At 43.0% G+C, this 72,089-nt stretch overlaps 2 long non-coding RNA genes and 1 pseudogene across 3 annotated transcripts; 1 reads left to right on the top strand and 2 right to left on the bottom strand.

Annotated features, from left to right (window-relative positions):
- Positions 1 to 29,110: 29,110 nt before the first annotated feature.
- On the bottom strand, positions 29,111 to 44,020 carry LOC112648629 (uncharacterized). Of its 2 annotated transcripts, XR_003129179.3 has the most exons (5): positions 43,708 to 44,020; positions 42,891 to 42,968; positions 40,380 to 40,450; positions 31,692 to 31,779; positions 29,111 to 30,196 (listed from the first exon to the last, which is right to left on the bottom strand). It is a non-coding gene; the product is annotated as an uncharacterized LOC112648629 (long non-coding RNA). The 2 variants fall into 2 exon arrangements; XR_007411703.1 differs by lacking the exon at positions 40,380 to 40,450.
- Positions 44,021 to 44,114: 94 nt separating this feature from the next.
- Positions 44,115 to 53,559, top strand: LOC118355303 (uncharacterized). The gene is made up of 4 exons (XR_004817513.2): positions 44,115 to 44,522; positions 49,471 to 49,513; positions 49,904 to 50,019; positions 52,630 to 53,559. It is a non-coding gene; the product is annotated as an uncharacterized LOC118355303 (long non-coding RNA).
- LOC112648244 (dnaJ homolog subfamily A member 1-like) lies at positions 46,643 to 47,847 on the bottom strand (annotated as a pseudogene).
- Positions 53,560 to 72,089: the final 18,530 nt, after the last annotated feature.

The following is a 72,089-nucleotide window of genomic DNA, read 5'->3' as shown; positions in this document are numbered from 1 at the left end:
ACACCTGCTCAGGAAATATGTTGCTGAAAAACTTGAAGCCTTTCTTCTCTCTGTCATTCTTATCCCAAACCCCTGGGCAACATGGACTCCGGGACATGGCTCTAAAGTTCCCACTTTTTGGCCTGGCACTCACAGCGCAGGGCGAGGTAAGGAGCTGGGTCAGGACCAGAACCCGGCTCTGATTTTTTGTTCCATGTGAGTCTCTTTTCACCATCTGGTCTACCTGCAGCCTTCCTCTGCAGCCCATGGGGACATCTCTTCCTGATGATATCCTATAGCGTGCATTGCCTAGGCCTCTCCTGTGGCTTTTTTCTGAGGGAGGAGGTAATCTTATTTTTTTCAATGGTCATACAGTACAATTGACCTCTTTTTCTTCCAGTGTACAGTTTCAAGTATTTTATTTTTTTATTTTTTATAATAAATGTATTTTTTACTGGTGTTGAATTTACCAACATACAGAATAACCCCCAGTGCCCGTCACCCATTCACCCCCACTCCCCGCCCTCCTCCCCTTCCACCACCCCTAGTTCGTTTCCCAGAGTTAGGAGTCTTTATGTTCTGTCTCCCTTTCTGATATTTCCCACACATTTCTTTTCCCTTCCCTTCTATTCCCTTTCACTATTATCTATATTCCCCAAATGAATGAGAACATATAATGTTTGTCCTTCTCCGATTGACTTACTTCACTCAGCATAATACCCTCCAGTTCCATCCACGTTGAAGCAAATGGTGGGTATTTGTCATTTCTAACGGCTGAGGAATATTCCATTGTATACATAGACCACAGCTTCTTTATCCATTCATCTTTCGATGGACACCGAGGCCCCTTCCACAGTTTGGCTATTGTGGACATTGCTGCTATAAACATCAGGGTACAGGTGTCACGGCGTTTCATTTCATCTGTATCTTTGGGGTAAATCCCCAACAGTGCAATTGCTGGGTCGTAGGGCAGGTCTATTTTTAACTCTTCGAGGAAGCTCCACACAGTTTTCCAGAGTGGCTGCACCAGTTCACATTCCCACCAACAGTGTAAGAGGGTTCCCTTTTCTCCGCATCCTCTCCAACATTTGTGGTTTCCTGCCTTGTTAATTTTCCCCATTCTCACTGGTGTGAGGTGGTATCTCATTGTGGTTTTGATGTGTATTTCCCTGATGGCAAGTGATGTGGAGCATTTTCTCATGTGCATGTTAGCCATGTCTATGTCTTCCTCTGTGAGATTTCTCTTCATGTCTTTTGCCCATTTCATGATTAGATTGTTTGTTTCTTTGGTGTTGAGTTTAATAAGTTCTTTATAGATCTTGGAAACTAGCCCTTTATCTGATACGTCATTTGCAAATACATCACAATACAAGCATCCATTCAAAAACTGGAAAGAACTCAAATACAAAAGCTAACCTTACACATAAAGGAGCTAGAGAAAAAACAGCAAATAGATCCTACAGCCAGCAGAAGAAGAGAGTTAATAAAGATTCGAGCAGAACTCAACGAAATCGAGACCAGAAGAACTGTGGAACAGATCAACAGAACCAGGAGTTGGTTCTTTGAAAGAATTAATAAGATAGATGAACCATTAGCCAGCCTTATTAAAAAGAAGAGAGAGAAGACTCAAATTAATAAAATCATGAATGAGAAAGGAGAGATCACTACCAACACCAAGGAAATACAAACGATTTTAAAAACATATTATGAACAGCTATACGCCAATAAATTAGGGAATCTAGAAGAAATGGATGCATTCCTGGAAAGCCACAAACTACCAAAGCTGAAACAGGAAGAAATAGAAAACCTGAACAGGCCAATAACCAGGGAGGAAATTGAAGCAGTCATCAAAAACCTCCCAAGACACAAAAGTCCAGGGCCAGATGGCTTCCCAGGGGAATTCTATCAAACGTTTAAAGAAGAAACCATACCTATTCTACTAAAGCTGTTTGGAAAGATAGAAAGAGATGGAGTACTTCCAAATTCGTTCTATGAGGCCAGCATCACCTTAATTCCAAAACCAGACAAAGACCCCACCAGAAAGGAGAATTACAGACCAATATCCCTGATGAACATGGATGCAAAAATTCTCAATAAGATACTAGCCAATAGGATCCAACAGTACATTAAGAAAATTATTCACCATGACCAAGTGGGATTTATCCCCGGGACACAAGGCTGGTTCAACACTCGTAAAACAATCAATGCGATTCATCATATCAGCAAGAGAAAAACCAAGAACCATATGATCCTCTCATTAGATGCAGAGAAAGCATTTGACAAAATACAGCATCCATTCCTGATCAAAACTCTCCAGAGTGTAGGGATAGAGGGAACTTTCCTCAACATCTTAAAAGCCATCTACGAAAAGCCCACAGCAAATATCATTCTCAATGGGGAAGCACTGGGAGCCTTTCCCCTAAGATCAGGAACAAGACAGGGATGTCCACTCTCACCACTGCTATTCAACATAGTACTGGAAGTCCTAGCTTCAGCAATCAGACAGTTCCAAGAATTTTAATAGATGTTGAGGTTTGTGTGACTATCACCACACCTAGGATACAAAAGAGTTCTAGTACTCCCCTAAAAAATCCTTTGTTATCCTTTCTTATTGACATAGACACTGTATAAGTACAAGGCATACGACGGGTTGATTTGATATATGTTGCAATGTGATTACTCCCACCAGCACCTCTACCACATTACATAATTAGCACTTCTTTTTTTTTTGTGGTGGGAACATTGAAGGTCTAGTCTCCTAATAGCTTTCAAGGATTATACTGCCGCGCTGTTAACTATAATCACCATGCTGTGTGTTCGATCCCCAGAACCTACTCATCTTCTCCCTGCCAGGTTGCACCCTTTGACCAACATCTCCCCGGTTCCCTTGTCCCCGGCCCCTGGTAACCACTCCTCCACTCCAGTTTCTCTGCATTCATTTCTTTTAGATTCTCAAGTGACGTTGGAGCAAACGGTGCTCTGTATTCTCGGTTAACGTGTCCAGAGCTGATGTTCAGCTGGCATTGTTCCAGCGTGGTCATACAGGTTGTGAATATATCGAAAGGCTTCTGTGGTGCTGTGTCAATAACCGTGACTTTGAATCCCTAAGTAGACTTGCCCCCACTGGCTGTACTGACCCCCCACCCCAGGACCTTCCCAGACCTCCTTGTCACCTTGCTATTAGGCTTTCACCCAGCCCAGTAAGAGGCTTCCAAACCCTACTCCAGTCCTGTGGCTGGTGTTTATTTTTACTGGTCGATGTCCCCGGCATTCGGGTCAATAGACATTTTGAACAACAGTCATGACGTTGTGTGATCATCATGTAAATAGCTGCAGGGCTCACCAGCCTGTGCGGCCAGGGAAATGGGACTAGTATGTACACCCAACTTGGGACTTTCTACCCACAAAGTTACTGGATTTCAGCAATACCTGTTTAGATTTCTCTTGCCCCCCCCCCCTCCCAGAGCACTCTGAGCACAGGAGCCAGTCATCCAGCATACTGCTCATGCCACAGCCTTCACTCACCTCTTAGTCACAGCTCCATGAGCGTGTGCATTGTTACTGGTTCTGGTGCCTTCCTCAGTTTCCACCCTCCTCCCTTCACCCATCAGGGGCAGGGGTGACTGCCTCTGCTGCTGCTGCTGCAGTCAGACACAGCCAGCCACCATCCTGCCATTCTTCCTGGGAGTCTGCCCGAAGCTAATGTGCCCCATTCCCCTGCCACTGACCTTCCTCCTGTGGCTGCAGTGCACTTGTTCCACGTGGGCTGCCAGTGCTTGTCCATGCAGCAGCTCTGCCCACTGCTGCACCCCCTGAGCTGCTCCCTGGCGGTACCCCCTGTTCTAGATCTCCAGTTGTCACCTCTCACTACCTGCGAGGTTTCAGAGGTTAGCCACAGTGGTGTTGCTTGCACCTGTCCATGTTCACATACAAGCTTTTGTTTTCTTGGAATATGCCCGTGCATCCAGGGGGCTGAGTTCTCTTCTCTGGTCCCCTCGCCACGTTGCTAGAACCACCTCGTCATGCCAGACAGATTTTTTTTTCTTCCCTTAGAGTAGATTGCGTTCCAGGAGTGGATCCCATAGTCCTCCCTTGCAGCTTGGCCTTCATCAGCTCCTTCCTCAAACCCATCCCAAAATTTCAGAAAAGTGTCTTTCTCTCTGAAGTCCCAACACTGAGAAGTGAGGGTGTTTTTCTTCTGGAGATGGTCCCCATTCCCACATGAAGCGCCCTGTGGAAATGAACACTGAGGAAGGAAAACATCAGCTCTCATTGTTTAGTTCAGCTCGGATCTCCTCTTGGCTCCCTCAGACCTGTCGCTTTATTGGGGGCAGAGAAGAGGCTCCCCTACCTCCTCATATCATCTAACATAGGACGAGGCGCCTCGTAGGCATTTAATACAACTTCATTGAGTGAATGCATGTGTGGATTCATTTCTCTGATGGGTGTCACCACTGCAGCTTATTACACTAGCGACTTCCTATCCTGGTGTGTGTCGTGTGGCTTCAGAGATCTCCTGAACCCCTTAAAATTATGAGCAAAGATTCTGTATATGTGAGGTTTTTTGAAAGGGAAGCTTATGTATATAGCTTTGTTCCCCCTGAGGATTTTCAGACAAGTCTATGCCTTTCTAGTTTTAAGGTAGATCTTAGGAATTTTCAAGGGGGGCGGGGTTTATTACTCATGAGAATTCATGATTCTTAGTGTCTCAAAGTCTACTGAGTTCTGGAAGTATGTGGGTGCCTAGGTAGGATTATTCTTAGAAGAAAGGACTCAACGCTCTGCGTACTTACGGGTCACATCTGGCACTCTGTCTTGGCCTGGGTGTTACTGATTTAGAATCTTTGTGGCTGCTGTCCCTTGTCAGCCTGGCAGTCCACCAAGTCATGCTCATTTCCTGGTCTGTCTGTGTCCCTGTTATCAGTGTCGCCATGAATTTTTCAAATAGGCTGTCTGTGCTTGCTGTTTAGATCATCTATTTTTGGGAATCCACAGAAGCCTCCCCAAACAACGGCCTGAGTCCTTTCCTCCAGAATTACACACACAGAGGGCACGGAACAACCACAAAAAGAGATAAGTCATGTGTAATGACATCTTGGGTTGAAAATATGTTTGAGATTATCCTGTCGATGCTGTAGAAGCCTAAAAATCAGGATACCCTGAATCCGTGATGCTTTTATTAGACTAGGGTATTGTAGAAGTAAACTATCCAAAGTGGGAATGGAGATGGGGTCTTCAGTTATGAAGCGTTTCATCAAAATGATGTAATTAGAGTGCTTCTCACACGGGAGCTAGCTTCTCCAGCATATGAGGTATCATGACCTGGCATTACTCCAGCCTTTCGAAGCAGCCAGCAACAGTTTACTTTTGCTGGCAACTAAAAACAGTATAAGGACCCCAAGCACTTCAGGTAGCTGAAATAATCACAACTCCCTTCCTGTAATAATACCTCCAAATGGGGCTAGACATTCACAAGACTTTTCGCCATCCTTGTACTCACTGTTTGCAGGAGGGATAGATAGACACAGAAAAAGGGAGAGAGGGAGGTAGGAATTGCAGTCAAAGCTCTCAGCAGAAGGCAGGCCTCAGATGGAGCCTCCCTTCTTTTCTTCCCGGAGGATGCTATCTGGATTATAAATTACCAACCCCAGGGAATCAGCTTGTCCCTTTAAGGCTATTAAAGGGACCAAGATGAGCTGGATTCCCAAATGAGTTTAGAGGATTACTGGACCAGGTGGAAGGTGGCTGCCCAAGGGGGAGGGAGAGAAATTGGCTTCTAGTATATCATTTTGGAGTTGTCCAAAGTTAATCCCCCAGACTGATTTAAGCAGGAGGAATTTGAGATAGTAATGGCCAATTGGTTATTGCTGCTTCCTGATAACAGCTGGCGCTCTCACGACAGACGCTTAACCCAGGTGTGGGGAATGTGAAAGGTGGGAGCCTCAGATGTGGGCAAGATGATAAAGGAGTGAAGTGGGCGGGCCGGGGGTGCGGGGTCGGTGGGTTAGGTTTGGGGAATGCAAGGATCTTCTGCTTCTCTGTGACTGAATTCTGGGAGGAAAGAGCAGGCCTGCTCTTGTTCCTGAGAGGGACTACACAGCTTCAGGGCAGACGCCACTCTTCAAAGGCAGGAGCTAATTTTCTCCCTGGATTAAGGAGAAGATTCATGAGGTCAATGGTGTGGGCCGTGCAGCCCACTCAGAGGCCGTCCTGGAAGCATCCATCAAGCTGGGGACCAGCCGTCCAGTCTTGACCATTGGCAAATATCTATTTTAGGTTGACCCCATCCTCACTTGCTGGAGGCAGGAGATGTTATTTGGTATGTCAGGGAACTTATTAAACTACTAGATGGCAATTTTTCTAAGTTAACTTTTTTTTTTTTTTTCAACTCCTCCTTGGCATGTGAGCTCTGAGAGGATCTTAGTATGGGTTTTCTGACAGGTGGGAGCCCTAACACAGGCCTTTGGCTGGCTGGTTGGGTTAGAGGCTTCACTGGCCCTCACCAGGGACCATCACAGTACCCATCTCACCCCACTGGCCTGGTCCTCTGAGCCCTCCCCACCCATACCAATGCCTCTTCCACACAGCCGTCAGTCTGTGCTTTCTCCAACAGCGCGGTGTGAAAGGCCTTTGCTTAAAAACCACCAGACACTCCATTTCTGTCCTTGCTACCGTCCTCATTCCTTAGCACATCTATTCCCTTTACTTACAATCCAGTTCCAACTTTCTTGTCCAGCCTTGTCTTATGTCACTTCTCCGAGAAGCCACCTGCTTTTCTGTGCCCGTGTGCCTCTCTTCCAAACATTTGTTCAGCTGGTCTAATCAGAATCCCAGCTCCTCTGGCTCTGCTCAGGCACCAGTTCCACTGCTAGCTCATTGGAGAAACCTCCTCTGTAACTCTCCCCAACCCTTCTCCTTGCCCTGCCCCAGTTCAGGCAGATTTCACCCTGTTCTCTGCTGTTCTCCCAAAACCTTTCCAACAGATTTTGCTAGAACACGAATCTGGGCTGTACAGACTACATTGTAATTTTGCATTTACAGATGTGTCTTCTCCACATGTGTCTTCTCCACCACACGGGGGTGTACTGGGTCATCAGGAGGGGGTGTTTTCTAAGACCACTAGCAACCCAGCCTCAGCCACATTATTTTCCCCAGCTTCAACACCTACTGCGCTACTTGGCAGAAAGATACGCAGGAAATATTGGAAGAGAACATGAATGGATGCTTGGGGGAATGTAGCAAGTGGGACGCTCACACAGAGGTTTAGCATTTTTAGACGGAAGGGACCCACCGAAGGTCACACCACCCCACCCCCATCAGTGGCCCTCCCTACCCCTCCCTGGGCAATTTGCACCTAGCCCTTTCTTTTTCTGTTCCATCATGTCTTGTTGCCCTCAGTTGCTTTCATCTGATGTTGACCCCCCATGGCAGGCAGATCAACCCCTAATCTGCCAGCGCCTCAGTTTCCCTGGGATGTTTGAAAGCTCCTGACTGAACCGGAGGAGAGGCAAACTGTCAGTTCTCACTTGTCAGCTCTCTGAGCAGCCCGTCCAACGCTTAATTTGCACCTTGAAATCCCCCGAGGCCATCGGGGCTCTGATTGCTGGTTGAGGCCCCTTCAGTAGTTTCTCTTAGGAGATGAGTAGACAAGAAGGATGGAGGGTGGACCTGCCTCCCAGTTTCCTGCTGCATCTGGTGATGGGGCCTGGGGTGGGGAGACAGGGTCATGGGCCGGGGAAACAGAAAGTGAGCAAAGAACAGAGTAGTGTTAAGTTTCACATCCAATTGGCCTCCTGATGGGGGACATCAAGTGGGGACACATTTGAAAACCAGAGAGGGATCAATGTATACAGCAGTGGCCAAAAGGCAGCAAAACATCCGCACGCGAAGCCTGACTCAGTGATAATGAAGGAGGCCGCTAACGCCAAGCGATCTCCCCCGTCTGCCCGCTTTCTATCGCTTAATCAAAACTGACTCCAACTACTGCAGCTGCAAAAAAAATGTTCCCAACCTTCCATTAATTTCCATACAATAACCCTCTAATGGGGGAGCTGTTCAGGGGAGGAGGACAATCAATCTGGCCTAATGACACACCCGAGACCTGGGGAAAATGCAAACTTGGAGCGATTTCATGGCAGGTGCAACCTTGGAAAGCATTACCATTTTTCTAAGTTAATTTGTTCCCTTGATATGTTTGAAATCCATATTTGTACTTTAAAGGTCTAAAATGCGAGATGATTAAAAAATATAACCGGATTTTTGTAAACCTTTCAGCGGGAGCAGGTGATGTATTAGCCGTCTCCATCCTTCCCCTCCCCTGTGAGCAGGGACCACTTTGCCTTCTTTTATCCTCTGCTGTCATCCTAGACACTGTTGAGTCTGTTTTGTTTACTGTTTTTAGGTTCCCCCCTCTGGCTCTGCTGGCTACAGCCCTATGGTGCCCTGGGCAGAACCAATCCAGATAAGCTGGTTCTCCAGATGGGGTCCCAGGACCCCAAGGAGGAGGAGCCAGGAAAGCCCAGCCCTGGATTGGTTGCCAGGAGGCCGTGATGTCTTCTCCTTGTCTCCAGTTCAGACTCCTTAGCCCGGCTTTTCCTCCCAAGGAGGGTGAAGAAGGGTCCAAGGAAATGGCATCAAAAGTTAGCACTTGACCTCCATTTAGTTTCTGGATTTCTTGATTTCACTGGGTGTCGCCTGGCCTTGAAGCTGGTCAGGCTTGGCAGCACGGAGCTGGCCTCCAGAGGCACACTTGCACCCTTCCTGGCAGGGAACCTGGCAGTTCTCTTTCCTCTTAGAGCTTGTCCTAGGAAATAAAGGACAAGTGCTCTGCTCCACTGAAATGTGCCTCCTCTCTCTCTCTCTCTCTCTCTCTCTCTCCTTTAAATGCCTATTTAGAATCAAATGATAATGTGCAGATTTCTGATCCCTAGACTGTCATCTTGCCAGAAGTAGCTGCAACTGGCTGTGTTTGTGGAACATGAGGTCACTTCTTTCTCTCCCATCGACCTTTGCCTGGGGAACCTCACTCTGAATGAACCCTTTCTAGACCCTCTGGGATTCCTCTTCCTGCTTTTTCAGTCACTTCTCCCAGTCCAAAAGCTCCAGGGGTGTCTCACTGGTGAGGGGGATCAAACAGCCAGAATCTTACAAGTTTATTCAGCCTTTAGAAATAAGGGGACATTTCATGCTTTTTAATGCTAAGATTTATGGATTAATCCAGAAACCCTTTGAGGATTTGGAGATATTGTGCTTGGAGATTTAGCTCCGAGGCTCCTGATGGTGATTAGAGTTCAAAAGTTGCAGGGTGTTTCACCCTGTAGTACCTTGTGCTCTCGGATGAGTTGCCTCTGGAAAGAAGCACAAATCTTTGAGAGCTAGAAGCTGGAGATAGTTTCTTTGGAACATGCCTTAATTAGCTAATTATAATTTCTTGCTCAGAAAGAGAACGTTAACATTTGTCATGTACTTGGAAAATACTGTCTTTACTAACATGCATTAGTGCTATCCCTGCGTCATGAGAATTCTCATGCAGCAACCATGAGAACGTCCCTTGCAAATCCCCAGCTCCAGGGAGTGTGGTTGACCAAGAGTCCCAACTGCTAGACTCTGAGCTCCTTCGCTGCATTCATGCTAAGGCCACATCTCCCACAGGTGGCTCCTAGCTAATGACTGAAGGTGGCAGGGATGCCAGAGCAAGATACTGGACTCTTCTGATTTGGGCTTAGTGACTCTGATGAACCTTCTAGAGACTAGATGATGGTCTAGGACACTTCCTTCTTCTCTGCTTCCTTTGGAAATCTTAGACTTGCTGCAGGATCTGATGGCTCCCTAGTTCCCTTCCTATTTTCTCTAACAAAATTCCTTCCCCTTGTTTAACATCACTTTGGTGTCTCTTCCTCACAGGACCTGGATAAACAGACATAGTCACAGGCACCAGAGAACCATATCTCTTTCACTTGGTTAAAGTTCTATTTGCTCCAAGAGTTCAGGTGATATTATTCATTTTGCATGTAAACGTACAACCTGAAATATGAAACAGGGACCAAAGAATCTGCTGAAGTCCTAGACTTTTCCCTGGATTTCGGAACCTTCTATTTGTGTGCAGAATTCACTTTATTCCGGAAATGTGTTGCCTTTCAACTCCTCCCCATGTGATCTGTGTACGGCACTCTAGGTAACAGGAGTTGACATTTATTGCTAAACTTGCCTCTTGAATCACTCTGAGGGAGACTGTAAATGTCTCAGATGTGATTCCATATAGAGACTTAAAATGGCAATGTTATCTATATGTGCAATTATGATTCTCCTATTCCTTTCAAAAGATTACAGGTGCCGGAAAGAGGTTGCAATCTTCTTCCTTGGTGAGGCGGGGTAAACAGTAAATTCATACAAACACTGTAGGGTCATGAAAACATTATCCTGGTCCAGCATCTGGGACCAACCTTATTTATCAGGAACACTTCCCTAGATCCAGAGTTGAAATAATCTGGATTGATTCCAGGAATTGTGGTAGGTGTTCCATCTGGCATAGTTGGGGATGCACCAGTTTCAATGCTATCTTTTAACCTTTGCAGACCACACATGACCCAATTTTGGTTTGAATCCTACAGGAGAATCCAAGGTACTACTGTTAGCTGCTCTGCATATCTCTTTTGATATTTTACCATTTATTATCATTGCATGAAACAACAGACATGCAGATAGGGCTGTGGTTCCAATCTCTGTGTTTTTCTCTCCTTCCTTTTTCTGGAAAAAAAAATGTCTGATTTCACTGGGATGGGTAGTATTTTATTTTGTAGCAGAAGCCAATATTTGACCAGAATACTCAATCAGAGAAGTTTTATCCATTCATGGCTTCTTCCATTCTTTGGAGCAAAATACCTCTGACATAGTTTACGTCTTTGTAAGATGGAAAAATTTAAAAACAGCTTTCTCTTTGTTTTCTTATTATTAAAGAAGTATTGCATGTCTGATTTCCGGGTTCTAAAATATTAACAGAAAACAACTTTGTGCTCACTCTGAATGAAAGCATTGTGGCTATTGCTCTCTAAAATTATTTATCTAGAGGGCAGGCTTGAGATACCATGCACTCATTTGTCCTTTCTTCCACAAATATTTGTTTAAATTTGATCCAACAAATGTTTATTAAGCACCTGTCGTGTGCTAAGTGCCAGAGATTCTATAATAAACAAAATGAATAAAATTTCTACCCTCATTGAGCTTATTCCTAGTGGGAGACACAGACAATGAAGAAAAAAAATAAGTCTATAATCACGTAAGACCAACAATATTTCTGACGGATTTGCTGTGGGGTATTAGAAAAACGGGAGTCAGGGATGACTGCAGAGAGGGAATTTAGCTTAAGAAATTGGGTAAATTAAAAGAAAAAGAGAGTACTAAAGGAGATGCAAGTCTGGCAACAGGCTGACTGGGAGTTGGATCAAGAATCCTGTTTTGGATACGTGAAGTGGGAGATGCCTATGAGATAGTCTGGTAGAGATTTCATGGAGAGAGTTGGATGGATAAGTCTGGAATTTGGCATCTGGATTGAGACTGATGATATATATTTAGGATGGTACTGAAGGCTTTGGGATTAGATGAGAATCTCAGAAGTGTGTTGATGGAGGCAATAAGCATTCCAAAAACTAATTTTGGGGCTCTCCAACATTAGTAATCAGGCAGGGGAAACAAATTCACCACAAGAGGCATTACCATGTGCCAGGCACTAAGCTAAGTGGTGGAGTTACAAAGAAGAAAAGAGGTTAGCTTTCGGTTCTTTGAAGACAGGAAACGTGTATTATTTTCTTTAGAATTTAGCACAATACTAGCCACACGGGACTTTGCTTTACCAAAAATATAGAGTGGAGGGACCATGCAGAGTTCAATGATGAGCCAAAGATCCTGAATTTAATTCTGTGTATGTGGGATTCTATTTTTTTATATAATAAATTTATTTTTGATTGGTGTTCAATTTACCAACATACAGAATAACACCCAGTGCTCATCCTGTGGGATTCTATTTGAAAAAAAAAAAAAAAGAGAGAGGGAGAGAGAGAGAGAGAGAGAGAGATCATAGTCCAGTGTGTGTGGGGGGGTTGCAAATAGGTGAACAGATAAGGAAACCGTTACAGTGCCACGTGATTGTTTTTCAAAAGGAATTTAGTATATTATGGGAATGTAAGGAGGGCAGAGCTACTTCTGACCAGCGCTGTCACCAGAAAAGGTGATGCTTCAACAAAAGAGAGGGAAATGGATTCTCAGCAGGCAGACAAAGCTGAGGACATTTGTCAAATTATTGAAACCTAACAACTTGGTCATATAGCGTGGTGTCATTGTTTCCTGGGTGGAGTGAAATTCTCCACTACAAACTTCCCTACATTTGCTGACTGTGAGCTCATCCTTGGCTCATTTTCCACTACAGTTACTGTTGTCTCTTTTAAAAATGGATTTTAAACAAACGTTTATTTGGTGCCTATCTTATGCACAAAATCCCTCCCTGTCTTCAAGAGCTTCAAACAATGGGATGAAAAAATAGATGTTACCCATCAACAACAAGCCAAGGCAAAATGAGAACATTCTAAAGAGATAGGAAGACGTGCAACAGTCATGCATAGGCATGAAGAGTGGGTTCTGACCAAGGATAAAGGAAGACTACGGAGCGGAAGCAGCACTGAGCTGGTAAGTGGGGGTTTATGGGATGAGACCGTAGGGTTTATTTTAGACTGAGGAAGCAGCATGAGCAGGAATAAAGGTAATACAATGTTCGGTGTGGGAAGAGCAGTGAGATATGATTGTTGATGTTTGGAGGGATGCTTCAGGGAGATTGGCTCAAATGTTGTTTGCCTTCAAGTCATGGAGGGCTTAGGATACCACACTGGGGTGTTTGGCCTTTAACCTATAGGCAACAGTGATGCTCTTTCAGAAGGAGAGAGAACTTTTGCACAACCCCTCAAATACCAAATCAATAGGAGAAAATCCTGGGTAAGTCTGGGAAATTTTCTTATAAATAAGGAGAAGAGTGAGAGCATTACAACCTCCCTCCACTAGGAAGAGTTTTTATAAATCATAATAATGACTTTTAAAGTTTCATGAACTCTTGTTTTTTGGTCAATTAGTTTGGGGGGTGTTAGGCTGACATGTTGAGTCATGGGATTCCCCATGTGCTCTCAGAGATATTCCTGTATCCGAGATTTACAAGTAAACCCTGAGCCCGGCCACAGGGCTTCTGGTAAATATGGTAGCTAGACAACACATTCATCTCGTCTTTGCTAAAGCCTCCGGAAACAACCACAAGGAGCAAGAGAACAAAGTGATTGAGGGAAGTGACTCTGGGTGGACAGACTTGAAAGTTCTATTTTTATTTACTTACATTTCCCTGGAATCTAGGACACATTAGGCAGGTGATTTTTGAATTAATGAAGAGGTGAAAAAAATAATTAGATAAAGTCATTTGCAACAGCAGGAGCTGATGGAGTGGTATCTGGACGTGGTGGAGAGGAGGTGGCTTCAAGCTAGGAACCTGCGGAAGGGGAAATGCAGATACTGGGAAAGATCCTGCTCTTTCTTGATGTCTTGCTGCCTCTCTAGGGCTGGAGTGTGTAATCCTGTTGCAGTTGTTAATCTTGTCGCAGTTCACCCTTAGCCAATTCAGTACGCTCCTTAGATCCAGAAACAGGCGTGCTATGTCCTGTGTATGTATCTGCTCCGCCCCATGACTGTCACTTGCCGCCCAAGTCAAGAATTCACTGGATCCAGTAAAAGTTTCACATTCGGTCTCAGCCACACAAAAAAGAGAGAAGCAAGTTTTCAGAACTTGGGACCCGTGGGCTTTGCAGACTACAGGACACCACTGTGACCTTGAGCCTCTGTGTCCTTGAAGTGACTGGAATCAGTGTGGCTGGCCACTCAGGGCAACGTTTTTTTTTTTTTTTTTTTTTTTTTCTTCCTCATTATTTCCCTTCCAAATCCGAAAAATATGATTCTTCTTTGAGAGTTAAAATAGTGCAACCCATACACGAGGCTTACGAGTGTCCATCTGTTGAGGCAATGGGAACGATGTTCCGTAAATGGGCAGCTGAGCGACCCAGGGATAAAACTTGGAGGGGGAGGCTTTGGTGGGCTGACCTTGCAAGGCCCAAAGAAGTGAATCGATTCCTTCCTGAAGAGACCCTATAGCACGGTGCTCAGGAGCACAGACTCAGGAATACAGGTGTAAATCAAATCCCTGCCAGCCTCGGGGAGGCTTTGTGTAGCCACTTACCCTCCATGGGAATCCGTTTCTTCATCAGTTAAATGAAGATAATTGATATGTCTCTGGGGTTGTGCACTGATGAATGAGGTGATATCTGTAAAGTGTTTAGCACGGTGCATAGTGCATTTAACAAGCGATCCTGCATGCGGTCGAAAAAAAAAAAAAAAAAAAAAGAGGACACCAAAGGACCGGAATTTGTCATCATTCATCTCACACATCCAGACGACCAAGACGCTGAATGCAAAGGAAATGAGCATTCAGGTCCCTGGAGGGTTGAACTCTTACGGGGCAGGAATGGTTTCTCAGGATTTTCTGTGGCCTCTAGGAGTCATCTTTCAAGACTCCCCGTCCCCCACTTTATATACTTATCAAAATAACACTGTGGTAAATTACTTAGCTTCCAGGTTTGCCGGGGTCTGGAAGAGGAAGCTCTAAATATTGGATTCCGGTATTCTGGTTACCTAGTAAGGGTAATTTTCCTTCTGAATGCATGAATCGTGATTTTGATTTATACATTAGTCTCTTGTGAGTTTAGTTCACATGAGTCACCATCTAATCTCCATCCTGTCTGGAGGTGAACTCCAGGGAGACCCGTGTAATCATAATTTTTTCCTGCAGTGTCTCTGTTTCTTCCCTCTATTTCTGCCCTTTCCGGGGATGATCTATGTCCACATGACATTGTTTTCTCTCTGTGGATTCTCCCACTGTTTATCCTGTCCTATTTTGCGGCAAGTCAGACCCTCTCTGGTATCTGGAGCCCCTGCTTGGTACCATATCCTTTTTTGATGTGGGGGCAGCAGCTGCTTCTATGGCTCGTTTGGCTGTGGGGGATCCATGTTCCAAAGGGACACCTTGAGCCCAAACAGGTCTGATACTTGGTGTGCCCAGAATGCACACATATTTCACTGATGTCTCCATACCTATTGTCTTACTGGGCCGATTCTTCCAAACCTGGTGGTTGTCCTCCTGTCGGAAAGAGGACGCAGCTCCTGCCTCTGGCCCTCTGCGAGCTCTCCCCCTCTCTTAGCCCATTAGAGCTCACAAAATTTCCCCAAATTTCCATTTTACTTTCCTACGTAAACGAATGTGATTCTACCAGAGGGTCGAGATCCACTGCCTAGGAAAGAAGAAATCCCCCAGCTTCCCCGAGATGTCGGCCACTGCCTCCTGTCTCCAGCCAGTTCCTTCTTTCAGACCTTACCAGAATTTGCTGCATATACCAGAATTTCATTTCTCGAATAAATATATCTTTTTCAGGGGAAGTCAGCTTCTTCCATGATCACTTTTCGTATCACATCCGGCCTTCCACTGCCCAGGACCCCAGATGTTTGTTCTCATTATTTTCTGGCCAGGCATGCAGATAGGTTACAATAGTTCGTCCCCTTTTGTTTTTTCTCCACCTGCCTGCTGCTTTTGAGATATTATTTACTCCCAGGAAAATTTACCCATTGAGCTGCACAGTTTGGTGAATTTTTGCAATCACGGATGATTGTGTAAACCATCACCACGATCCAGACAGGGCAGTTTCCCTACCCTACCACGTTTCCTTTTCCTGCTGCTTCTAAAGCTGGCTAACATCCTTGAAAACACCATGTACCTCATACTTAAGATCCTTTACAAGGAAATATGTTAGGGGAACGTTTATTTAAAGGCTTTAAAAAAAATAAAAATAAATAAAGGATTTAAGCTGGTTGACAAGGTCAAAGTTCTGACCTGGGGACACTTCCAGGGCTGAAGTTCCAGTTGGATTTCTGAGCTTCCTCTCCTGGGTAAAGGCCACATTTGCCATCTACCTCTGCTGTCGATGTGGAATATTTTCACAGATGGCCGGTGTCTTGGGCAAAGACTCACCCACTGGCCTCATCCCCTCTCCATTCCTGCCAGCTGCTGTTTTAATGGTTCTGGGTCAGTTTCACATTTGAACCATTAATGTCTGGTCTTTCCCTCACCTATGGACTGAAAGAAGTGTCACCAACCTTAGCAGCTTTGGAAAACTGCTATCCAGAGATGGTATGCTCATTTCAGATCTCCCTAGGGTCTATCATTCCATTCACCATTCCAGCTCTTCTTTCGCCAAGAAAATGGAAGTGTTTGTTTTTTCCATGGTTCTTTCATTTCATACCAATATGATCATGTTTGACCTTAGCAGAGTAATGATGCCTCACCGCATCTCCATTTCCACTCATTTATTTGTTCATTCACTCGTCAATAAGCATCTGGTACGTGGCAATAAGTGGCTTGCATGTGGCAGACATCGGGCAGCATGGCACGTCATAGTGCCATCTAATTGGATCCTTAAAACAACACTGATTTTGCACTTGGGGAAACTGGGTGGCTTGCTTAAGGACACTGATGACCAAGAAATGATAGTGCCATAACTCAACATTGGATTCTCTGTGATTGCCAAGATTATCATCCTTCCCGAGTTGGTTGTGTTGTAAGTGCGATGCCCTGGTGGAGATAATCAGTAGAGATCTGGCTCTCTGAGTCTGAAGTTCAACTGAGATATCTCAGAGACAAAAATAGAGATTTAGGAGTTATTGACATACAGATGATCTTGGAAGCTATACACACAGATAGGATCACCATTAGAGAGGGAGAGATGAGATCAGAAGAGGTGATCTGACTAGAATTATAGCGCAGACAAGGTCTACGCTCCTCTGGACTCCACATGGTTGTAGGATTGCTTGTCTTTGTCAATGGTTTATGCTAGTACAGAAAATCTAATCAGAGCAATAGGTATCCTTCTGTTGATCCAACAGACTTGTAATAGTTCAAGGTTGTGCTTCACTCACTCAAAGGAAGGAGAAGAATGCCCTGTTGGGTGCCCATCTTCTTAGACCCATACCTTACCCACTAAGGGTCTGTTCTATGCACCATTCCTCCCCACATCCTTTTCCATTGCTCAAGGAACCTTTTCCTGACCCGAGGAACTATTCCTCCTCTCCCTGATTGAACCTGGATGAAATTTGAATTTGCCATGGGGTTCAATTATTCTGGGAAACCAAAGTATGGAAAAATCCCAAAGCATAGACATGAATGCATTTTAAAAGTACATATTTTAGATCACAGTTTATTTATAATCAAGCCAGAGACTAGCTTATCTGCTCTTCCTTATGAAGCCCTTCCTCAAACTTTGCTCTTTCTCCCTTAACACTGTTTGCCAAGTCCCACTTCAATTCCATATTTGGAATTTTGGGGATTCTCTCTCCAACGCGTTCCTGTGGGAGCCCTAGATTTATCCTGTGTTGGTTTTGGGTTAATGAGAAACTTCTAGTAGAAGATGATTTTCACTTTTGTCTATGACACTTCAGACTCCCATGGCCCACTAATGAGGCTGTTTATCCCACCCATGTATATTACATGTATCCAGAGATGCCTGGATGTCTTTATTACCCGAAGGAGATAGCCTAGGCCAGGTGGATCCCCAATCCTGGGACCGTGCTATGTGCATAATCAATGTTCCTCCTGCAAGAGAACTCCGTGAAATCGAGAATAGGAAATACGTTTGTGTTTCCTTAGAAAGACTTAAGTTAGATATTTAGAACTTTTGGATCCTGAGGAGGAGCAAAGCCTTCCAGCTCAAGGGACTTGTGGCAGTGCTTGTTGATATTTTTATTTTTTTAAAAAAACAAATCCCTTTCCAAAGATAGTTTAAATGTCATCCTGCCTGGAGGAAAGGCAATGGGGCTAAATGACTTCTCAAGGTCTTTCTTAACCCATGGATTTTTATAACCACTCACCCAGAAAATGTGCTCCTTGTGTTAAAAACCAGCGAGCTGTGCTTTCCCAAGTAAGAACTCGAAGTCACTGTTTCTCTCTAAGTGTGCAGGTTTCGGTGGTATATGAACCCCAGCACCTTCTCTGAGATGCTGGATCTGCGGTCACCAATATGAGCAAAAACGCCCATTTCACTCAGACATCTGAGCGGCTCCCAGGCAACGTGGGGACAGCCAAGAGGTTTGGTGCTACTTCTCCAGCTGGGTGGCTGTGTGCCCTGAGGACCTGGGAGAAACATGTGAGACTGCTCTTTCTGGCACAGGAATGCCCTGGTGGCTTAAGGGCTCTACGTTAGGGGTTGGGAGACTTGAGGCTATGCCTGGCTCAGCCCCTGACTATCTGTGACACAAGTGTCTGCAACCCGGTAGAGGTCATGCTGCAGCGGTTAGGAGGCCAGGCGCTGGAATCCAGCTGGGTCTGCCACTTACCAGCTGAGTGAGCTGGTCCCCACGATCCTTTAAATTTGGTTTGCAGCTTTGCCTGTCATAAAATTTTGGTGGCAATACCCACTTTCTAGAAGCCTGGTGAGGATCAGCGGGCATCATTTATGAATGTGGGGTGGACAACCACTTGGTGCAGTAGTAGGCACTCACCACCTGTTAGATGCTGTCATTAGTTTTGTTTTCTTATTTGTAGAACAAGGAGGCTGGGCAAAAGACAGGAAGTCTTTTTTCACCTAGGACAGTCCGTGAGGCAAATGCTACTTTGTCTACAGGGCCACCTACTTCATTTTCCTCCTCCATCTTCTTGGGGGACGCCAGTGTCCCCCAACCACAAGGTTGGCTGTCACATGGCCTGCTGTGCTGACTTCTCCCTTCCCCATAGCATGGGGCCCCTCTCTTGCCACTCACTCTTCCACATGGAGGTCCATGTGTTTGATGAAGGATCCTGTCAGGTCTACAAGTGTACGTTCTCCTCCTACTCAGCCATTAATCCCGTCAAGTGCTGAGCAATGGCCTTGCCAAGCCTTCCTCTCCTGTGAGCAATCTGCAAGACTGCCTGACATTCATAAGTTCCGGAGCTGTTTTTCCCACTGAAACAAAGTCATCTCCAAACTTTTACATTATAGATCATCCTGGGGCTTTATTTTCACCATCACTGAGCTGGAAAGAGGACTAAGATATCCCATATTTCCCTCCTCCTCAAAATCAAGCATCTCAAATAAAAACCCTTCTGATTCTCATCTTTTCCATTTGCTCTCCTAATGCTCAAATAAAAATGAGACTTTGCCTTTTGATTTTCACTCCTTTGTCAATTTTCCAGTGGCTGCCAACCCAAGACTGCTGGGGACAAGCCTCAGCAAGTCCTCATGGGCGAGAATGTGATGGTGGCAGCTCTGTCACCAAGCAGACAGGCAGCCCCAGTGTTCTCTCGGGACCAGTTTGACTAATACCCCAGGAATAGTTTGACCAAATATCGTTCCCAGTGGTGAAGTCTGCGAGGCGGTGTGGGAGCTAGACTATTCTAAATGGCATGAGGGCCATTGTGTGTGTATATATATATATGGGGTAGACAAGAAGCCAGTTTGAATTTCCAACTCCTCCTGGGCTTTTCTGTGGTTTTAGGATAATTTAACCTTCTGATCACTGGGAGAATGTAATCAGATGTCCTAATCTATGGAAAGATGCTACTAACTGATTGCGTTGACCCTAATAAAGGTATTTGCCATTTCAATGAGGACCACATGAAAAAAGTGTTTAACCTCCAATATGCTTCTCTAAAGATGCAATTTCAGGCAGTCTACTAGCAGATTGAGGGAGATATATTTTCCCTGGACTGTGTCCCTGGTGTTTCTCAAATTTCAAGTCACACATGTGTTTCAACCTGATTTTACAGACATGCACGTGCACATACACACACATACACACACAGATGCACACACACCTGCTCTGGGTGAGGATCTCTCCCCAGCCTGCCTGATACCCCAGTGGCCCAGACCGGCAAGAGCTTGTTTTATTACTACCTGATTATTAAGCTTTGTTCTTCCTTTCCTTTGAATGGTTGGGATATTGGTTTTTAGTCTATGTGGCTCTTCCCTGAAGGAAAGAGAAATTTATTTGGCAGGTGCAGTTCTTTGTTTTAAAATAGAATTGACTGTATCCTTTTGTCTTCTTCCCTGAGAAGCACTTATTTACATGTGTTCTCACTATTTCTTATTTCCACTTTCTTGTCTTTTTCAACATCCCTTCCTCTGTCTTCTCTCTTTTTTGTTCGCACATGTACACATGCAGTCACTTTCTTGGTTAGGTCTCTCTGGTTTTCATAGAAATAATTCCTTTTGCCATGTTCTGTAGCACTGATGCTGAAGTGATGTCAATTGATGAATTCTCTGATGACTGTTGGCCCCTTGGAGGAATTACTGTTCATGGTTAGAGAGGGCGTCTCTGGATCCTAAGATTCTTTCTGTTTCTTTCCCTTAGCTTAGACATCCAAGTTCTTTTGTGCTGGGAAGTTTCAGCTCAGGCTTTATTGACTCCTACCTTGGGATTTACTCTAATGGGGAGTAATGACTTGTATGCTTGAGATAGAAAACTTTGGCTAATTTTATTAAATGAGTTAGCTTGGCAATGCTAAAAGGTAGAAGTAGTCCAGATTTGGGTGGAGGGAGCCAAAGCTAATACAAGAAAATTAATTTAAAACTACCAATAAAAACATTATATGCAGGACCTTAATAGGGTTTCGTGCAAGTGAGGGCACAGAAGTTTAAACTTCACTCACTTCGTGATAAATTTGTTTCTTGTAAAATGGGGTCCTCATTGCCAGACCCTAAAATATTTTGCTCCTCCAAAAATTTTGTTTGCTTTATTATAGTTCTTTGCGATACCCTCAATCATCTACCTGCCACATACCCACTTCACTTAAAGACAAGAGAATCACCGTTTGACTTTTGAGCTTATTGTTCAGGACAACCTGAGTCATACTTGCTCCAGACTCATGATTTTGGCTTCAGCTTCTGGCCTCTCTGGTCTTGTTTATCTCTAGGTCCTATCACTTTCAACTCTTCCTTTCTCTAGATTTGGTTAAATTGTCCTATATTTCTGACTTCTGTAGAAATTTCCCACTATACTCTCAGCCCCAAGAATTCAAATCTCACTCAAATTCCATCCCCTGAAGGTCGTATCTAGATAGGCTAGATCTGTTGATCTGGGTAGAAGTGGGGGAGAGGTTTCAGACAGTTATAGAACTTTAATTACATCCATAATGAGTTCAGGCCTGTCTCTTGACTTGGCTCCATTGGTCAGCTTCTTCCACCATAATAAAGAAAAAAACCCCATCTTTTTCCCTTTAGCAAATACTGCCGTCTTATATTGTGCAAGGGCTAAATATCTCCTGTTGAATCATGCAATATGAAAAGTATGTCCAGGGATCTCTGGGAGCACAGGTTAGGGGAACTGAACCCATCGTAAGGATTCTGGAAGACTTTGTGAGGTGGTCACAGAAGACTGTGAATGCCAAGTCAACCAGCTTGAACTTTATCTTTAGGAAAATGGAATCCACTGACCAGGGTGGTGGCCTCACAAGCTTTTCCTTTCATAAATATCCTGCTAGCAGCTCATGGAATATAGGTTTGAGGATGTCATACTAAAGGCAGGAGAAGTAGTTGATCAACCACTGAAGTCCAAGTGAGAGACTAAAACACAGTTGATGGGAAGCAAAAAGAAGCATAGGAGTTAAGAGGTATGGATTTGATAGTTAGGAAATCAAATAAGTAGAACTGATTAATTCAGAGCCTGAATTCTAAGTCACAGCCACTGGCAGGCCTACATGAAGGCCACATCTTTCCTGCCAACCTTGCTCTACTTCATCCCTTTTCCAGCTAGGACTGAAAGAAGATGGCAGAGGAATGGCATGTTTCCTTTTTGTAAGATGAACTGTGTTTATTTGATAAATTTTGTTATCAAATAAGGCCAGCGGCAGGTCTGAGGTGAGTGAAGGAAACTCTGCTCCAGGGGACCCCAAATTCTAATCAGCTGGAGACCTGCTTTAGCTGCCATGGCTGGGTGGGCTCCTCAACCATCTTCCCTGCCCAGCTCTTCTGTCTGGGTTTGCTTTCCCTCTCAGGCTGCTGATTTAAGAGAGCAGCCTTGCCTTTCACTAATGTTTACGACGGGTGAGACATGGGCTCTTGGGACTGAGAAGCACTGTAATTCACAGAGCTCGCGGCTCCCACTGGGTGAAGCTCAGATATATAAAGGCTGGCCGGGACACCAAGGCCTCCTGGATTCTAATCAGACAGGCCTGATTCCTCTCCTTCCAGTGGCTTTTATGACCCATCCTTGCCTGAGATGACAAAGTTCCTCATTGTCCACCAAAAGGTAAAAATCCGTAAGAGGCAATTCAATTTCACAGGTCATAAAGTTATATGTCCACTTCTCACACTTCTTCTTCTTGTTTATTATGGCAGAAAACTTCTGAGTTCACCATCTATATTTTGTCAGTGGATAGAAATTGTTTTATCCTACATGTTTCTCCTGCCTCCTGCCACCCTCTCTCCTCACCCTGGCCTTGCTTGTATCTCATTCTATTCCTTACCTAAGAGATCCCTTAAATCAAGGCTTGCCACTTGCTGGCAGATAAAAGCAATCTGCCTGTTGCTGAGACTGGGGATGCATTTCCTCTGGGTGATGGGATTTGTGGTGGAGTGAGGGGCAGAGAAGGTAAGCAAAAAGAGGGGCAGATGCTTCCTTCTCTGAGCTGCACCTAGGGTGACTGTATAGTTTTTCTTTTCCCCTGGGTCCCCACTGTTTTACATACACAGATATTGTGTTTTCATCCTGAATGCAGTAAAAATCTAGTTCCACATGTTTATTGATCCTTATTTCTTTTTTAAACTTTATTTATTTATTTATTTATTTATTTATTTATTTATTTATTGGCTGTGCAAGTGAGGGGAGGGGCAAAGGAAGAAGGAGAGAGAATTCCAAGCAGACTCAGTGCTGAGCATACAGCTCAACAGGGACTCGATCCTACGACCTGAGATCATGACGTGAGCTGAAACTAAGAGTCAGATGCTTAACTGACTGAGCCACCCAGGCACCCCTGTTCACCTATTCTATACAACTGGTAACAAGGCATGTTTCATGGTATCAGTCTTGCATACAGCCCCTTGAGGGAGGAGCTTTATGTCTCATGTAGCTTCTTGCCCCCGTGGCCATGGCTGACTAAACCAAGAATAAACCCTGGGCCAGAAGCTGGCCAGTCAGCTCATTACCTGGCTGAGGATGTAAGACCTGAGCTAATCAGATTATCCCTTTTGAGAATTGAGGTGTTTTTTCCCCCCATAGTTTTATTATAAAAAGTTTCAAACAGATGAATCACTAAATTCTACACCTGGCATTACTAATACACTATATGTTAACTAACTTGAATTTAAATTTTTAAAAAACTAAATAAATAAATAATTTAAACATTTAGAAACATTGAAAGAATTGTACATTAATTACCTATAAACCCACTACTAGAGTCTATAATTGGCATTTCACCTTGTCTTCTCATGTAGCTATCCATCTAGCCATTCTTCTCGTGATCCATGAGTACCTAACAGTTTTTTATGCATGTCAAAGTAACTTGCAGAGATCACTACACAATGAAACATGGTACAGAGGCTGCTGTGAGTTGGTAGAGAGTATCGGAGCCACAAGGTCATGTAGAATGTAGAACTGGGGGCTGGAGGTGACAGGGTTTCAGTCATGAACAACTGATAAGTGGTGGATCCAGTTTGCAGAGAGAAAGAAATGGAGCAGTCATGTAGAGAAAAACAGAGGCTTGTAACCATATTGGGGCACAGAGATGCAGAGAAAAATTGCTTCAGTTCAGAAACTTCTCCAGGGTCCAGGTTATAATTCCTATGGGGACGAGCTGTATTTATTTTTTAATTTTTGGTTCCTTAGATACAGTAAGACTTCAGGGTCCTTTATAGAATCTCTTTTTAAGCTTTATTTATTTATTATTTAGAGAGAGAGTGAGGAGGGGCAGGGGTAGGGAGAGAGAGAATTGTAAGGCTGAATCCATACCCAGCGCCAACATGGGGCTCCATCTCATAACCCTGAGATCAGGACCTGAGCCAAGACCAAGAGTCAGATGCTTAACTAACTGAGCCACCCCCAGGCACCCTTATGAAATCTCTTTTTACTTCGGCTACCTTCTGGCAACCTACAGACTCCCATTTTGAACACCTTTTTTATTTCAACATAGTAATAGTAACGAGACTCCTATCATGGTCCAATGAGTGTTAGGCACTCTGAAGACATGGTTCCCTCTTCTTGAAAGGCCCTGGCTCCAGGATTCCATGACAATCAGCACCTGCTCTTCCTTTAGTGGCCCATTTCCATAAAGCCTTCCCTCACTGGCCAAGCCAGAAGGAATCAGTCTCTCGTTCGTGCTCCTTGAAATCCTTATAAATGCTTACACCACACTGATCTCAACATTGTGCCATCGTTAACATTTTATTTGTCTGAGTCCTCTGTAGATTATGAGTCACAATGTGATGTAGTCATTTTCATATCACCATGTGCTAACAATATTTAGCACACAGTAGACCTGAGATAAACGTAGCAAGGTTGGTGTGTATTTTCTTCCATTGGTATGACTAGAAAGCCTTCTGGACCTTTTACCGCTTGAGGGTTGCAGCAACCATGGAAGTGTACTGCTCAGATCTCTTGATCTTCTTAAAAGAGAAGCTTAAAAGGAGCTTTTAAGCTTAAAGAGAAGCTTAAAAGGAGCACGGTGAGCCAACAGTCTCCAGCTGCAGTGTTTTGGGCTCTATCATGATGTATGAGCTGAAGACATGCATTCTTCTAGCAGCTCCTGGCAATGATTGAGAACTGGGGTATGTATATGAATGGAAGTAATGGGATCCACACATTTATGACCAACAGGGGGCTGGCCAGTACTTTCTCAGGACTGCTCTGCAGTCTGAGCCTCTTCCTACCCAATCCCCTTTCCTTCCTTTTCTTCTATCAGAGTTGGTAGACTTGCATCATGGCCTGAAGACCACTGTGTTTATTTCTGTTCCCTCCCTTATCTTTCACAAGTATTATCTTCCAATAAGTCTCTTGCATTTATGTCTTGGTGTCTGCTCCTTTGAGCATCCAAACTGACAGAGTTATTACTGGAAGTGGTAAAAAAAAAAAAAAAAGTTAGGTGGTAGGAGGGGCTTTGGGACCTGGATCCCTGATCACCATCTGACTGTCCAAAAGGATCTCAGCTAGAGTGGTATGTGGTTCACAGACAATTCTTGCAACAAATTGACAGCCCAGTTGGTAAAATTTCACTAGTTGTGAAAAATGTTTTCATTTTTGAAACATGGTTTTGGAAAATGCCCCACCAAAAGGAATGCCTTTCCTGGTGTGATGATTCAAGTACTGGAAAGGTATAGGGTAACAATGCACACAGGACAATGGAATTGGCTGGTTATTACTACATTGCTGTGACCTCCTACAGAGGGATAATGAGAAACTGAGGGTAGTTAACAAATAGCAAAAACATTAGTGTGTTAGCCAGAGAGCCTTTTGGTAGCTTAAAAAGCTCATTATCTCCTGTGGCGGATAATTAGATGAGGAGGTAATGCAGGTTCTGGTAGTTATATTCCCAGAGCTTCAAATACTGAATTCTCAGCCAAAGTTCAGGTCTAATATAGTTATAGGGACATCTAGGTGAATATCATGGGGATTATGACTCTGTAGGCTTCCCTGAACCCTCAGAGCATGAAGCAGTTCACTACTCCTCCTATTAAGAGATTGCATCTCTCCTGTCGAGAAAGACACTGCAGACACCTTGCCACTGCAAGGCAACAGGTGGCTCCATCAGGAGCCGTGCTTCCTTTCCCAGTTGCCAGACCAATTACCAGGGTTAAATTCTATCATAACTGACATGGGGATGGGGGGTGCTGAGCCTGATAAGGAAGGAGAAGGCTTATATCCCACAGGAGATGCAAGACTTAGCCAGTGTTTCCTGCCAGAGGCCATAGAGATGGATATGGAAAATGTTCAGAGGCTGGAACATAAAACAGACTAAGAAGCATTCCCTGACTTGGGGTTACTCTCTTAGGATATAGTTTTACATCCTGGAAAAGATTTTAGGGTTTGGGACAAACTCACGGCTAGAGTGAATCTTGGAAGCCCAAAGTTAAATGACATTTTGTCCACACCGAGCAGGACAAAAATGCCTGAGTTGCTGTAAGAGATAGTGTAGGAATGATTTAGGAGGGTTAGAATGGATGCATTATCAGAGGCCAGAACACTCACTGGAAGATTTTGCTCCATGGCAGAGCCAAGAGGTCAGACACTCTATTCATGAAGGCTATCAAAACTGTGCTAAAGACGGGGGCACAGCATCACCAACAAGTTCAGTGGTGGCTTTGCTCTGCAGGTCAGGGCTGACAATAGACGGGGCTGTCTTGGAATTTGGCTTATTAATGCAATAGAAGTGATGGGGTCCCAAAGCAATAGAAACCAGGTAGCAGTTCTTAATCTTCAGAAGCTGGTAAGATTAGGGAGCAGCCAAGGGGGGTTGACCTACAGGGAATTAAAGAGATATTTATTTCTTCCCAGAATCTTTGTTATGATGAGAAAAATCTTTGATTTTATTTTTCAGCCCTGCGAGTTATGGAATTTTTTGACTTTCTATATTTCTCTTAATTCTGTTTATACCCAAGACAATTCTTACCCGAATTCATACCTCTCTTGTAGTATCTTATTAAGTGCTGTCAGCAGAAGCCAGCTCATATTTCCCCATTTTGCCTCAAAATCATTCAGCTTGATCAGCTCATCAGGTACATTTTTTTTTGTCTTCCAGTTGATCACATGAGACAGTTTTACCACACATTTCACCACCTTAAAGCACAGCCACCTCTTCAGCTTTATTTAATAGTTTCCTTGAGCCAGATCCATGTAGTTTAGGTTTTTGCTAGCATAAGCACTTATTTCTAGGTCCAAATATCTGTACCAGTCAGATCTTGTGTAATAAACCATCCCCAAATTCAGTGGCATATAATAATAACCATTCATTATTTTGCTCACAAATCTACAGGTTAGCCCCTGGCTGCTCTGCTTCAGATTGTGTACCTGCAGAATGGTTGTGATGGCTTTGCTTCAAACTGCAGGCCTGTGGGTCAGCCTCTGCTCCATGTGAGTCTTTTATTTTGGAACCAGTGGGTTACCCAAGACATGTTCTTCCTATGGCAATGGTAAAAGCCCAAGTGATCAAGTCCTACTGCAGACGCAGCTTAAATATGAATCAAGAATAATTAGAAAGCTAAATGCTCTATAAAACTTAAAAATATTGAAACCAACTTCCTGTAAAAATGACATCTTCCCATAAAAATATCACCCAGAAGTTTTTTTCTCTTTTCCTTTATGTCAATCATAAGATTCAAAGAACTATTTCTGTATTTATACCTGAACTCTAGTAGAATATAGTAAAAAGAGAACACACTAACTCATTCGTGAGGTTAGCAAAATTTGATACCAGTAACTAAACAGCAGTAGAAGAAATTATTATTCTAGGTCACTATCTCTTATGAATATAGATGCAAAATTCTCAAACAAAATATTTGCTAATATTTTAATATTCACTTCTGCTGCATGAAAAAAGATAATGTGCAGTGACCAGTTTGGATCAAATTCTACAATGTGAGTGTAGTTTAACACGAGACTAGCAATTACTAAAATTCAGTGGATTAATGAATTAAAGGAAAAAGTAAAAAAAAATATGTTTCATATAGATGCAGAAAAAATGTTTTCTAGAATTTTGTACATACCCGTTATTTAAAAAAAATACTCTCAGAAAACTAGCAAAAGAAGGAAATGTCTTTAATAGTTAAATATAATCCACAAGAAGCCTAAAGCAACCATGTTAGTTTAGTGGTGAAATGTTGAATTCATTCTTAATAAAATAGACAAAACAAGGGTGTTTATTTTCACCACTTTTATATAGCACTGCACTGAAAGTCCTAGCAGAACATAAAGGAAAGAAAACATAATAATAGGTAGAAGAATTAGAAAGTAAGAAACAAAAGTGTGATTTTTAAACAATTATGTTTTTGTATATGTAGAAAACCAATGATTTAATTTACTAGAATAATGAAAAGAGTTGAGCAAGGGTGTTAGATATAAAATCAATATATGAAAGTTAACTGTATTCCTGTACTCAGCAATACACATTTAGAAAATGTAATTTTAAAAGGAATCATGTGTTCTGGCTTCTAGTAACAATAAAGTAACTTAGCTGAATTAATCTTTCCTCAGATAACAATTAGAAAATATGGAAAAAAATGCTTTTAGAATTGTCCGAGTTTTTGGAGAAATAGGAGAGTTACCAAAAGCAGAAAGAAACTAGCAGGAAGTCAACTCTTGAAAGATGAATTGTGAGTTAGATATTTTAATTTGTGATGCTCCCCAATGCAGCAAAACTCACTGGGCAGAGAACCACAGCCTTATTGGCTTAATGTGTTAAAAAACAGAATTTGGGACAATTAACAAACAATAAAAATAAGTAACTAGAACATTAGGTGGGAAATCCTAGATGGTAAGGATCCCCAGAGAAGTGAACTCCCAAATCTGTGTATATAATCCACCAAAATCCTTGGATGACTATTTGCCTTCATTTCACAGGGGAGATTCCAAAAGGAGGTGTGATAAAAACATACAACAAAGAAAAACAGTGGAAACTGACACAATTGAGAAGAAATTTAAACTTCTATCCATAACAGGAGAGACAAAATTTGGAGTTTGAATGCAGCCAAATTAAAAAAAAAAAAAATCACTCCTGGGACACCTGGCTGGCTCAGTGGTTGAGTGTCTGCCTTTGGCTCAGGTCATGATCCTGGGGTCCTGGGATCAAGTCCCACATTGGGCTCCCATTAGCGTTCTTACAGGGAGCCTGCTTCTCCCTCTGCCTGTGTCTCTGCCTCTCTCTGTGTCTCTCATGAATAAATAAATAAAATCTTAAAAAAAAAACACTCTTCAGAGTACAGTAACAGAATGTAGATCCCTAAACAATTTTCATAATGTCCAGTATCAATCAATTATCAATAGACAAGTGAAAGTAACAGAAAAATCTGGCCCATACATGAGAATAAAAGAAGTCAATAGACTCCAAATTCCAGATGATGCAGAAGTCACAATGAGGAGATAGGGACTTTCAAGCAGCTGTTGTGAATATGTCCAAGAATTTAAAGAAAGATATATTCATAATGAACAGATGGGAAGTATAATCAGAGAACTAAAACTTATAAAAGAGAACATGGAGATTCTAGAGCTAAAAAGTATCTTTACCGGAATGAAAAATTTGTTCAGTGAGTTTGAGAGCCCATCAGAAATGGTGAAAGAATCAGTTAAGGTAGAGCTAGAACAGTAGAGGGAGAAGGTGGGGGATGAACAAAAATGAGTGGAGGGGAGCAGGAGGCACAGGAGTCCAGGTAGGGACTGAAGAAGTCACCGAGATGAAAGATATAGCAGAAAATTTCAATGGTACTGTGATAGCTTGAATGGTGACAGATGACAGCTATACTTAGAGTGAGCAGAATATAACATACAGAGTTTTCAAATCACTATGTTGTATACCTGAAACTAATGTAACATTGTGTGTCTGTTATACTTTGATTAAAGAAAAACTAAAACAATAGAAATTACACAACCTGAGAATTAAAGAGAAAAATATTCAATAAAAAGAAACGAAGCTTTACAGATCTGTGTGGCAATATTAAAAAATGAAATGTATGTGTAATTGGGTACCCAGAAGAAGAGGTAGAGAATATGACAGAAAAAAGGTATTTGAGGGACGCCTGTGTGGCTCAGTGGTTGAGCATCTGCCTTCAGTCAAGGGTGTGAACCCTGGGTCCAGGGATCGAGTCCCACATCAGGCTCCCTGTGGGAAACCTGCTTCTCCCTCTGCCTGTGTCTCTACCTCTCTCCATGTCTCTCATGAATAAATAAATAAAATCTTTTTAAAAAAAAGAATGAAGGTATTTGAAGACATATTGGGTTAAAACTATCAAGACAGAACAGAAAATTCAAAAATATTAGGCACCTGGATGGCTCAGTTGGTTAAGTGTCCTGACTCTTGATTTCGGCTCAGGTCATGATCTCAGGGTTGTGAAATCAGCCCCATGTCAGCAGTGGATGTGGAGTCTGCTTAAGATTCTCTCTCTCTCCCTCTCCCCCTACTCCTGCTTTCTCTCTTTCTCTAAAAAGAAAAAAACAAAACAAAAACAAAAAATATACCCACAATTACAGAGTAAATTGATTTTTGACAAAGACACCAAAGCAATTCAATGGGAAAAGAAAAGTTTTTTCAGCAACTGTGCTAAGACACCTGAATATCTATGTGGGGAAAAAATGAACCTCAAACCCTTACCAGAGAAAACAATTCACTTATAGATCCAAAATTAAAAGCTAAAACTATAAAGCTTTCCAAAAAAAAGTAGAAAGATCTCTTTACAACCTAGGGTTAAAAGTTTTTCTTAAGTAGTGAAATAGCAATTATAAAAGAAAGTAACAGATAAATCAGATCTCAAAATTTAAAATATCTAATCATGAAAATAAACTGTTATGTAAATAAATGATGAAGCATAGACTGGGAAAATATATTACACATAGACACACCATCCAGTGAAACTAGATTAAGAAGTTTTATCTTTCAAAAGACAGCATAAAGAAAGTTTAAAAGACAAGGTATGAATTTGGTAAGGATATTTCTAACACATGTAAGTACCAAAATATCAGTATCTAGAATCTACAAGGAACATCTCAAGAATAACACAACATCCATAAAAAAATGAATAAATTATAAGACGACAAAGATTAAGAATCCAATAGAAAAATGGGCAATCACTTCCCAGAAGCACTCAATTAAAAAAAAATCAACCTCTTTAGTAGGAACATACTCACTGAAACCTGAAACGATGAAATATTTCACATTTTATAGATTGACAAAGAATTTAAAAGTCCAACCAAATCAACTTTGACAAGAAAGTGGATCAATTAGAACTCTTATACACAGCATGAAAAAAAAATGAATATTGGCACTAGTATTTTGAAGAAATAGTGTTATCTTGTGTACTTGAAAACACACATGATTTTTAACTTAGCATCTCTCTTCCCTGCTGTATACCTAGGAAAAACTCTGGCACATACCATCAGGAGACAAGTACAAGAACGTTCATTCTAGTAGTCTTTGTAATGGCAAAGTATTAAAAGCAGTTCAAATATTTATCAGCCACAGAATGGATATATTGTAGACCAGATGGAATACTATACACCAGTGAAAACAAACGAACTAGGGCAAGATACAGCAACAGAAGCAAAACTCAGGAAAATGAAACTGAACAACAAAAAAAGCAAGGTCCAGAAATGTACAATGGGATTCTATTAAAAAAGGTCAAAAAACATGCAAAACTAAAGGATATATTAGAAAAGTAACTTAAAAATATTAAAAAGTAAAAGCAAGAGACTAATAAACAGAAGATACAGGGCAGTGATCTCTAAGAGAATAGGGGAATGGACAAGGTTGGTAATGGGTGCAAAGGTGGCTTCATGAGTAATGGAAATGTTCTATCTCTTAAACTGGCATGTGAGTAAGTGGATGTATTCACATATGCTAAGAATATTTATGTTTATATTCATGCTCATTCAATAGTAAATATAAATATAAATAGTAAACAAAAAACACATATACATACCTCTCTCTTGGTAATGTTTATTGACTTTATGGCATTCACCACGATCACAGTTCTGGAACTGGAGACTCTGGGGTATGAATTCCAGCTCCTGAAACAATTTAATGGGGCTTTGTATGTTATATCGTTTTCCTGTCTCTCAGCCCTATTTACTTTTTCACTTCACAACCTCCCCTCTCCCCTAATAGCACAAAACCAAACCCTATCACAAAGTACTTAGGCATTATCAAAAGAAATGTTAAGAAAACTTAAAAGTGAACTTATTATCCTTCTCTTGGAAGGTTTTGAGATATGTTTGTTTTCAAGGCTCTCACTAGTGGTTGGGCTGTCCCTTGATATAACTGGCCAGAACTCACACTGGAGTTGAGGCTTTGACTTCTTAGCCTAGAGATAGAACCATTGCAACCATACAAATCTCTTTTAATGTACAGCCCTAATTGATAAGGTCTATACAATGGAACGGTGATAAATAAAATAGTTGTATTATTATGAATATTCTAAGGTCAAAGGAAATGCTGGTATCACTAAATATCCATATTTTTTTATTATTTTTTATTATTTTTAAAAATATCCATATTTCATAGGTAAAGAAATGTAGGGTGTTAGAAGAACAGAAAGATATTGTCCTGGATTATAAATGGGAGCAGAATGTAGGTCAAGCTATGCTGACAGCAGGTAGGCCCCTTAAATAGGATTAATATAGGTCATCCAGATTTATGTCTCCCTAATTATTTTTTCTCTTTTGCTCCTCTCTCTGTCTCCTTCCTTCCTTCTTCCTTCCTTCTTTCCTTCTGCGTCTACCTCCCTCTCTCTCCTCTGTCTTCAGAACAAACAGAACAAGGGCAAGATGTACCACTGCTTGGGCACTAGGTGCTATAGTGCTACAGAGAGTGGTAAAAGCAATCAGCAGTGGTGCCAAAGGAGTGCTGGAAAGTGACAAGAAACCATTACCAAAAGTGAGAAAGAGGATCATTCGATCTCTAGTGTTTTTGTTTTTGCTTTTGTCTTCTGTATCTAGAAACATGACCTTCACACTGAAAGAAATAGAACAAACACAACCCAGGAAGAATTAAATCCCAAGAGAGGTATGGAGCCTACCAGAGAACCTTGACACCTTGAAAGAGTCAAAGTCCCCAGGTTCAATACACCACTGGAGTTCTGATAGAACTGGTGTTGGTCCTTACCAAGCTGTTGTTCTGCATCTGGGACCAAAAATATCAGCTGCCCACGCTGGAGAAGTAGGAGCTCTGCTATAGAAGCTCAAGATTAGGTGTTATTAGTTGACTGCATGCTGAGTGTGCATCTAGCATAACAAGAGATACCAAAGGGACTAATGTAGTCTTAGGCTGAGCTGATAGGAACGTGATGCCCAGACAAAGAGGGTTTAATCTCCCTCTGTTTATTGCTGACATTTCGAGAGAAACATTGACACGCTCAGTATGCTCAATCAGAGGAGGTTAAGTAAATTGCTGGGAGGACTGGAGACCACAGCACAAGAGGACTAGGTACTGGGTGTGTTTATGATCATGAAAAAACACAAGCCTTAGATCTGAGGAAGGAGTCCAATAGCTGTCCTCCAATATTTCAAGGATTGTAAAGTACAGAAATGATGAGACATTTTGCATAAGCTTCAAAGCATAGAACCAAGACCAGTGTTTGGAAGTTATGGGGAAGGAAATTCTACTCTGTAAGAGAAATTCTAACAATCTCTTAAATTTATGTGATCTTGTACAATCCACGTATATTCTCCTGTGCATCATCTCACATTAGGAAGAACTCCTGAACAATCGGTGATTGAATCAACGGCCAGGCAGGTTTAAGCAGGCTAATGAATCACATTAGACTGGATGGACGAAAAGATCGTTTCTAACTCAGACTGTGAATCAACCGAGAGCTACTTCCAAGCCAGCTTCTAAAATGAGAAGAAACAGGGAACAAAAGCAATAGGACCTGTAGCAATTCATCCTTGTCTGTCTCAACTCACACTTTTCAAAATAGAAAAAAGTGAAAAGATCTATGTCTGTGTTCACCATAAGGTGAAATAGGTTGATTAGGCAATGTTTTCCCCCATGTTTTAGGGTATTTTGGAGGATGTTGACCGCATCTTTTCTGGTGCTTTCTGCGTTGGTAGGAAGATGGACCATGGCACCCTTGAGTTCCCTTCTAACACCAAGATTCTCTGAAAGCTACATTTCACATGTGGCTCTGTTACTTCCTAAAATGGCTTCAACGAAGTCATTTTTACTCTCTGGGTCTCAATTGTCATTCTCATTAAATGAGATATTGTGATTTTTTTTTTTTTAAGGGAACTCACATTCTACGATTATAAGATTTTGTGAAGGAATTGGGAGAGCTTAATTTTTCCACATTCTATCAAAAAATAATTGATCTCTGGGGCACCTGGGTGGTTCAGTGGTTGAGTGTCCGCCTTTGGCTCAGGTTGTGATCCCAGAGTCCTGGGATTGAATCCCACATCGGGTTCCCCTCAGGGAGCCTACTTCTCCCTCTGCCTGTGTCTCTGCCTCTCTCTCTCTCTCTCTGTGTCTCTTACGAATGAATAAATAAAATCTTTTTTAAAGAAATTGATCTCTAAGTTCTGGTCCTGGTAAGATCAAGGTAGTTTCTGAACTTTTCCAAAACTCTTCCTGAAAATTAGGATAGTGTGAGGAAATACATAGGAGTTATATATTTAAAAATACTAAGTGATAAGAAACCCCCTAAACTTTAGAGTAGGTGGGATCCAAACTGCATACAGCAATGGCACCTAAGGACGACTGGGAGGGGGCAGGAATACCTGACTATTCAGAAGGTGGGAGGGGAACGAGATGAGGAAAGGTAAGAGTGGCTCCAGGGAAATCTCATGTGTCCGCTATAGGCTATGGAAGCCCAAGTCACCTATGAATATTCACCCTCAAGAAGAGAAGGCCTTTACCTGGAGTCAAACTCTGAAGAGGCCTGAGAATAACTGTGAGCTGGAAGTTTTAATATGCTATGAATTGCAGATGAAAGCAAACACCTCCATGTTGCATTGCCAAGGGACCCAGCCATGCTGGAGTAAAGCAAACTCTTGATGAACTCCAAAGTGTCCAGCCAATATCCTTTTCCAGAAGTATAACATCTCACTCTGTGGGGGAAACTGCTAGAAGTAGGTGAATTGAGCAGGGCAGTAACACTGGACAGGTGAGAGGAGGGGATGGTGGCTCCAAAGGAATCAGATCACGGAAAGTAACAGAAAGACAAAAGCATTCAACTAAGAGTGAGAGAGAGAGAGAGCATGAACAGGGGGAGCAGCAGAGGGAGAGGGAGAAGCAGACCCCGCTGAGCAGGGAGCCCAATATGGTGCTCGATTCCAGGACCTTGGGATCATGGCCTGAGCTGAAGGCAGATGCTTAACAACTGAGCAACCCCGGCATCCTGGTTTTACTCATATCTTAAAAGAAAAAAACATTATTCTGATCTTAGCAAAGCAAAATCCATGCTGCCCTACAAAGCATACAAGAAAAATAAGTGAATCAGAAAGTTAAGAATCAAACTATAAAGATACACCCGTTGATTGGAAGTAAAAAGAAAGCTGATGACATGATCTTAACATCAGAAATATAGATTTCATGCCAACAAACATTGTAAAATATGAAAGCCATTTTATGAATTTAAGGAGTACAATTCATAGTAAAGATACAATAATTACTAATATCTATGCAGGAAGTAAAATTGCAACATTGATAAATCAAAACTACAGGAGATAAAAGAAGGAATGGACAGACAGTAATAACTTAAAATTATTATCACATCTCCTTCAAGCCAAGGGGATTAAAAATTATTAAGAATATACAAGACCTAAAAAAATTAATAAGGTAGTTCATATAGCAGTATATTTAACTGTAAACCAATAATAAATAAAAAAGAATACATTGTCTTTTCAAGTGCATTTGGGTCATTTACAAGCACTGAGCATGTATTAAAACAGAAAAACTTCAGTTAATTTTAGAAAATAAAAATCACAAACCAGACTTTTTGACCAAAGCATGTAATTAAACCAGAAATAATTTAAAAATTCTCAAAGTTCTCTATTAAAGACTCTTGGGTGAAAGGGAAAACACAAAACGAAATTGTAGAATTTCTAAAAGTAATAATGAAGATATATATTTGGAAAACTCAAGAGAACCAATGAAAAACCCTATTATAACCAATAATAGACTTCAGGAAAAGAGCAGGATATAAAATCAACTGATGGAACTCAACAATCATGTCATAAACAAACAGTAACTGTTTTATTAAACTAGAAGTTTAATAAAAGAGATATCCATTTATAGCAACAACGAAAAAGAAAAAAATACCGAGGCATCAACTTACTAAAATGTGCAAAACTACTTTTTAGAAATCTTTTATGCATATCTGAAAGGTACAAAAGTGATATAAATAAGTGGAAAGCTATTCCATCAAAAATGATAAGAAAAAAGGATGATAGATATAGCAAGTACGGTAAAACCTTAATGATTGTTGCATACGAGTGACGACTATGTCAAGATTGATTTTACTATCCTCTCTACTATTTTGTACATTTGAGAATTTATAATAAGGTAGCTTAAAATAGTTAATCCTGGTGTTAAAAAAAGAAAATTATTTAGGTTCTAGCTCCATGCTATCAAAGCACACCTAGATTAATTATATGAGTTAATTAAATTGATTTGATTAATTTTTTACAGTCAGACTTAGTTAAGCTCAACTGCTTTAGAATCCCTTCTTAATATAAAGTTAATTGTACAGCCATGTATTGGATACTTTAAAGTGGTAGCTATTTCTCTCTACTCTCTTCCAATTTTGGCCAAATGAGGAATCCCATTTCTTCCTGCCTCAACTTCCTAAAACTATATAAGGTGAGTGGAGAGGCAGAAAGAGAACTTCCCAGACCCACAGAACTGCTGGCAGGTGGCCCCCAAGTTCTCAGACTGGGAGGGATCTTCCAGAACATCCTACTGTAGGTTCTACACGGGGTCATGTGAAATCCAGATTAATGTCCAGGCTTTTGCCTATTCTCCTCTGAAGTGTTACCTTTGGAAAGGTAAACCTGCTCAAATAATCCTAAAAAAAAAAAGAAAAAATAAATAAAAAGAAAAAAAAGTCTTGACTACTACATCCCATGCTTATCCCGACTGAATAATTTTACTTTTCCTTGGAGCTAATGTGTGTTATTCCTGAAATAATAGGCATTAATGCTATTAAAATGACCTTCAACAAACCAAATCAACCCAAAGCAACAGAAAGTAAGACAAGAGCTAACTTCTTAGAACTGGACGAAGCTTGGTCTCCTCACCCTTGCCCGGTATGTCTCTAATATGTCCTTTTTATTGATATTGTCTATCATATATCACAGCACTACTAAGGCCCATAATCCAGACAAACCAAGAAAAAAAGAAAATTATAAAATGTAAAATTTGTTTAATGTTGTTTAGTTTCCAGAATGTTTTTAATATACTTCTTTTTTTAACCCTAACAAAAGCCTTAAGAGCTGGGCATTATTTACTTTCATTTTATTTATTTTTTAATGGATAAAGCCATGCTGGAGGACCTTGAGCTTTGCCCAACATCAAAAGCTAACATGTGATAAAGCCAGAATTTTTATTTTGCATTCTGTGCTCATCCTACAGTAATATATTACCACTAAACTAGGTACTCATTAATCCCTGAGAACATTCTGAATTGAACCGCCCGATTTTGCTACCAGACTTCCTTCTTCTACTTTTTTTTTTTTTTAGATTTTTAAAAAATGATATATTTATTTGAGAAAGAGAGAGACAGGGAGAGAGAAAGAAAGAGAGAGAATGAATGAGTGGTGGGAAGCAGCAGAGAAAAGGGAGAAGCAGACTGTTTTGCTGAGCATGGAGCCTGGCATGAGGATTAATCCCAGGCCTCCAGAGATCATGACCTGAACCTAAGGCAGACGCTATCCGACTGAGCCCCCAGGCACCCCACTACCGACTCCCTTCTTATGAGACTCCATTTTCTTCTTCATCCAGGGCTCTCAAAATTCCATTTTCTTCTTTCTTCCTTCCTCTTTCTTGCTTGAATCCTTGAAGCTTGATTCCTTGAAGCTTATGTGCTCTCTTTCCTTTGAACCAGCAGAGGGCATTCTGTGTCTTTCGGGTCACTTGACATAGTCTATCTGTTGTGTCATTCTCGGCACTCTTGCCTTACAGGCAGAGCCTACATCTCTGTCTTATTCATCTTTTTGTCCCTTCCATGTTGCAAGTACATTGGCATATAGAAGGTGTTATACTTAGCAAATGTTTGGGAAACTACATGAGAATTTGGTTTAAGGTAATTGGAAGACCCGCCTTCCTTCCAAAAGCATTCTTTGTGATAAAACTCATATGGTAAGGAGAAAGCATTTTCGTAATAAGTAGACAGATTCATGTGAAGTATAAAAATAAAATAATACTGCCGATAGTTATAATCAGTGATATAATAATAATGGTAATCTTATAAGCTTGAATTATAAGGTTCCTTCCTTTCAGATTATAATAATTCATATCAGCCTCATGCATTTTCTCAATATGCCTGCGAGCCAAGGAAAGGGTTGAATGGTATAGATTAGAAATTTAAGAATGGGAGCCTGGGACTCCTGCTTGTGTTGGCGGGCCAGCTCCTCCACTTACTTATTTTGTTTTATTTTTTATAAAGATTTTATTTATTTATTCATGAGAGACACATACAGAGAGAGAGAGACAGAGGCAGAGACACAGGCAGAGGGAGAAGCAGGCTCCATGCAGGGAGCCTGATGTGGGACTCAATCCAGGTCTCCAGGATCACGCCCTGGGCCGAAGGCGGTGCTAAACCGCTGAGTCACCCATGCTGCCCTCCTCCACTTATTTGAACAAGTTATTTAACTTTCTGAGATCTCAGGCACCACTCCACCCTTTACAAAACTGGGATAATAAAATGACAAAATTTGCAAGTTCATTGTGAAGAATAAATGAGATTAAATAGGCAAAATTCTTGGCACAGCTTCTGGTGCATAGTAAGTGCTTATTAAATGGTATCAATAATTATTGTTATGAGTGAAGAGCATGTGATCTAAGGCCCATGATGATTAAGTGGCTTGCTCAAGATGGTATAATGAAATCTAACTGGGACTCAGGTTTTGCTCATAGTCTCCCACTGTGGCTTGTTCCTCTCCCACTTCCCTGCTCACTATCCACCTTAGCCCTGGATAACAAAGAATTTGTTTGGCCTTTGTCCCCACGTCCTGGGAGGTAGGCTCTAAACCTTGGAGCTTCCCAAGTAAGAGGAGTGTCTATGCTATTCAAGGTGGGACCTGATCGGTTTTGTTTACGAGGTAGTTTACGTGAAGAAGAAGATCCAGGATGGTGGCTGGCCATGCCAGAAAGACCAATCACTGATGTGAGAGGTTTAGGGCTTTGAGCCACTTTGATATCAGACCTTCAGGGAGGGGAGGGGAGGCTAGAGATGGAGTCACATGACCGATGATTTAATCAGTCATCCCTACATCATGAAGTCCCAGTAATATTTATGGACACAGAAGAAGTCTGAGTGAGCTTCCTTGGTGGTGTACTCCACACACTGCAACACATTGATGTGTCAGGAAGGATGATGCATCCTGACTCCACAGGAGAAAATAAAGGAAGATTGGTGTTTAGGACCCTTCCAGACATTGCTGTACGTGTCTTCCCTTCAGTTGTTTCTGATCTGTAGCTTGTTGCCATAATGCAATTATAATACTAAAAATAGTGTTTTCCTGACTTCTGTGTGTCCTTATAACATATTATGGAAGCCTAGGGGAGAGCGGGAACCCCTGAATTTGTAGCCAGTTGATCAGAAGTGAGGGAGACCTGGGGACCTCAGCCACCCTGTGGCTGGTGTCTCAAGTGAGGACAGCTATGCGGAGGACTTTGACCTTAACCCATAACGTTTGACTCCTCTGGGTAGCTAGGGGTCAAATGCCTTGCTCTCCCCTTTACCCAGAACCTCAGTAGGAAAATCAATGTTTCATAAGGCACGTACTTTGCAATCTCAGACTCAAAAATGAGGTTTGTTTAAAATCTATAAGTTTATTTCTTGTGCATTTTGGGTGCATAATGTTGAGATGTGGTCATTTGGCTCTCTACAGCTGTTCTTTTAGGTAATGCTACCCACCTGAGCCCCAGGCACCCCACTACTAGTAGTATTGAAGTAAGAAAAAAAAAAACACCTGGACAATCGCTCATATCTCTACTAATCTATCAGACACTCTTTTCTTTCCAAAAGCCCTCTTCAACCTCCAAACAAATTAATTCATCTGCATAGTGAGAGGAGGAGGAAACCAAGCAGAGGCCACCCCCGTGAGGGACACCAGGAGGACATTCACCAGGACAGCTGGTGTGGTTCTTGACAGCCTACTGGGGGAATAGCCCACTCAGCCACAGTATGGCAATCATAATTAGCACCCTGTAGCGGCTCGGGGCCTCAAACCCACCCGAATCTGTTTGCAGCATTTCACGATTTACTGAGAACAGCATCTCTTATACTTAGGTAGCTGCTTCCCTCCTGTCTGCTCCGTTGGCTCTAATGTATTTAGATAGATTCTTCTTCCATGAGGCAGAGCCCAAGTTCATTAGAATCATGCGTTCTGCTTCAAAACCTCCCTTAATCTCCCTAGGTGCTCTTTGGGCTTTACCAGTTGTATTCACTAACCTTGGATGTGGGTATTTAGGAACAATGCTAATGTTCTTAAATTGCTTTGCAGTCTCCTCTCCTGGATTATACTGGCAGGCAAAAAGAAAGAAATACCAATTAAGCCCCAAGAGCCATTTTGCAAATGCTCTTTTTCTTAAACCAGGGAACTGTCTGACTGCGAACCCAAATGGAAAGGATGCAGGATGGTGCTGGGATGTGTTATGCATGTTGACTCTTTTCTTTCAAAGGGATCTAATCTTTTGGAGTGGGCATTAGGTAATGCTTTCAATGTATTAGTAAGGGCCAAAAAAAAAAAAAAAGAGAGAGAGAGAGAGAGAGAGAAAGAGAGAAGACACTTCATACGTTTTGGATAATACCATGTTGATGCTTTAATAATACTCATCTTAAAAGGGTATTTGTTATTCATTATGTACAGTGCATTTCAGAGTTTTGTGATCCATTAACTCCTTCTCTGAGCAGACTGCAGACAGTTTTAAAACCTTTCTTTTAGGAAAACAGCTTCAGCCTGGGTATTAAACTTGCTCAGGTTATAGGGGTGACTTGGGGGTGCTGTGATAGAGCAGTGTAAGTAGTAACATTGGCTGCCTGTAGATGGGGAAGTAAGTGTCATGGAGACAGGAGTAAAAAGTAAATACTTTGTCATTGGTGTTGTGTTTTGTACCATGTCAGTATATCAACAATTTCAAATTTTAAACATAAATAAATAAATAAATAAATAAATAAACAAATAAATAAATAAGTACCATGTCAGTATATCAACAATTTCAAATTTTAAACATAAATAAATAAATAAATAAATAAATAAATAAATAAATAAATAAATAAATTTTGAGGTGATAAGAAAAATGATGCGGTCACTGTGGAAAACAGTATGATAGTTCCTCAAAAAACTAACATCAAATCCCCATCTGGTTCTGCAATTTCACTTCTTGGCACATACCTGAAAGAACTGAAAGTTGGAATTCAAACAGACATTTGTACACCCATTTGAACAGGATATTACTCACAATAACCAAAAGGTGGAAGCAACCCAAGTGACCATGGATGGATGAATGAGGAAATAAAATGTGGTATACACAATAGAATGGAATATTATTCAGCCTTAAACATGACAATAAAAATTTGACAGAGGCTACAACGTGGATGAACCTCAAAGATATTATATAAGCCAGTCCCAAAATGGCAAATATTGCATAATTCCACTTAACGGAGGTCCCTGGACTAGTCAAATTCATGAAGTGAGAAAGTAGAAAGGTGGTTGTAGGGGCCGAGAAGGGAGAAATAGTGGGGACAGTATTCTCATTTGGGAAGATGAGAAAGTTCTGGAGGTGGATGGTAGTGACGGCTGCAGAACGAAGTGAATGTACCTAATGCCACCCAACTGTACGCTTAAAAATGGTTAAACTAACTCATGTTATGCTGTTCTTTTAGAAAAAGAAAAAGGAGAAATGTAAGAAAGATTTGTTGTTTTCCCCATTGGTCACTGCACTCACATTTTGCCTTTCCCCATTGTTCCAAGATGGGCAACCCCCATCTTCTCTCCCTGAGACCTCAGCAAACCCCCAGTTCAGCATGGCATTTGTGGAGTGATGGGTAGAAAGATTCAGCAAAAGAGAATGTTCTACTTCTGTCTAACCAGGCAAGCGAAGACAAGCGTCGGGAGGTAGTTACTGGGGACCTCCTCAGGACCTCACACGTGCTAGGAAAAGCGAGGCCATGGAAATGTGATAGATGCATTTTGTTACTTCAGTTTGTGTGATTAATAACAATCAAAACTAGATTCCTACTGTGTTTGGGGCACTGTGTTCGGTCCTGGAGACACGGAGCTGAAAAGCCAGGGTCAGATTTTGAGGGTTGGACATTGAGGGTTTGACAGTCAGATTCGCATACTGGTAATTAGAAAGTTTTTTTTTTGTTTTTTTGGTTTTTTGGTTTTTTTTTTAAGAAAGGTTTTTAAATAGGGTGCTGTGGGTGCACAGATAGGGACCATAGGATTCTTCAGGCCTGACTCTATTGAACTTAGAAGTTTCAAGATCTTGCAACAAGTCTAATGAACGAATGTTTTTGGAATACCTACTATGTGTCAGGTGCTGACCTAAGTTCTGTGAGTGATTCGGATCACATATATGTGAGACTGTGTTCCGTTCCTCAGGGAGCTTACTTCTGGTTGTATGAAGACGAGTCCAAAAAGACAATAGGGCAGCATGTAACTGTGTGGGATACATTCTTAGCTTTTCCAGAGACTAGAGAAAAGATAGATCAGTAAGGGCTGGGGTTGTCAGGAAAAGTTTTACTGAAGAGGTGAGACCAGAACTGGAGCCCTGGGGGTAAAGCAGAATTTCAACTGGTAGAAAGTGGGGACAGGAGAGACAAGCGAGCATACAACATACCCATAATTACCCGAGTAGACAAAGTAGGTTTGCCTTTCCTGTATGACGCCACTAAAAGCATCCTACTAGCATAGGCTTCTGTTAAGCAGGGACCCTTGTTCATGAATTAAGCACCTACCGTATGTCAGCCACTGTTCTAGACACTGGAGGCATACCAGTGAACACACAAAGCTCACGCCCTCAGAGAGTTCATGTTCTATTGGGAGACACAAAGAAATAAAATATATCTGATACGTGTTCTGGCTAAAAGCAAAGTAGGGCATGGGGTGACTATTGGACAGGCTTGTGGGGGAGGGTATTAGGTGTCCCATCAAGAGACAATTTCAAAGCTTCTGAGATGTTTGGGGATCCATCCTGCTGCAGATGGCAGCATGGATTCCATCTCCTGTGGTTTCCAGTCCCCAAAGTCTGTGAACTTTGAGCCCAAGAGAATGTTCCACCAGGTTTCCTACTGCTATGAACATGTAAGGTGATGACAGTCTCAGAGACCATATATCTTATCCTGAAAGGACCCTTCTGTGGCTTCTTTACTGGGGAATACTCGAAGAGGGTGTCCTGATGCCAATTTTCTGATAGTAACTGAGTGTCCTAAGATTAAACTCAATGATGACACTAAAATACCGAAGTTAGGCTCAGACTCCAGGAGCTAAATAAAGGGGAAGGTCCCCAACAGGATTGCCCTAGGTTCAGATGCCAGCCTTAAGTTCCTAGATTGCCCACACTTCTGTCTAGCTGACTACAATTCTAGAGTTTCCCATACCCTCCTCTGGTTTGGTAATTCTCCAGAGTGACTCCCAGGACTCAGAAAAGTGCTACACTTCTAGTCACCATGTTATTCTAAAGGATGCAAATGAACAACCAGATGCAGAGATACACAGAGTAAGGTCTAGGAGGGTCCTGCTGCCGGAGCTTCTGCTCTCAACCGGGAAGCTCACCTGGGGTTTGGTGTCCAGAGTTTTACATGGAGTTGCGTTAAGTAAGCATGTTGGTCGGACCAATGACCATGTGGTTGAACTCAACCTCCTGTCCCTCTTCTCTCCCTGGCATTTGGGGGTGAGCCTCTAGGTTCCAACTGTGTAATCACATACGTTGTCTTTCTGTAGGGGTCAGCGTCTCTCCTAAAAGTATCTAGGGGCCTGCCATGAAATCACCTCCTTAGCATAAACTCAGATATATCAAAAGCGCTCCTTGTAAATAAAAATACTCCTACCGCTGTAGAAATTCCAAGGGCTTTCCAAGTTCTGTGCCCAGAACTGGGGACAAAGACCAGATACACTCTTTATTGCATCACAGCTAGCAATAACTCTGTCTTGATTTCTCTAGCTAATGCTTATGTAATGGTCATATAGTTGGCTATACTCTACCCAGGATAGGACTTGTTCCTTTTTTTTTTTTTTCTAGCTCTCAACAAAGAGATACTAAGAAAGCAGGGCCCCAGCAAAGCCATGCTTTGCTGCTGATTTAGAATCTGTAAGCTAAAATGTGATATAACTGTGTCCTTTGTCTTCCTGGCTAATGACCAGTCATGGAATACCAATAAGAGTTCCTACTTTTAGCCTCTTGAGCCTGGCCCCCTCTTGCTGGTGAGCTCTCCAATCAACATCCCTCTGATACCTCTTTAAGCATCAAGCAGCTGTTTAATGCAAGGTTCTCGTCTGTTCTTTTCCCTTTTTCTTTATCTTGGTCAGTGGATTAGCCAAGATTGATTTTTCTGCATGGCTGGGGAAGGCCTAAGGTTAAAAGATAAAAGGTAGATTTCTTTTAAATGTAATTTATATTTCTTTTCTTGGCATTAGTTTTGATAGCAACCACAGAATCACTTCAGTGTTCCAGAAACACCTGGGCCCCAACCACAGATGCTGGAGCATGGCAAGCCTGGACTTCCCGCACAGCACAGCTGGGTGGTCCAGGTGGAGCTGGGTCAGATGCCATCCTCTCTCACTCTCTCTCTACCCCTCCCTTTCCGTCTTCTTTCTCTCCACCCCCATCTTTCTTTCTCTGACTCCTTCCAAATTTGATTCTGCTTGCAAAACGCAACGAGACATCACACATTTATCCTACGCTACTGTTCTTTCAGGTCAGTGTGTATTTATCTTTTGCAAGATTGGACTAAAGAGCTCAAGGGGAACTGTTTCTGAGTCAACCAGATGACAAAAGAACCAATTGATTCATCCAGAAAGCCTGTCAATTCAGCAGGACATCATTGGCAGGAGTGGTGTTGTGGACAAAGCTGGCCCCTGATGGACTCAATTTTCCATTTTTTGCCAGACTTCTCTTTGGCAGCCAATAGACCCTGTCCCAATGCCATGCCAGGTGTGATGAATAACCCTCTCCACCACTGGGTGTGTATCTTTCCATTTGCCCATGTAGCAATCCTCCCTCTGTTAAATAGCAATGGGCAATTTTATAAATATTCTCTGCTAAGGGCTGGGCACTCTCTGGAGCCGGAGGCAGTGTGGCGGTGGCAGTGGTAACAAAGGGGGCGACATGAGGCTAGATAGCAGGAGAAGGAGAGAAGTGTGCAGGGTCGGAAGCTGACGTTCAATGCACAGGGCTAAGCAGGGAGAGAACGTTTGAGAAGACGGGGAACTTAGGAGCACAGGCAATTCAAGCTGAGCAATGCTTCAGGGGGTAACTGAGGCCATGCCCCCTGCTCCACCACTTCCTTTCCTCCTTCCTCCTCTCCTCATTTACTTATGCTAAGATTGGAAAGGGACATTCGAGTGATCCTTACATGTGTCTCAGCCACACTTAGTTACATTCAAAGAGCTGGCTTTGATCCAGCCAGCCATGAGAGAGTTTCTAAATGCCAGGATGGGGTTTCAGACAGCCAACTGGACGTCAGTCCTGCACGTTGAAGCTTCTTCTGCCATTGGGTCAATCGGTGGAGATGCCAAGAGGATTTGGGCGGTTTATCCAACCCAGTGAAGCTACAACCAAGGAACAAAATGGAAACCTTCACGTCAGTAACGGGAGATAGAAATAGGCTCACGGGCAAACTGGTTGTCAACACAAAAGGGAAAAACTGGAGAAACCACAAACTGGATCAATTAGGATTCTCTTGGTTGCAGGTAATAGAAATCTACTGTGTCCAAGCTTCGGTGAAAAGGAAGTGTATGGGTCAATCCAGTTAAAATGTCCAAGGGTACACTAGCTTCGGGCACACTGGACCAGATGCCCCATCACACCTGGTGTGTCTCTCTGCCCTTCTCTGAGCTGCCTTCATTGTCAGGCACATTTTCCCCTCATAGTGGCAGCCCTCCAGCATTTCCAGACTCAAGCTCCATCTTGTCAATACCAGCAGAGATTGAGGATAGGCTCTCCTTGGATCAATTTTGCTCATCTTTTCTGTCTGGAATAATTACTGTGACCTGGGAGACAGGATGCTCTCACCGATCAGTTGTTGGTCAGCTCCAGCTAACATACACAGTCCAGGAGGGGGCAAGGAATGGTCCTGCTGAGAAAATAGGGGTCTTCTTTACCTAAGAGGAAAGTGCTGGCAGGAAACAAGCCAACAAGCAAACCAAAACAGATGTCCACCCCAGATGCTCTAAAAAAGCCAAAATCATAAAACTTTGAACCAAGAGCCGTCATGCACCAGGTGCTAGAATCTAGAAATAGGTCAGATCTATATGGGGACTCTAGGCTTCTGTGACAACTGCCCAGACCACATTTGGTACAAACTCGTTCAGGGCCTTTCTGGCCTACTTCTGGTTGCTCGTATTTATTTATTTATTTTTAACTTTTAAAACACTACTATAGTTGAATATTGAAACAAAAACAATAGCAAGTAGGGAGCTATTATTATAGTCCTTTGCTCATTCACTACTGCATATCAAATGCCAGCAGCAGTGTTACTCTCTGGCCCCATTACGAGGTCTGACACTGAACCCCCCCCCCCCCAACACCAGGATGATGTTCATCATCTTCATGTGCTTCCCATTGTAATGGCGCCATCTTTCCTGATTGGGATCAAAGTCCACCAGTTCCACCTGGTCCATTTCATCAGTCTCTTCTACTTCCTTCCTCTCAGGTAGGAGTTTTTCCAGCAAAGAAAGTTTATCAGGAGAGAGAAAGCCATTCTCAGGGAAGTTTACCTTAAATTCGATGATTAGGTGACTCTTCTCGCATGGTCTATGATTAATTGGCATGCCTTCGTTTAGCACACACTTGATATCCCCATGTTTGACGATCTGATGTGGATGAGAGGTGATGACGATGGTTCGGTTGTCAAGAGTAGATATTGGCTTTTGAAAGCCACACAGGGCTTCAAGCAGCTGTATATCCATACACATGAAGAGATCTTCGCCTCGTCGAGTCAAAACAGCATGGTCCTTCTGATCTAGAACAGTGATAATAGCTCCTGGTTCCAGTCCCGGTTCTTGGTCTCCCTCACCATGGAATGTTATTTTCTGGCCATCTTTCATGCCTTTCTCAATATGCGCTTCTAGAATCTTCTTCTCTCCAACTATCTTCCTTCTGCTGCAGCTTTTACATCTCTCTTTAGGACTGATCCGTTCCCCATGGCCCTGGCACTCCATGCACACAGATTGAATTTGCTGAACCATTCCAGGTCCTATCTGATGAATTCTTATTTGCATTTTAGTACCTCGGCAATTGGGACAACATTCAACTGCTCCTTTCTTACCACCTCCGCCTTCACATTAATCTCAAATCACATTTTTTTTGCAGAGCTAGTTTTTTTGTTGCACCATTAAATAAATCTTCTAAGGTTACTGAGAGCTGATGTACAACATTTTTACCTCTCCTTTCTCTCTGCATCCTTCCTCGTCCTCCAAAAAACATATCAAAGATGTCCATGGGGGAGCCAAAACCACCCCCAGTTCCACCTTCTTTAATTGCCTGTTCTCCTCCTTTGTCATAGAATTCCCTTTTCTTTGCATCAGAGAGCACTTCATAAGCTTGAGAAATCTGTTTAAACTTCTCTCCTTCATTTGGATTCTTATCAGGGTGGTACTTCAAGGCCAGTTTCCTGTAAGCCTTTTCCAATTCCTCCTGGGTGGCATTGAGTTTGACCCCCAAAACATCATAGTAAGTGGTTTCTTTCACCATTTTCTATAGCCGGTGAGAGGGCTGAGGCTGGTGTGGGGGAGCAGGAAGGAGCGCATTGCTGGGCTCAGCTTGGGCAGCTGCCACCCCTCCGCATCTCGAGCGTTCTGGAAAGTTCCCTCTGGTTGCTCTCGAAAGGAACTTGCCATTGCCAGGCCAGACCCCAGACACCCCATTCCAGGAGGGAATCCCTTTATGGAATTTCAGGGTGCCCTTCGGTCTTTCTCCTTTTCATCCTTTCACGCTCTGGTCTCATAACCTCACCACCCCTCCCTGCTCCATAGGCTTGCTCATGGGTTTCTGCTGCTTCACACAGTAATCAGAAAGGATCATCTGTATGGCCATTCTAGTGAACGTAGTCACTGAGGCAGACCCCACTCTCACAGACACACAGTAGATGCCTGAGGACCTGAGTGGGAGTTTAACACGGTGGCCCACGTACTGTGGAAAATAAATGGAAGAGAGGACAGGAGGGCATAGCTACATAATCTCATAGCTGCAAAGCATAATTTTGGTCACATTTACCAAAATTTTGCAAGGAGAGGGAAAAAAGCCCGTACTTATTGGAAGAGTGATCTTTATTTACACAGCTCCCAGGATTGGTGGTCTCACCCATAGGCCAAGCCCTGACAAAGGACACACACCAGTGAGGACACAGGGAGGGGGAGCAGAGCTGCGGGCCATGGTGCTCAGTGGCCTAATTATCAAAGCTGCGTCTGCATCCTGTTGCTATCCATCCTGGAGGGGCATGGTGGCTGCTGCCAGCAGAGAGGAAAAATTACCCGGGCTGACGCCTCCAAATAATTGATAATTTGCCTAAATGAACAAATCAAGTAAGATTTAATTGTTGGCAGGGATTACCACCCAAGAATGGCAAAGTATATAATTGCTTAAGCATCACACATGGCTTTCCATGAGCCCTTCTGCCCTCCCCCCTTTCTTTCTTCTAAACCAAGTATAATTGTTTAATGACATTGATGGGAAATAGACTTGTGACATTATAAATGACACTTATGACAGAACTGTCAGCTGGTGACAGCTCGCTGACAGCCCCAGTGAGAAATGAATCATTTTAGATGCTTTATGATTTGCTCATTTAATGTCACAAATAAGATCTTGCCATAAAACCACACAGAATCTCATCCCCTAAGGGACAGTCGGGTTGTAGTCCTCGCTCCAGGATGGTGGAAACTGGTGGGGTCTGGAGTCCACGGCTGGGGATATTTGGTAGTAGCTCCCCTGTACCTCCAATTCCAAGGAGAGGCTGAAGTTTCCCTGGGGAAATCTGCCCCCGGACAGAGTCTGAATTTAGTTTGCTCTCCTGCCGCTTGTTTAAGGAAGCTTTCAAGAGGGAAAGAGCTAACTTGTTGGGACTGATGCTAATAAAGACAGAAAGCTGAAAAAACGGAGAGGTTATTTTTAGCTGGGTAATGGGGAGTAAATGGGGCCACCCTGTGATATGCTAAGAGATGCTTGCTCTCCTTTCTGCCTGGAACTCCCACACTCTCTGCTGGGCAGACATCTGTTAATTGCTTCCTGTTGGACTTTACTTTGACACTTGGGGAAATGGAAAGAGACTGTCTAACCATCTTTTTTTTTTTTTTCTCCTCCCCACCCTCCCCCCAAAGATGTCTCTGTGGGATTTTGGAGACGGAAGAAAAGGAAGCAGGGGTGAGTTCAACACACGGTGCCTAAGGCAGCTTAGCCTGGATTTTATTGAAAACCCTTGTGTGGGGCTCCCGACAATCAGAGTCACTCAAGTTTTTCTTTCCACACTCCCCTGGCCTGAGCTCCATTTAATCAGAACACATGCTTATCTCTCGACCCACCTTTCTGTATGTTTTACTAATCTTATAAATAGACTCTTAAGAAAATAACAAAATGAACTTTCCAATTTGTAATCAAAAAACCCCATGCATCTCCGTGCACCTGCACCAGTGCTTTCTTGTGGGGGCAGTTCTTGCGGCCCAGCAGCAGGGGGCTAAAAGCCAACCTTCAGGAGGTGAAGGTGGTCCTTTCACTGGCACCTAAGCTTTTCCCTGACTTTTTCTTCACGTTTAGGCTGAGTTTGTGCGCGCTGGTGTCTATTGCCTTTGGGTGGGTGACGTAGTGTGACCCATGCCCACGAGGTGGCGACAAACGACCTCCTGGCCGGAGGACTGGATGGATGCAAAGAGGTGGGTGAAATGGGTTTGCTTTCTGTCCTAACCCGAAGGATAACCACTTACTGGATGCTGACCACGTGGCAGGCACGCCCAGAAGTGCTGTTTATACATTAACTTACTGATTTATCTTTGCAGCAATCCCTTGAGTCTTACAAAAGATAAGGAACTGGTTTGCCCCAGGTCACATACTTGGTGGTTGGCAGAGCTGACATTTGACCTCCTCTCTGACTGAGGACATGGGCTGTGATCTTATGTACTACACTCTCCTGGACCCTAAAGGAAATACCCTATTAATTCGGGGAAGAAGTTGAATGGCCCAAACTATGTCTCACCCTCACTGAGGTCTGTAGCTCCCTTCATCCTTCACTGTCATAAAATAAAGGAGTCCAGAAAGACCAGGGACTTAGAATCCGAGAGTTAGAAAAGTCTTGACCATCTACTCCAGGCACCCATTCAGTATAGGACTTTTTCAGGCACAGGCCCGAAGGAGGATAAGATAGTCTCTGCTGGATCTCTTCTGGGGCCAGGATGTCAAATGAAGATGGCATGGTTCCCTCTCTATCTTCCCATGGTCACCTTCCTCTCCAAGAAGGGAAATTCAGAAGAATGAGACCAGAAGGAAGATTCATAGCCCCTGTTCATCAAAGCATTTGTCGGGAACACTGTGGATGTGATGCTTGTATGTGTCAATATGATTGGGCCACAGGGTGTCCAGGCGTTTGGTTGAGTCTTATTCTGGGTAGGATGTTTCTGGGGCAAGGTTAACCTTTGAATTGGTGGACTGAGTAAAACAGACGGCTTTTCCCAGTGCAGATGGGCCTCATCTGAAGCATTCAGATGGGAAGACCTGAAAAGAACAAAAAAAGGCTGATCTCTTGCAAGTAGGAGAAAGCTCCTCCTGCCTGACCACTCTAGAGCTGCAACATAGGTTTTTCCATTTCTTCAAACTCAAGCTGAAACACCTGCTGGCTTCAGACTGGAACTACATTTGACCCTTGAATAACAAAGGGGACACTGGCCTCCTACACAGGCGAAAACTCATGTATGACTTTTGATTCCCCAAAACTTAACTATTAATAGCCTACTGTTTACCAGGAGACACATTTTGTCAACCCAAATTTTAACAGTCAACACGCATCTTGTATGTTATAGACTATATTCTCACAACAAAGTAAGCTATAGAAAAGAAAATGTTACTAAGAGAATTATCAGGAAGAGAAAATGCATTTACAGTAGGATACTGTATTTATTGGAAAAAAAATCCATATGTACGTGAACCCGTGCAGTTCCAACCTGCGTTACTTAAGAGTCAACTCTATACTATCGAGTATTGACTACTGAGCCCACTCTTGTGGGTTTTGAGCTTGCCCACTGAAGATCTTGGGACTTGGCCCCCATGATGGCATAACCACGTGAGCCAACTCCTTGTAACAAATATAAGAGACACTACATGCATCCATATAGGCACATACATACCTATATGGGCCGATGTGCAAACATCACCTAGAATGCTACATTCTAAATTCGAATTTTTTTTTCAATATCTGTATCTGCCTGTCTTCTGTTAGTTCTGTTTTGAGTCAGCGAGAGCAACTGGACAGCAGACCAATGCAAAGATTCGGTCATTCGGTCAATAAATATTTCCTAGGGGGACGACAGAGAGCCTCCTAGGAGAAGCTTAGCCGCAGAAACAGTAGTGACTTCTCTGGCACAGCTCAGTGTATTCGAACAGGAAAGGAGAGTGGAATGCAGATTTCCAGGAAAGGACGTCCTTGGGATGGACCGTATACAGCTTTGCCTTCTTGATGGACAGGCCAGCTTTGGGGGCCTCCCTTAGTTTAAAAGATGACCCCTGAAGAACAGAAGGGTCTCTTGGCGTGGGTGTAATATTCTTTTAGAGGTAGTTACCCAAACCTGGTAACTACCACCTGACTGAGGAGCTGCAAATGTGAATGTTGAACATCTGAGCCAGAGATGGTTCCTTTCTGCCCTCCCCATATCCTCTCTTCCCCTAATTCTTGACCCTCCACTCTCATTTCTTGCCTGTCATGGGGGAGTTTGTAGCATCTTGTGGCTTTGGCTGACACCTCTCAGGAGGAAACTAGACTGTCACCTTCGTGCAGTACCTAGCAGGCCAACCATCATCTAGATTTCTACATTTTAAAATCAAACACTTTTGTTTTAACCATTAAAGTGGCCGCTGGCCGCCACACACCCCCAAACCAGGTTTCTGTCTGGGGTGCCCCCCACTCCCGGGGACCTCTGGGCTGATGGGCTCCACAGTCTGAAATCCCCTCCGGTGCACCTCCCCTGCTTCATCAGTTGCTACCAAGGCCTGCTTCCAAACGTCTGTCAGATTCACCCTTATCTTTGGTTTGTGCTGTTGGGGTGTTTAACACTGCACACCTGGGTGCCTTCAATGGCCTCCTGGGGGGCTCCCTGTTCCTCACTGTGCAGCTCAAATAGTTCTGGTCAAATGCCCCTTGAACCTCACCTCTCTCCTGCTCCAGACCCTACACATGCTTCTCAGGGTCTCCCCCTGCTCGGGGACACACCCCTCGGCCTGGCTTGCAGGTGATGCCCCCTGTGTGCTTACTCACTCCTTTCTCCCTTCATTTCCAGCCTCTGCCCATCCTCCAGGGCTTCCCTGTGATGTGTGTGAGGAGCATTCCAGAAGCCCGGGTGCGGGACTGGCCAGTGTTTTCTGCCTTCCACGTTCCGCATCCTGCCTGCTGCCCACCCCCTCTGTAGCCCACCAAACCCCTCGGATGCCTCATCTACATTCTGATCCCATTTTTGTCTAATTTAAAATTTAATTACTCAAGTGATACCATCTCCATAGCCTTTAAAGACAAAATTTCGTAGACAACACTTAGGCCCCCTTAGACGACTCTCCCTTGTCCAGAGGCAGCATGGTGCAGTGGTTGAGGTGTGTATTTCCAGATGTTTCTCGATGTTTTTATACACATATATGTGCCCGTAGAGAATACATGGCATTTTCGCTGCATGTGGCCATTTTTCACATAAATGGCATCTTACATTTATTTATATTTTGTAAAATTCCTGGAGATCTATCCCTGTGAGCCCACCTGGATGAGCCTCACTCTGGTTAATGGTGGCTACTTTTCTGTAGTATGAATCCATCACTGTTTATTTGACTGCTGCCCTTTGCACAGGCGCTAGATTGTTCCAGGGTTGAGGTTTACAAACGCTGTTTACTGAACAACTGGAGGGCACGTCCTTATGCACGTGCGTGAATTGCTTCCACTGGTGGCATTTTCTTGTCAGAATCACGCAGTAAGATTACGATGGGAGCTGTGGTCACTCCAGAGATTCTCAAGCACCAGCCCCTGAGAGGCATTTGCACAACAAACTTGGAGCTCCGTAGTCTCATTCCCATTTTAGGGGTGAGAAAACTGAGGTTTAAAGAGGCGCAGTGGGTCAGCCTTGAAATCCCATCCCACTTAATGTTCTTCCTCCTACCAGTCCCTTGTGCCGAGTCCTTTCCTTCCAGCTCTGCTGTGAATTTCGTGACAGCGGGAACTACTCGCCTATTCCCTTTCATTCTCCACTATGTCCTGGATACACAATAAATCTCAATAAAACTTGATTGATTATTTGGAAGACAAATTAGCGCTATCATCTTAACTAGCAGGATATTTTATTTAGGTATTTTAGCAACAATAAGAAGATACCAGCATCATAGAGTAGCTGGTTAAAATATTATTAGAAGTTAATTCATATTTTAGCAGATAATTCCTAATTAATTCGCTGTAGTTATCTTGTTAAACGTCAATTAAATCTCTCCACATCCCTTACAGGTTTCTGCTATTCATAAAATGTAATTATACAGCTATTGCCCACGTATTCTTTATTGCTTATATAATCTACTAGTTAAATACAAGTCAAAAAGATTTATCTTCCAAGTTCTTAATAACATCACTAAATGTCCTAATTAATAATCAATAATCCATTTGCATAATTAATTGGGGAAAGAGTCCTAATGAGATGGTGCCTTGCAGCAAGCCAGGCCGAGGCTAAAACTTCATCTCCTATGGCAATCGTTGCTCAGAGTACAAGAGATTTTTGAGCAACTCAGAATCCCTTAATGCTCCAGGAAGGGCGGCGCGTAAGCCCTAATGACAACAGCTCGTGTGATTCTGTTGGCACATCCTGATTGACATTGTTTCTTAACAATATGTAATGTGAGTATCTCCGTGGAATAGAGACTATTTCTTAGATAGGAATTTTCACGGACACAGGCTCAGGTGAACAAAAATACATTTCTTGGGATCCCTGGGTGGCGCAGCGGTTTGGCGCCTGCCTTTGGCTCAGGGCGTGATCCTGGAGACCCAGGATCGAATCCCACATCGGGCTCCCGGTGCATGGAGCCTGCTTCTCCCTCTGCCTATGTCTCTGCTTCTCTCTCTCTCTCTGTGACTATCATAAATAAATAAAAAAAAAAATACATTTCTTCCCTTTCCTGAAAGACAATTCAATTCCCTAAATCGGAATCCTTATTCCACCTGGTTCACAAACCTAATGTAGTCACTCTTTTTTTAAAGATTTTATTATTTATTTATTTATTTATTTATTTATTTATTTATTTATTTATTATTTGAGAGAGAGAGACAAGAGAGCACAAGTGGGGAGAGGGAGAAGCAGGCTCCCCACTGAGCAGGGAGCCCGACGCAGGCCTCGATCCCAGGACCTGAGGCGAAGGCAGGCGCTTCACCGACTGAGCCACCCAGGAGCCCCTAATCTGGTCCCTTTCAAGTAAGCTCAGTCCTACGTAGTATCTTCTCTGGCAAATAGGGTTATAATTCTCCCACATTCTAGGTTTGAAAAGCAAAGCAAAACTCTCCCTTTCAGCTTCTTCCCTCTCCCTAGTCCTTGGCACCGATTTTTAACTGGGAGGAGGGGGTTTTACAAGGCATGCCACCGTGATGTCATCTGGACAGGGGCTGACAATTTCCCAGGTTTCACCTGTTTGGGTCCCGGCTGTCATCCTTAGATATAGGATGAGAATGTGGGGTCCTCGAGGAAGCCCCTTTCATACAGGTCCCACTGCAAGGTGTTCAGTCTACACTAATCTTATTCACTGAAGGATTTTTGGGTTTACTGTAGCCTCCAGCTACCCAGGTTCATGAAGGTTCCTCTTCACATCCTTGTTCCTGGGTATCCATCCACCCTTCTTCAGTCCTTCCTAGCCTTTCTCGTGAGCTTGGGGATCACTTAGTTGTGTGTCATTTTTTTGACGATGGAAACACTATGTGGCAGTCAGGGATCCCCACTCAATCTTACTTTTGCCCCTACAGCTGGTCTTCCTTATTTTACCCACACTCAAAGGGATAAGGATCACTGAGGGGATGTTGAAGACTGTAACTCCAGATGGGACCAGTAAAAGATTGATCTCTCGTTGACCCCAGAAAATCTGGATCTTGTCCTACTCCCCTCTTCCAAATTATCTAGGTGTGGTGGGCATGATACAAAGATGGACCCCAGCTCTGCTTTTGAGAGGCTCTTCAGTTCTTCTCCCACCTCCTATATGTGCAGTGGAGTGAGCAGTTCTACTTGTGAGCACTCCATTTCTTACACTTTCCATCTTACACTAGAAATCTTGGGATTTTTTTATCTTGGAGGTTGACAATATGGCATCTTTGTTTCCTGGCTCTGGAGGTAAAGGTGGCCCCCTGTCAATAGCAGGATGGGGAGTGCTCACTCACAAGGGAATAGAGAAAATAATATGCCAGTAACATCTCAAAGTGTTACTCTGCTACATCTCTGTCTTGTCAGAGCCAAGATGGGGAACATTGGAGTGTAGGGAGTCACCGGTGTTCATGCCCAAGAGGACCAGCTTGAACCCGTGACATAGAGTCAAGGAAGCATTGTGAAGTTTCTGAGGGTTCCATGAGATTGGGGTTCACCCAGTTACACGGTTAGTCAGAGGGATTCATGTGTGGATCCCTCAAAGGGATTTTCAGTCTCAGTCAAGTTTCCCATAGAGAAAAAATGTTCCTCTGATTTGCTTTTTATCCCAAGTCTCTGGCTTCACTTATAAAAAATAAATAAATAAGGCTCTATGCTTGGGGGCTTGGGGCTGAGAGTTGCACATTCTAAGAATTTTCAAAGAACCAAAAAAAAAAAGATTTAAAATAAAATTCCATCATTGTTCAATGAGCTACAAATTGCAATCGGTGAAAGAAAATAATATTTTGATTTGGAAGAAGCAAACTCCCTCACCCGAGCACATCGTGAGCCTCTTAACGTGGTTGCCTCTCTTCAGACAACACTGCCTGAACAGCCACACATCAGATCAACCAGAAGCATTATCACCTTATTGAAAAGACTATTGCTTGTCATTTTTTATGAAACATCTGCCCCTTTCAGTTATCAACAACGAAGAGCTTTCCCCCTTCTTTCCTGCTTATTCTTTCTCCCCGCTCTTATCACAAGGGAATTGGTTTTTCACACCGGCCCTTCTCACGGAGAGGAGCTGCTGCTTCTGTCCATAATAACAGAAATAAGATGAAACAGGATGGATCTATCTCACAAAGCTCTGAAGGGACTGTCCAATCAGCTCAGCACCAGCGCAGTGGAGACCAGCGTGGGCAGCCCCATCTGAAGGTCATCTTGTCCATCTTCAGTCTCCTGGCAACATGGCCTTCAACTCAACCAAGAGAGGTCTTGTCTCGAAAGTCTCCAAGGAAGGACACTCCTTGGCTTTTTGAGGTTGGCCATACCCATGTCTTCTATGTAGGAGGGCTTTATGTCGAATGGAAATATCTGTCTTACCATTTTCCTTCCTCGTCTCGAGACGTACCCATGAAAACCTGGTGAAGTAGCTAGTGGTTGTTTTGGGGGCCTGCTCTTCCCTCCTCCTCCATTTTTATGCATCTTTTGCTCTCTCCATCTCCTGGGCTTTTCTGGGTCTTAATTGTCATAGAGGAAAATAGATGGATGCACTTTTTTTTTAATAAAGATATTGCAAAATGAGTCCTGCAAGAAAAGAGCGGTGCTTAATACAAAGTGTTGAATTATTAATGATGACATTTCAGGCACCTCTGAAACGGAGACTGGGGTCAGGGCGAACTTTGCTCACATCCCTCAAATAATGTCATGCTTGTAAGATCAATCATCACTATTGAGTTAAGGCAGCCAGCTATGAACTTCGGGAAACCTGCATCTGGCTCTCCTTAATAGCTATGTCACTTCGTCCTGCTTATTAAGTGTCTCTTAGCCTCATTTTCCCTACCTGTGAAATGGAGGTAAACAGCCTGCTTCATGGGTCATTGTGAGAACCAGATGGGATGACGTGGGGGATGCACTTTATGCAATGCCCACCAGACACATTGTGCTCAGTATAAACTGGCTCTTATTACGACAATCCATGGCCACTCGTAACGGTTATAATCAAAAGCTTTTCAGACAGGCTAGTGCAATCCTCAGAAGGGCCAGTGGGGAGTAGTTGCTCTTTCTACTGATATACTTGATAAATATTGCCTTATAATCGACAAATATTTTTCTCCCAGCCCAGGATAAGGTAGCCTGGCAAGTAGTGAAGGAACAGAGGCCCCGGGAAGGGAGAGGCTCCCCGAGGCACCACAGGAGGGGATGGTCAGGTGAGGGTGAGCAAGGACAGCTCCTGGGCCCTCTGCCGGCCCTAAACCTTTTGTGATTCTCATTAGGTAGCGCGAATGTCAGCAAGGGCTGGGAGTTGGGTTGAGCCAGTGCACATTTCACGTCTCTGTATTTTATATTTCCCAGGACTGACCCATATACAGCCTCTTGCGTCGTAAGGCAAAGGTCTGCTTAGCATACAGTCAAGTAGACAGACAAGTCATGATTTGGGGAAACCTGAAAGAATTATGAACTGTAGTGAAAATAGCCAACTACGGGATAGCTAAGGCATATTTTCCTTTCCCCTTGATATCTGTGGAAATGTACATCTTCAAGCATCACGGAAATAATCACCTACTCTCTATATTCCCCCCTCCCCTGTTTTTATGGTTTTTATTGGTATACAACATTATTCAGACTAGGCTTTTCCATCTCCCAAGCCAATTTCTTTTGCATCTGTGTTTATATTGATGCTATTCAAACAATGATCCTCCACCTCCCCTGTCAGCTTCCATTGTGCATTTCACATATTATGAACTTATTTAAACAAAAATCATCCTCTCCGGATACATTTCTTTCCCATCTGCTTCCCCCCTGCCCCATACTACCAATTCTCATTTCAAAGCAACATTGTAATATCATTTATTGTTATTCTCTCTTGTTTTCCTGAGCTTCTTCTGTAACATTCCGAGTGGGAGCGGTGGTGGCGGAGAAATATATGGTATTATTGATTTATAGTCAAGAAGGTAGTTCTTACTCAAAATGCTTCTAAAAGGATTCATATCATGTTTTTAGAGCAAGGAGGCCTCGGTAATGACTCCGCTTTAGATTTTTAGGGTGCATACAGATAGTTTTAATATACTTTCACTGGTGTCATTTCAGGGAGTTTAGAGGAAGAAGAAAGGAAAAATACAGCTGGCTATCCAAATCATTCTAAATATCCAGATTTTTGGCAACATTGTAGACTGGCATGCAGATGTTTGACTGAATTTTTCACCCTTCTTCTAGATGTTTGGTGTTGGGGGAAACACAACTAATTGTCTGTTAGAACCAATATGGGGCAATGGTGTAGGGGTGGGAGTTGTTTTTATTTTATGAAATAATTTAAACATGGAGAGGAGAATCTGTCTCTGAATACATTGTTATCCTAATAATGATTTTTTAGTTTCCATTTGTTCAGAGGGTAGTGTTCTGTTTCCCAGGCTCAGAAAGACCGGCTATAAATACCCTAATCCTTTCTAAATCAAGTGTTTTGTGTACCTATTCCCATATAGATATGTTAGGGCCATGAGAGATAATGTATTCTTATAATCTGTCTACAAAAGATGAATGTTCTTCTTGCCGGCACCAGCCTGGCCCAGATGAAAGGTCCAGAGCCTCGTGCATGCTCTGAGGCCAGCCGTGGGAGATTGGCTCAAATCTTTAAAAAGAAATAAGCCCTTTTTCACGTTTGAAGAAATATCTGTGGAATCCACACTCCAATCGACAACTTCCAGAGGTCACTGAGTCCTACTTGGAGTTTCTAACTCATTCACAAATGGGCCATGGCAGACCAGGAAAGTTAATACTATCTCACAGAACACTTATCCTTGCAGTGAGAGGTGGTTTAATGATTCGGAGGCCTTTTTCAAGAGTTACTGAGCTTTGTGAGAATCTCTCACATGCAGGAAGCACAGTGGTGAGGTGGTCATCCTCTCTGTCTGTCTCAATGCTTACTGCTACCGTGAAGCCCACTACTCCTGAATTGGACCTCCAAGCCTAGTAGACATTGGAGACCATCTGCTCCACTTTCTCTGGGTTAAAGGAAACACGAAAAGCAAGATGCTTCAATTGCTTTCTGTCTGTGATGGTTTTATAAGTGAGGAAGAGTCTATTCATCTCTTTTACAGTTCATTACACCTGAGGAAACTTCTTTAGTCAACGGAAATTGCCCTCTGGGGAATGGTTAGGATTAGCAAGGAGTAAAATCTTTTGGGGTGGAAAACACTCTCCACATGTGACAGAAAACAAGACCCAACTTGCAAACCTGCTCTATGATCTGATCTCCCATTAGTAAGCAAAGGGTCTTTCCTTTTCTTAACTCTTTTCCTGTAGGCTTTATATCAATTCGATTGCTGTTCTTTTGTTCTAGTTTTCTCTTTTCCTTGGGTGGATCAAGTCTGCTTTCGGTTCTACGGAAACCTCAAAAGTGGGCAGATCCAAACATAAGACGTACCTCCTTGAGTAGTCATGTAGTCACTGGAAATTCCTGTGTGGGGTGTTGGAAAAGTTGAGGCAGGAGATTCTGACCTCAGAAAGGGCATTGGACCTGGTGTTTTTGTTTTTAAAAATATTAATTTATTTATTTGATAGAGTGAGCACAAGCGGCAGGGTGTGGGGAGGAAGCGTAGAAGAGAGGCAGAGAATCCTCAAGCAGACTCCCTCTGCTGAACTTGGAGGGAGCCTAATGCAGGGCTCATCATGGGGATCCCAGGACCCCAGGATCATGACCTGAGCCTAAATCAAGAGTTGGAGGCCTAACCGACTGAGGCACCCAGGCTCCCTTGGACCAGCTGTTTATGAGTGAACCCTTCTTATCAGGAAAGACTAGAATCCTGGTATTTAAAGTAGTTCATTCTTGTCACAAGTCATCATGACCATGACCTTGGTCAAGTCATTACTGCCATGATCTTTGTTCCCAAAATCTTCCTCTATTTCTCTAGTTCTTCCTGGCTTCTTCCAGCTTGGAAAGGCTCAGTCCAGAGCCATCAAGGTCTATAATCTCTACTTCCCTGAGGCAGCTTATGTTGCCTCCTTTCCCAGTATTGATTATATTCTGGAAGCTCTTCTTCACTGTCCTGACCAAATATGCTTATGCAATTGAAGGTATAGGAATTTATGAAATCAGGAGGCTCAGAGATTTCGGTCTGATGTGATGTACTTAACCACAGGTATAGGACCGGAAGAGGGGGGTCTCCTGAACCTCTCAGCACTGAGTGGGAAGTCAGTGTCTTCCTGAAGTCTCCACGTCAGGGTTAAGAAATCTTTTACTGAGCACTTGGACCTGTGCTGATCTATAATTTGAAGAACGTCTGGAAGATGTTCTGTTTTTTTAGGCAGTTTCAATAGTCATTTTAGATGAGAGGGCTTCTGGCTTATGTCATTCTTTCCTAAACACATTCTGAAGTTATGGGGCCACATCCTAGTTGCGAGTCAGGAAGCGGGTTTTACAATATTCTCTCTTCTGCTACCCCTTTAGCGCGATCTTCGGTAAACCACACTGTGGCTCTGAGCTGATTCCAGATCTGGGAAATGGAGGGAGGCCTAGATGATCACCAAGGAGGCTAATTGCTGGGCAAGCATAGCACTTCATGTCGGTTGTCCTAGGATCAGAAGTTCATACACACTGTTGGGCTTTACAACCATCAGGGCACTTTGTTTAAGGTCAGATTTCTGGACTCTCCGACAGGTCTTATTTGGTAGTTTTTGGGGGAAGAAGCAGTCCAGCAGACTCCGTACTTAGTCAGTGTGCTAGGTGACACAAACCATGCTCTGAGAAACACTACTCTGGGAGGTGTAATTGCAGAATTGCAGAGAACCTCTCCTCCCCGACTGCTCACAAACACTCGAAAGGTCCTTACTGGAGTACCAAGGGAAGACTTCTCATTGAGCTTAAAGCCCAGATATCCTAGATAAAAATATAATCATGCCAAAGAATAAGTGATAAGCAAGTCCTTTCTAGAAGCAGGTTTTGATTGGAAAAAGGGTTGAGGGCACTGAAAGGACCGACAGGAATAGGGAAGTGGCAGGTGTGATAAGTGGAACAACTTACAGGTGAACTTCCCTGACTTGAAAATTTTGCTACAAGTGGCCTTCGGAGATACAGACAAGGAGTTGGTGAGAGGTGGGGAGATGTAAGGGGTTGGGGGACTTGGCTGGAGTAATGCACCCAGAAAGTAAATGCCCAGGGGTGTTTCCTGAGGGGTGCACTGGTGAGAAGATGGCTTGTTCTGACTGGGAACCTGTGGTGCCCGGCTGGAGCCTGGAGACGTGGACAGAGCCATTTGATGATGTGACATCTGTGGGTTGATGATAACCATTAGCTTGAAGTAGATAGTGCACGTGTGCTGCGGCAAGTGCATTTGTGTGTGGAGGAGAGGTGAGAGAGGCGAGTCCTGCAGGACAGAGTGGCACCGAGCAGCTCAATAATCCTGTCTGAGGTTCGGCTCCATTGGTGCAAGGGCAAGGCAAGAAATTAGCCGCCCATTCAGTTTATTTGTTGTTATCTAAATTCCAATTTATTTTTTTGTCAAGTCGGTCTATTTGCATGCAAGGTGCCTAGCTCTAATCTACTCTGATAATGATTTGGGTAAGCAGGTTGGAAATTTCTAACTCCTCCCTGAAGGCTCACAGTGTGGGAAGGGTAAAGCAACCTTTTCATGATTCAACAGGGGAGAAAATTATATCTTGTTTTTATTCTTCTCATTTTCTTTTTCCATCTCTAATGACTCTGGATGCTGAACTAGGCTTGGCAGGGACATGGACTTGAAGAGGTCGGGTGACTTGTTTCTTGGAATTCAAACATCTCTTTATCATGAAGTCTTAGTAATGCTGCCCAGCCAATTTCTGCATTAAACAAACACAAAATGAATGAGAGGAACGTTATTTAATCTCTACATGGCCAGCACCTATTAATAACTTTGATTTTCCTGAACCTAAATGTTGCAGACAGCTTATTCATCTTTTTATTTTAAGTGTTTGATTCTTCTCTAAGATTTATTCTTAGGGATACTTAATTCTTACATGGCTGAAGTTATATATTCCCCCGATAAAAATTCAACATTCCTTCCAAGTCCAATCCATTTCATTTGGTTCTGTTCCATTTTGTCCCATTCTCCTTCTTGTTTCATTCTAGAAATCACTGGAGTCAGACCTGGAACTTAATTCTCTTTTCGGATGCCTGGTTCAGTTACCAAGACTCCATTTTAATGGTGGGGTTAAATCTTTGCAAAGGTTTGATTTCTTTAACCATCCCAACCCCGTCCCCCAACCCTGCCAGACACTAAGCATAGAGTCAATGGGGACACATTCACTTAAGAGGCTAGGATCTAGGTGAGTGACCTTACAGTGCCAGGGCATCACTGAAAAACAGTTAATAGAAAGAAGAGGGAGCACCTGGCTGACTCAGTTCATAGAGTATAATACTTTTGATTTCAGGGTTGTAAGTTTGAGTCTCATGTTGGGTGTTTGAGTCTCCTTTAAAAATGAAATCTTTTTTTTTTTTTTTTAAGTGATGTTAAAAAAAAAAAAAAAGAATGAAAGGAGAGTGCATCCAAAGGAAAATTTGAAATAGGTGAAACTTATTTAAATTTGTTCAATCTCCTTTTCTTTCCTTTTTCTTCTCTTGTGGGGTCCCTATTCACTTCCCCATTTCTCTCTCTCTCTCTCTCTTTTAAGATTTATTTGTTTATTTTAGAGAGAGAGAGAAAGAGAAAGAGCACCAGTCGGGGAGGGGGAGGGGCAGAAGGAGACAACCAGACTCCCTGCAGAGTAGGGAACCAGACTCGGGGCTCAACCCTAGGACCCTGAGATCATGACCTGAGCTGAAACCAAGAGTCAGACGTTTAACCAATTTCTGCCACCCAGGTGCCTCTCTTTTTTTTTTTTTTTAAAGACTTATTTATTTATTTGAGAGACAGAGAGAGCACAAGCAGGGAGAGGGGCAAAGAGAGAGGGAGAGAGAGAATCTCCAGCAGACTGCCCACTGAGCACAGAGCTCACATGAGGTTTGATTCCACGACCTAGGAGATCATGACTTGAGCTGAAACCAAGAGTCAGACACTTGACCAACTCAGCCACCTGGGCACCCTCTACCCTGTTCTCTTTCCTAGCCCCAGTGCACTTATGCTACATTCCTGCTATCCTGGACACTCCTTTGTGGCACCATATTGGATGCCCGGTCCCTTCTTCCCATCCAAACACCAGTTCTCTACTTTCCTAGGTGAATGCCGGTTAACTGATAGGCTAAATTATACTGAAGAATACAAGGTTAATATGTTATCCTCTCTTGTGGAGGCTTCAGAAATTATTGAATCCAAATTACTGGACTCAAATGTGGAGAAAAGGGAATGCTTGTGCCCTATTGGTGGGTATGTAAACTGGTATAACCACCTTGGAAAACAGCACAGAGTTTCCTCAAAAAAAATTAAAACTAGAGCTACCATGTGATCCAACAATTCCACACCTAGGTCTTTATCTGAAAAAAGGAAAAAGCTAATTTGGAAAGATATGCATCCCCATATTCAGTCATTGTTATCTAAAGTAGCCAAGATATGGAAACAACCTAGGTGTCCATCAATGGGTGAATGGGTAAAGATGTGATATATAGAGACAATGGAATATCATTCAGTCATATAGAAGAAGGAAATCCTGCCTTTTGTGACATCATGGATAAACCTTGAGGGCATTATGCTATGTTAAATAAGTCAAAGAAAGAAAATCATTGTGTGATTTCATGTATATGTGGAGTCTAACAAAGTGGAACTCATAGAAACAGTAAAATTGGTGATTGCTAGGGGCTAGGGATGGGGGAAATAGGGAGATGTGGTTAAAGGGTACGACTTAAAGTCATAAGACAAATAAATTCTGGGGATCCAATGTACAGCATGGTGACTATATTAATAGTACTGTATTATATACTTAAAAGCTGCCAAGAAGGTAGATCTTAAATGTTCTCACCACACACACGCAAAATAAATGGTAATTATGTGATGGGATGGAGGTGTTAGCCAACATTACAGTGGTAATCATTTTGCAGTATACAACTGTATCAAATCAGCAAATTGCCTCTTTTATCTTAAACACCCACAAAATTATATGTCAATTATATCTCAATAAATCTGGGAAAAAAATTAAAGTGCTGCTTGTTTACTTCGAAAAATAGATGACTTAACCCAAAGGAATGAATCTCTTTGTAATTCTAGGCATCTTTTTAGAAAATTTTTGAACTAAGCATTTGGCCTTGTTGTTAAAAACCCTACCACTGCTTTCTATTTCCTCCCTACTTAGAGTCAGTTCTGCCAGCTGGGACTAAGGGATAGCTTTTAATGAAAAATACTAAGTAAATCACTCCCTTCATTCAATGCAGTGACATGACAATTTATTCGTTCAACGGATATTTCCTGAGCACCTACTCTATTCCAGGCGGTGTGAGGTGTGTTTGATAGAAATTATGAGTAAGACGGTATTCCAGGTAGTGAAATTTGAGCAACCAGAGTTCACTTTCCGACATCCTCTAGGCTAGGGATACTGGCCAAACCCATCCCATCCATCGAGGGGTGGGGGGGAAGAAGGATAGAAAAGATATAGCACCCACTTGAACTTAATTCTTGCTGCTCTCATACTATGGCTCGAGAAGAAAGGGTTTGGAAAAGCGAGATAAATACTTCAGTCGGAGCAAGCTGGCTGCCGAAGCATATTTAAAAATCAAATTACCATTTTAATAGTATGCATCGTTTCCATATCAAATGATGACATTATTGGCAAAGACTAGAAGGTGACACAATTTTGAGTGCTTAAACTGTACCAACAATAGATGAAGCTATCTTAAAGGGACTACAAAGACTTTCTGCCATCTGGCACCCTCTCCCCCTCCTGGTGGGAATGGGAAAAAGAATGCTTCCAAGTGGTGAAATGAAATTGGCTGCTGCCTTGAGAATGTGCATTGAGGAGGGCCTGTTCGCCCATCTGACATTCTTCTCACTGTGGCTGCATAAAGGGTTGACTTCCTAAACAGCAATCTCATAAACATACAGTTTTTTTTTATTATTACGAATATATGACATGTTTTCTGTAGAAAACAGCAGAACACCAAGCATAAAAAAATAGAAATCATTCATCAAACCTACAGGTAGCTAATATTGCTACTTTGGCGTACGTCTTTTCAATCCTTGAAAAATGTCCATGCATTCATGTGAGTGTATGTGTGTGAGCACACCTGAATGTGTGTGTGTGTGTGTGTGTACACGTGTGTGTGTGTGTGGTTTTCAAAGCAAAAGTGAAATCAAATGCCACTCAGTGCAGGGCTGACTTCATGAGCGTGTAGCCCATCATCGGTTTCATGTTCTGCTGTTGCCGTCATGAAATTCTTAACAATTTTAGCTTTGAACCTGTGTTTTGTAAGTGAGGTCCCCTGGGACATACTCGGAGCACAGGAGATCCGTGAAGTATGGGCGACTTTCCATTCTTGCTCCTCGATGGCATGTAGCGGTCACGGTGTTCCATGAATGAGCACAGGGTTGTCACAGATCCATGATGCATCACGGGTCTTTCTTGATACTGAAAGCAAGTACTAAAAAAAAAAAAAAAAAAGAAAAAAGAAAAGAAAAGAAAGCAAGTACTAGGTAGGAGTGTTAATTCCAACTGAGCAAATAAGAATGCTGACGGGTGTGAGAGGTTGTGCTTCATTCTGAACCAGAGCTTGCTTCTCATGAGGGAAGAAGACAATGGTGTTCTAAGAAACACGAATGGCCAAGAGACCTTGTGTATCCTTCCCCACTCATGCTCCTTCCCTCCATTAGCCAGTTACTTGTGCCAAAAATGATGACATTGAAGAAAAGAGCAAAAATAGGGCAACCCCTCGTTCTTTTTTTTTTTTTTTAAGATTTTATTTACTTATTTATCCATGAGAGACACAGAGAGAGTGAGGCAGAGACGCAGGCACTGGGAGAAGCAGGCTCTCTGCAGGGAGCCTGATGCAGGCCTGGACCCCAGGACCCCAGGATCATGACCTGAGTCAAAGGCAGACATCCACTCAACCACTGAGCCACCCAGGTGCCCCCCCCCATTCTTTTTTATTTCAGTTCTTCTTTACTCATCAGTTAGCTAAAAGTAGAGAATGTTGGTGGATGGTGCATGTAGCAAGAAGTGAAATAAAAACAGTTGGGTTCATTTTGTGCAGCGTTTCCACACTTTTGGCAAGAAAGAAATACATGTGCGTATGAACTAAAATATGTATTGTATAATTTTGGTAATTCTGCTGTCGAGCTAAATGGTTTTATTATTTGAATTTTAACATTGCACTGTACAATAGAAAGATGAATGGTAAAATTCATGTAATAATTTAAAATTTTAATTTTTCTTTACTTAGAACTATACTAAATAGCAAGAAATGGCATGCCAAGTCAATTGAGAGACCATTGAAGAAAGGAAAGTTACTTTTATCCTGCTTATCAACCCTACATTTTCATTTTCTACTAGGCTATGCAAATTATGTAGCCAGCCCTGACCAAACCATATATTGTGATCACTTTTCAAGTCATTAAATAGAATTTTAAAAGATTATTACTAACAGCTGCACAGAAGTAGTTTCCATCGATAAGTATATTCAACTTATCTCCTATTACTTTTTAGACGTTTAATATCTCCTCTTATTTTTTAGACGTTTAATATAGTTTTCAGTGTGTTCATAATTAGTTGATTCTCATAGTAAGATGAAAATTTTTGTACATAAATATTTATATACATCCATGGTTATGTCCTTAAGTAAATTCCAAGAAGCGGGATTACTGAGTCAAATGATATGTGTACACTTTTTAAAGGATTTGAGATATTGTGACACATTGCTCTTCAGAAAGTTTGTAAGAATTTATCATTCTCATCTTAATATGGCAACCTCAGTCAGTTCTTCAATCATGGTTTGTATCCATGCATTCGTCTTTGGCATTTATTCACCAGTTTATGCCTTTATCAACAAAACCAACCATGTGCCAGGCACTGTATTAGGAACGTACTGGGGCTAATGGTGAACAAGACGAGACTTGCCTTCATGAAACTTCCAGCCAAGGTGGAGGGGTCAGGTGTTAAATAATCACATGAATACATACATATTTACAAACTGTGAAGAGCCTATGAAGGAAAAGGAAGACCTTTTTGAACTACTTAGCTGGGGACTTGACTTAGCTGGAAAGTCAGGAAGAGTCCCCCTGAAGAAGTGACATCTTGCTGAGATTGGAATAAAATGGGTAAAAGTTGGTAAAGAAGGAAGGGGAAAGAGATCAGGAGCATTGCAGACAGAGGAGGACCAGCCGGAGCAAAGTGCCGTGGGAGGAGAGCGTGCGGCGATGTCTTGGATCAGGTCAGTGCGGAGAGTGGAGGGGAGAGTGGAGAGAGATGAAGCTGGAGTGGCCAGTTTGGACAAGGCCAAGGGTCAGCAAACTATGGCCTGCCAGCCAAATCCAAATCCCACCTACTGTTTGTTTTGTAAATAAAGTTTTATTGGAACACAGGTATGCTTGCTTTATTTTTGTTTTTGCTTTTCCATATTGTCTCTGGGCTGCTTACTTGTTAAAACAGCAGAGTTGAGTCGTTTCCACAGATATCACATGGTCTACAAAGTCTCAAATATTTACTGCTACTCCTCTATAAAAAGGAAAAGTTTGCTCGCTGCTGGACAAGACCAGGCAAAGTCTTGAAATCTAGGGACATTTCAGTCTCGACCTTGGAGCAATGGGAAATGATTGAAGGAGGGTGGCATGAGGACACTTGGACCCTTGGTGGGTTGGAGGGGGCTGAGGGAGAGGGAGGAGCCCAGTGCAGGCTGTCACAGTATTCCAGGAGAGAGCTAATGGCCCCTTGGAACAGGGTAGTGGCTTTACACATAGAGATGAAGAGACATTTGGGAAATAAAACCAAGAATGTAACACGATGCACGAGGGGGAGAGGTACTACAAGTTACCCCAGCTTTCTGCCTCGTAGAAGCCCAGGGACCATGGTACCCTTCATGGACACAGGGACAATGGAGATTTGGTGTGCTCAGGGAGATATTAATGAGTTCAGCGTGAGGTCCCTTTAAGGTATCCAAGAGGATTTTGAGCACTCGGTTGGATAATGATTTCTATAGCTCAGAAAAGTGGTAAATACTCCTCATTATCATTTGCCCAAAACTCTGCCCAGTATCTCATTACCAGTATTTTCTACTGGGGTTTATGTTTGCCACCGACTTTTTAACACAAAGAGCATCTATTTAGTGTCCGTGATGTGCTAAGCACCTGTGACTTCGCTGCAAGGGCACAAATATGAATACGACAGGCTTTCTGCTCTCAAGACACACACATGCTACAACATTAGGCAGTCACTGATGAGTGCCTTGAGAAGTGAGCCCCAAAATGCTACGGGAGCAAATGGCAAACACAAAAGCAAAGAGACGGGGGCAGAGCACTTAGTTCTGCAAGGGGTGGGGAATTGGCAAAAGGAGGAACTGGAGCTTGGAAGGATTATTGGGGTTTCAGATGGTGAAGGGGGAGATGTACATGGACACACAAGAAGGAGGTGAAGCATGGGCTGAGCAGTGGTTCTGAGAAAGGAGGGCAGCTACTTGTGGCCACTGGTTTCTTTTTCTGTCCTTACCTTACCCCCCCCCCCAACCCCTTCCTTGCCCTAGAGTTCAGAATAACGCTTGGCCCCCTAATACTACCTGTGTTGACTCTAATCTCTAGTTCCTGTGAGCATAGAGGGTGTCATCACCCATGTTACGGATAAGAGATCTTATCTGACTGATCCCTTCCTCCTGCAGCAGAAATAAATTAATTGCTTTCTCTCTTGCAGTTTTATATTGCTTTATATTTTATGCTAAAATTGCCCTTGTCGTGTGCCATTGGGTTAAATGCATGTAAGTCCCTCTATCTATTGGGATTGGAACTTCTTTTTTTTTTTTTTCTTTTTGAAGATTTTATTTATTTATTCATGAGAGACACACAGAAAGAGGCAGAGACACAGGCAGAGGGAGAAGTAGGCTCCCTGCGGGGGTCCTTATGCTGGACTCCATCCCAGGACCCTGGGATCATGCCCTGAGTCCAAGGAAGATGCTCAACTGCTGAGCCACCTAGGCTGGGATAGGAACGTCTTAAGAGTCTCTACTCTATCTCTTACACCGCTGGGCTCCCGGTGCCCAGCACAGTGCATTGTAACAACAACAACAACAACAACAACAACAACAAAGAAGGGCCGCTGAATGGAATTGGACAGAAGCCAATAACTCCTGGCTCCCGCTCTGGCAGTCTGAGTGATCTGATGGAAGGTCCCAGACTGCATGCTGGTGAGGACTGGGAGCAAGAGAAGAAATTGGATTTGAATAATTGAATTTTAAGAAGGAGGCATATGCTTCTGCTGTAACCTCCCCACACCAGACAGCATAGCCCAGATGCAAGTCAAAATGCATTATGTATTTAATGTGTCTCATGGGGTTGGCGTTTGAGATAATAGGAAGAGATGGCAGGGATTATAATCAAAGTGGCAACATCTGAAGACATTTAGCTGGTGGTGAAAGGTCAGGGCATATCTTAGATATTTAGTCAACCTTATGCCAGAGAAGAGTGGATATGATTGAGGGCTGGCGTGAACACGCGTGCACGTGCATATGTGTGTGTGTGTGTGTGTGTGTGTGTGTGTGTGTGGACAGTTTAGAGAGAGAAGGAACGAAGTAGCAAGATCAGGATCTTTAGGGCAGCTGTTTCTTGGGGCTGCAGGAGCTGGATGCCAATCCCTACAGTGGATGTTGAAGTTGATGTTGGTGTTGGGACTTGAACCTGGGAAGAACAGAAGTATTTTGCATAGAGGAGTGGGAGAGGCAGAAGGAAGGAGAGATCCAGGGAGAGATCCCAGAAATCCCGCAGCACGGCTGGCTGCGCAGCTCTTTGAGGCCCCCGAGTCGAGTGCTCTCCTTGGCATGGGTGCCTAACGGCATCACACGTGTGGCCTTACTCGTGTCATTGGGCCTTCACTCAGACATGAACGGCGTGATCGAATGGTGGCTGGATAACCACGATGTCGACGTCTGTTGTCTCCACTCATGAAAAACTACTCAGAAAAGAGGAAGCATGCAACACGGAAAAAAAAAAAAGAAACCAAAGTCACCCTAGAGAAGCCAGACTCCTCTGGGAACTCATCAATGCCATCTTGTCACTGGTCAAAGATGGTGCGATTGAGAAATCAGGAGACGAGAGCTGGATCGTCTGTTTTCTCGGTGCAGAAGGAAGAAAGCAGGCTCAGGCATCACACTGGAATCCCTTAGGTGTCAGGGCCGGCAAAAGGAGCACGCTTCCCGGATCACACGAGCGCCTTAGCATTTCTCGCTGTCTCCACTGTGCTGTTGCGTTGACAATTCTGAAGCCTTGCCACAGCAACCAGCTGTCTCTGTCAACCCCAGTGTTTTTCTGTCTCTCATGCTCACTGGCTTTCCATCACACAAAAGAGTTCTGTTAACTAGAAGCCTTTGCAGTAAGGCAGTGAGGTCGTGGGGGTTGGAGCCCCCATTGGCCAAAGCTGCCGGTGGCTGTCTGGGGCTCCAGACATTTTTAAGATCAAAATCAGGGGAAAAAAAAATATCAAACCCTTTTTGAAGCTGCGGCTCCAGCTTTCTTTGGAGTGCTGGGTCTCCTCCCCACCCACAGCCCCAGGCACTGTCTGACCCAGCCTTTTATATACTTATGCTCTAGAACATTTCCAAAAATACACATGCACTTTAACAAAAAGTGGTCTTAGCCAGTGTTCCCGTGGTGGGAAGAGTCCGTATGTAGGCTCCAGGCCCTGCTGCTGGGAGGAAGGAATGTGAGAGAGGCTGCAGGTTGCAAAGCGGAGCCTTTTAATTCTCTCCCGACCTCCCCCCCTCCCGGAAAGGACCCTTCTGGCCACAAAGGGCCATGAGGACCCCCCGGATTTGCAGGCAACAGACAGCTCACGGTGCTGGTGCCCTTCTTCCCTGCTGATAGGACCTTGTACCCGTGCCTCAGCCTCTCTGAGCCTCAGCTTCCTCATCTGTACGTTGAGACCGATGCTTCTCTGCTGGATATATGGGGATTAAGTGGGCAACAGATGCTTGGAGTCTCACACAGGGAGCACCTGGTTGATCTGCAAATGCAGTAGCTGGGATTACTGTTACTCCCACGGCTGTGCCACCGCTATGCCTGTTGGTATCGAGAGCTCCCGCTAAGTCGGGGATCCCGTGACTCATCCAACCTTGCGTGTGATAATCTAGGAAAGTACACAAATGAGGAATAAAAACTGCCAGTGGTGCAGTCGGTTGAACGTCCCAGGGCTGTGAGATCAAGCCTCCCACTGGGCCGCATGCTCAGCGCGGAGCCTGCTTAAGACTCCCTCTCTCCCTCTTCCCTCTGCGCCCCCACCCCAAAATAAATAAATAAATCTTTAGATGGGGAGGGAAAAAAATAGCAATAAAAAAACATCCAGCGAGGCGCAGACCGGAGCTCTGGGAGTTGCCCTGCTCCTCGAGCCACAGATGCTCCCGCTGCCGGGCAGGGAAGAAGGTGACGGAAGGTTTAGGGCTTAGAGGGACTCACTGCCTCCTCAGTCGGCCTGACTGAAGCCTGAATTCCCACCATAACAGATTCCTTTCTTGGATGTATCAAGCATGGTTTCTGTTAAAGAAAATTCCCCGGAAGGGAGACATGTTATGAGATGTTTGTCCT

This window comes from Canis lupus, chromosome 7, assembly GCF_003254725.2.
Source record: "Canis lupus dingo isolate Sandy chromosome 7, ASM325472v2, whole genome shotgun sequence".
NCBI classification, from domain to species: domain Eukaryota; kingdom Metazoa; phylum Chordata; class Mammalia; order Carnivora; family Canidae; genus Canis; species Canis lupus.
The sequence above is the reverse complement of the archived record's forward strand: the minus strand, read 5'-3'. Positions and strand labels throughout refer to the sequence as shown.